Genomic DNA, 69,400 nt, shown 5'->3' with positions numbered 1-69,400 from the left:
TAGACCTGGAAGCAGATGGCTCCATTCTGCCCTCAGGGGTTCAGGCAAAGCTGGTTCTACCTCTTCTCCAATCACCTTTGCCCTATTCTCAGAAACTGGGGACAGGCTTTTCTTTCCTTTTACTGTGCGGGTCAAGCAGGCTGCTGGAAAGGAAGCAAATGAAGACCAGACATCCCCACCTTTATCTTCCTTCCCTACAGGTGTTGGGTGCTGGGCCCGAGAGGTGCTGGTCCCTGAGGGGCCCCTATACCGTGTGGCTGGCACTGCTGTCTCCATCTCCTGCAATGTCACTGGCTATGAGGGCCCAGCCCAGCAGGACTTCGAGTGGTTCCTGTACAGACCTGAGGCCCCAGAAGCTGCGCTGGGCATCGTCAGCACGAGGGATGCCCGATTCTCCTATGCGGTCTTTGGACCCCGAGTGGCCGCCGGCGAGGTACAAGTGCAGCGCCTGCAGGGCGACGCTGTGGTGCTCAGAATCGCCAACCTACAGGCCCAGGATGCGGGCATTTATGAGTGCTACACGCCCTCCACCGATGCCCACTACCTGGGCAGCTACAGTGGCAAGGTGGAGTTGAGAGGTATGTGTGCCGAGTGGCGTGCCACCCCCCACAGGTAGAAAGCCAGGGCATGGGAGGGCCCTGTGGAACCCGGTTTGCCCACTGGCAGACGAGCCCGAGGAACCAAGAGGTGAGTGCTTGTCCAGAGTCGCCTCACAAGCCGGGACTGGCAGAGGACTCCTGCCCGGGGTCCCTTCCAGCTCACTGTGCGCTGTGTATTGAGCTGCCGCCTGGTCGGGGGTCCTTTAGCTTTACCGGTATCCTGGCCACTTCTCTGCAGGGTAGAGGAGCTCCAGATCTAGGGGAGGAGGTGGAGAAAGCAGAGGTGGAGTGGGAGAGTTGCGCCGCGTGATATTCTTGCTCTCATAAGGTCCTTTGTCTCCAGGGAAGGATGACAGAACCACTTTTCTGAGTATTTTCCACAGGGGTCAAGGCCAAATATCAGGATGAGTAGGTGACAGGCTAGTTCTGGGTAGGTCAGCAAGTATTTACTGAGCTGTTGTTGGCATCACTGAGTTACAGAAGTACCACCATGCGGAACCTTTGTCCTCTTGGAGCTCCCAGTCTATTTAGGGAAGCAGGGGTACATGGGAAGCAGAGGTGCATGGGGCCCCCCATCTCACCCTAGCTATTGTCTCCAGTTCTTCCAGACTTGCTGCAGGTGGCGGCCACTGCCCCGGGCCCCCGAGGCCGCCAGGCCCCAACGTCACCCCCTCGCCTGACGGTCCACGAGGGGCAGGAGCTGGCCCTTGGCTGCCTGGCACGAACGAGCACACAGCAGCACACACACCTGGCGGTGTCCTTTGGGCGGGCAGTGCCCGAGGCACCCGTGGGACGACCCACGTTGCAGGAAGTGGTGGGTCTCCGGCCCAACCTGGCGGTGGAGGCCGGTGCACCCTATGCTGAGCGACTGGCTGCTGGGGAGCTCAGGCTGGGCAAGGAGGGGACTGAGCGCTACCGCATGGTGGTGGGGGGTGCCCAGGCTGAGGACGCAGGCACCTACCACTGCACAGCAGCTGAGTGGATCCAGGACCCCGACGGCAGCTGGGCCCAGATCGCTGAGAAGAGGGCTGTCCTGGCCCATGTGGACGTGCAGACGCTATGTGAGCACCACACACCCTCCAGAGGGGCGAGGGAGGGTGTCCCAGTGGGCACCAGGGCCGCAGGGGTGCAAAACAGACATCGTCTGACTCACAAGGAGCCAGCCCCCCTTCCCTCGTCGTGAGCACCATCCCTGTTCGACCCAGGGTGCTTTGTCTGCTCAGAAATGGGGTGTGGAGGGTCAGGGCCTTGGGTGTGGGGACTGGTCCTGCTCTGTGAGGGGCAGGCAGGGGTCTCCATGTTGCTGCTGTCGAGGCAGAAGCCTCCGTTGGTGACCAGGGCTCTTGTCCCTCCTGCCTTCGTGACACCCTCCCTCCTGTATTTCAGCCAGCCAGCTGGCGGTGGCAGTGGGCCCTGGGGAGCGGCGCATCGGCCCTGGGGAGCCACTGGAGCTGCTGTGCAATGTGTCAGGGGCGCTGCCCCCGCCGGGCCGCCACGCGGCCTACTCCGTGGGCTGGGAGATGGCCCCTGCGGGAGCACACGGGCCTGGCCGCCTGGTAGCCCAGCTGGACACAGAGGGCGTGGGCAGCCTGGGCCCTGGCTATGAGGGCCGGCACATTGCCATGGAGAAGGTGGCATCTAGAACCTACCGGCTGCGGCTGGAGGCTGCCAGGCCTGGTGATGCGGGCACCTACCGCTGCCTGGCCAAGGCCTACGTTCGAGGAACCGGGGCCCGACTTCGGGAGGCTGCCAGTGCCCGCTCCCGGCCCCTCCCTGTGCACGTGCGGGAGGAAGGTGAGGACAGGCCCTCGACGGGGCTGACATAGAGCCCTTTTCCTTTTTCTCTGCCCCTCTTCCCTCCATCAGCAGCCCCACGCCTTCACCCCACAGCCCTCTAGTGGGAGCACCCTGGTGTCCCTGGGGGGACTGCTTGGACAGCCCTTGGCCTTTGTGCTCTGTCCTCGTCTTTGGCTCTGTAGGTGTGGTGCTGGAGGCTGTGGCGTGGCTATCTGGAGGGACCGTGTACCGAGGGGAAACCGCCTCCCTGCTCTGCAACATCTCCGTGCGGGGTGGCCCCCCTGGGCTGCGACTGGCTGCCAGCTGGTGGGTGGAGCGGCCAGAAGAGGGGGAACTGAGTTTGGCCCCCGCCCAGCTGGTGGGGGGTGTGGGCCAGGATGGAGTGGCAGAGCTGGGGGTCCGGCCTGGAGGAGGCCCGATCAGCGTGGAGCTGGTGGGACCGACGTGCCATCGGCTGAGGTTGCACAGCTTGGGACCCGAGGACGAGGGCGTGTACCACTGTGCCCCCAGTGCCTGGGTGCAGCACGCGGACTACAGTTGGTATCAGGCAGGCAGCGCCCGCTCGGGACCTGTCACCATCTACCCCTACACTCATGGTGAGCCCCCCGCCCCCTCACACCTTCCACCCACCCACCTGCTCCACATCACCTCATTCCAAGGCCTTAGTCCCAGCCTGCAGCTGGGAGCACGGGCGCCTAGTGTCCTTGATGGGAGCACGGGCGACTAGTGTCCTTGATGGGAGCACGGGCGCCTAGTGTTGGGGGCAGGAGGGCAGGGCGGTGTATTAGGGAGGAGGTGTCGGAGGAGGAGGTGGTGCTCGGCCTACTGGAGAGATGCTGGAGACAGCTGTGGGCAGGCAGCGGCACCCCTGAGCGGTCATCCTCTCCCACCCAGCCCTGGACACCCTGTTGCTGCCCCTGCTGGTGGGTACAGCGGTTGCTCTAGTCACGGGCGCCACAGTCCTGGGCACCATCACCTGCTGCTTTATGAAGAGGCTGCGGAAGCGGTGATCCCTTGCTCTCCAGGTGAGGGAAAGGACCTCCCAACCTCCATCCCAATCCTGGGATGAGCTCTTCCTCCCGGAGCCTCTGGGGAGCAGCTGTTTGCAGGCCCCCACCCCGCAGGGGGTTGAGGGGTGGAGGGGTCCCTAAGCTCTCCCCTTAGTCCCCACTGTTTCTTCAGTTCTGCAGGTGGTGACTGTCTCCCAGTCCGCTCCCCCCACCTCCGGTTGCCTGGATACTCCTACCCCCTCTCCTCCCCCCACCCTTTAATTTATTTGACCAACCCTGACCCAGGGGGATCCTGGCCCTCTCCCCCCTACTTCCTCCCCCCCCCCTTCTGTCCTTGGTCTCTAACCTGCGGTAGGCAGGCCATTCCCTTTCCCAGAATTAGTTTTTCTAAAATGTGAATAAACTTGTTTTCTAAAGCTGAGGCTGGCTGTGTCTTCCCTGCTGGAAGGCGACACAAAGGCTGGGGCGTGGCAGAGGTGGTTGGGGGCTGATAGCTATTCTGGACGACCCAGGCCTCTCCTGCCACAAACACCATCTGGCCGCTGTGGGCCGTGCCACCCACCCCAGGGGGGGACACCTGGGTCCCATCTGCCTTCTGAGCTGTCGGTGCTTCCAGTGCCTGTGGGGACTCCTGCTTGAACTGGGTCCAGAGAGGGAGGGGAGTGCCAGCTGGGCTTGGACACCGTCTCCAGCCTTCTTGCCAGGACAGGGGGGCTTTGAGAGCCAGGGCCCTTTCCTGAGTTCCCCACACTGCTTGGCTATTCTCCTGGTCCAGGTCGGCTCCCCAGAGCCTGGTGGGCCCCTCCACGCATGCCCCCTCACCCGTCCAGGCCTCAGCCATTTCTTCCCATCTTCTTTACCCTCTGACAGCAGCAGAACAGAAGCCGCAGAACAGAAGCCCCAGAACACAGCCGCCTAAGTACCAGGAAAGCAGCAGTCAGGGGCCCACAACCCGCACTCACCCCACGCATGGCCTCACGCCCCGCCTGTGCCAGAGGCTCCTGAAGTTGTCTTTACCAGAAGACCCTGTGACCGGGGTATCTTCGCGGCACTGTACCTAAGAGGCACCCAGTCTACCTTCTTCAGTTCAGTTGTTGAAACATTTATTGAGCATTGCTAGTTTGCTAAGTGTTGTTTTTACAGATGGGGAAATAGAGGCCCAGAGAAATGGCATGCTTTGCCCAGAGTCCTAGAACCGGCTGCTGACAGTATCAGGGCTGGATCCTTGACCACAGACTACTGGCACCCCAGTGCCTGCCCATTCAGGTGATGGGTTTCCTGCCAAGGGAGTGTGGATACAGCAGCCACCTCTCTCTCCCACCCGCCTCGCCTGTTTCTCTGAAACAGACCACATGGCATCCCGCCCACACCCAACACCTTTTCTTGGGGGGACAGGGACTACCGCATTTACAACTGACCGAGGCAAAGGCCATCTCTGGGAATGCGAGCAGCCTGGGCTCCCTCTTCTCGCCCTTCTGCTCCCAGAGCCGCTGTGTCCCCCACTAGACCCTGCTGGCACACCGGGATGGCGCTGGTGAGGCCGCTGTCCCTACGGGGCTCAGCTTCCTATTCCAGGACAGGAGTGGGTGGAGCCAGGCCAGACTGAGGTCCCTGTGCCAGGTGCTATGAGTCCTCCCAGGAGGCCGCCTCGGTCCCCTCTACCTAAGCCCTCACCACTTGTTGTTAGTGCCCTCCCATTCTGAGGCTTCCTCGTGGCCAGGATGCCACCAGGAAGGGGTGGACGGGACAGGGATGTGTCTCCAGAGGCTCCTGTCGTGCTGGGCAGACAGCAGCCACAGAAGTTTGGATTCTTCTTGCCTCTCGCACGTTTTCTGACATGTTCAGTCTTGCTCTGAAGTCCTACTAGCGGCCTTCTGACTGCTTCCTCTCTGTCTTCCTCCTCATCTTCCCCAAGCAGCCCCAGCTTGTGTCTGTCATTTCCAGTGACAGCAGTTCCTGAGCTCAGAGTTAAACTCTTCAGCCTGTGTTTTGGGTCTCCTGTCCCCCACACCAGCCTAAGTATCTGCTCTCTTGGGCCCCACCTCCTTAGAGCAGAGGTTCTCAAAGTGTGGTCCCTGTTCAGGAGCATCAGTGAGACCCATCTTAGAAACTCACATTTTTGGTCCCCACCCCAGACCTACTGAGTCAAACACTCTGGGGAGGAGACCACAGTCTGTTTCACAAGCTCTCCAGGTAATGCTGACTCAGTCTGGTTTTATATCTGCTGGCTGACAGCCTGGCTAGTGCCTTGCTCAACCTGGCTTTCTGATCACCAACACTCTCCACCCCCAGCTCATAGGGGTTGCTTGGGCCCAAGTTTGTACCACGCCTTGCGATAAGGACCCAGACATTCCCAAATGTGTGCTGTTTTCCAAGAAAACAGGCAGGTCCCTGAGTGTCCACAGGCAGTGGTGGGTCAGCGCTTGCACCTGAGGTCACCCAGTGAACAATGGACACCCAGTGAGCACTCTGAGTGACCCCAAAACAAGATCTGCTCCCCCAGGCCAGGTTTCCCTCTAGTGAGCCTACTCACTCCTGCTCTCCCCAGCCCTTCCTCTCCTGAACCCCTTCCTCCTGCCTCTGCAGAGGCGCCTAGGGACCCCATTCCATACTGAAAGCAGTCACCTTGTTCTTCCTAGGCCCTGCTTGGGGCCCAGCTCTGCCAGCTCCCCCAGGGCACAAGTCCCTTGCACGTCGACAAGGTCACCGCACCCTCTGAACAGCCCTGAACGAAGCCTTTTATCCTTCAGCCTCCCCATCTCTGCCCCTTCCACAAAGCTCTCCCCTGGGTCAGCTCAGGCCACTCTGCCCAGTGAGTCAGGAGGTTGCCGAGGGGGGAATGTGGATGAAAATCTACCCACATCTTGCTCCACAAGCCAGGTACCCTGGATAGGGTAGCATTAGTCTGGAAGAAAAGGGTACCTTTTAGGATTTGAACAAAGATGCTCTAGGGGTTAGCAGCAACCCTGGACACACAGCTGTCTGTTGGTCTGTCCGCCACCTGTCTCTGCTACCACCTTCCCTTCCAGTGCATATAGGTCCAACCATCCACACATCCGTCTACCCAAGGGCACATGTGAAGGTCAAAGACAGACCCGTCCCCACCCTCCACTGTCCCACATCTGACCCCAGGCTTGGGGTTCTGAGGAGGCCTCCAGTGTGAGCACATCCCAGGGACACCATCTGCCTCTGCCTCCCCCTGGCATCTCCACTCCCCAGAGCCTGAGTCTGGCCCCCCAACACAGGGGTCTGAACAAGACTGTCACACCTTGGACTCACTCTCTGGGGGAGGCAGGCAGCCATTCTGTTCCTTGTCAGCCCCTGCCCCCTCCCCTGCCCCTTCCTCCTCCACCTTCTCATCCAGTCGGCTGGGGATGGACCAGTAGAGATGGGCATCCAGGCGGGCTGCAGCCTCCGCCAGCTCGCGGGCACTGCATGAGGGCGTGGGCACCTCAAAGGTCTGGTGGAAGCTGGCATAGTCCACCTCATAGAAACCGTCCTCCAGGGTCAGCACGGATGTGAAGCGGTGGCCCCACAGCACCTCGTCGACCAGGTAGGAGCTCCGAGCTTGGCACGTCATTCCTAGGGCAGGTACACAGTCAGACACTCCCCTCCCAGGCCTCCCTGTCTCCACCACTGATGCCCAGCACACTTCCCTGGGCCTATCCTTTCCTCCTTCCCGGCTCCCATTCTATCCAGCTCCCTCACCCCTTCCCCACTGATCCCACCTCTTCATCTTCAGTTCACATGTTCCCTCTCAGCTAGAGGTGTCAATCAGAGAAACTTAACCTTGGGACTGACCTTAGAGACCACCTGGTTCACACTAGACTCTTCCCTGGGGCATTCCCAAGGTTCACCTCTACTGGGTACTTGCTTGCCTCCTGGGACTGAGAGCTCACCACCTTACCAGGAGCCCACTGCTTTGTGTGAAAGCTATAATACTTGGGCTGCTCCTCCTCATCCAAGCTAAAATCTGCCTCCCAGGATTTCCACCTCTTGGTTTATTCCCCTGCCATATGATACCCCTTCCTGTGTCTGAAAACAACAGACTCAGGTTCCATCATGTCTTCTCTTCTATGAGCTGAAATTCTGGGCTCCCTCTTCCATTCCTCATATGGCCTGGTTTCTGAAAAATTTTACCTTCTAATCCGAACATGGAGGACCTCCATGCTCTTTGAAGGTGATCAATATTCCCAGAGTGGCCCCAGTTCATGCACCAGAGAGGGCTGTCCCTCTGGCCATGGTGTTTTATATAACGGCCCAGATGATCTTCCACAAGCATTTTCTGAAGCTGTCTCATGTGCTACCACATTAAGCTTGTGGCCAACTAAACCCCCAGTTCTCCTTCATCAGAGCGCTTCCATGCTGCGCTTACATAAGGAATTTTTTTTAAGCCTAAATGTAGAATTTTATATTTATTCCTTTTAAATGTCATCTTGTTGGGTTTTGGCTCATTATACTTGCTTTTCAAAAGTATTTTGAATCCTGACTCTCTCACCCAAAATATTACCATCCTTTCCATCTCATCTCTAGAAAAATCAGAGCGTGCCCTCCAAATCTCACCAGCACCCCCCACACTGTCCCTTTGACTGTGTCTTGCCCTCCCTGTGGGGGCAGCTGATCCACCAGGTCAAGCGGTCTCCTCCTACCTCAGCGTCTCCCCAGCTCCTCAGAACAGGGGGACAGAAGTGAGAACTTTCACTAACCAGAGACAGGCATCAACATTGGAAAAACTCAGCCCAGGGAGATGGATGTTCTTTGGTGAAGTGTGGAATGGGAAGGACCCTGTGGGGGTGGTAAGGTGACAGGGACTCTGGGGAGAGGAGGCGTGGATGGGGTTTGTCCTTCACCTAGGAGAGGGCCTGCCTCTAGTTCTGGCAAGAGTGCCACAACTGAAGTGGGAGAGGGGGACGGGCTAGGAGAGCAGGGGCACAGGAGAAGGGGTGGCGGGCACTCAGGCAGAGGGGTGAGGCCGAGGGAGGACGGCCGGGCCCGCGGGGGGAGAGGCCAGCAGGGGCACTGGCCCGGCAGCAAGGCTCAACTCCTGGCCCCTGGCCCTTGGGCATCTGCCTGTTGGCCGCCTGAGTCCATGCCTGATCCTACACCTTCTCTAGTGGGAGGTCCTGACCTCACAGTTGCCTTTGGGAACGGCTTCTATTTGCCCAGTCTGTGGGAATTCAGGGAAATGGAGGTAGATTGAGATCAGGTGTCAGCCTTTCCTGAGGGCCAGTTAAGGATAACTCAGGCCATGGGAAACACTCACCACCAAACTCTAGGGGCCCGGGTCTCTTAGCAAGGAGAAACCTCTGTCCCCTCAGTGTCTCATCTCCACCAGCCTCCTCTCCACCACATCCCACACACACCCCCTCCCCGCACCCGGGTCCATCCACACCCTGCGCACCAGTGGCCTCCACCATGCCCTCCAGGATGACAACGATCTCGAAGTCGTCCCTCTCCAGCGCACAGCGTGACGCATCCCAGAAGGGGCTGGCAGCGTCAATCTCGTGGCTGATGACAAGCGGCGACACGAGGAACAGGCGGTCGTCGCCGGTATCGAAGCCCACGCTGAGGTCGGTCTGGTGCAGTGGGATGAACTCCCCCTCCAAGGTCTGGCGCGAGCGGATGAGCTTGGCACGGATGGAGGCCTCGACTATGTGTGAGGAGCGCAGGTCACCCACACGGAACATGAGGCAGAGGCGGCCGTCGCGGAGGGAGACCACCGCGTGCGAGGAGAAGACCAATGTGGCGGCTCGCTTGTTGGGCTGTGAAATCTTGACGAACATGCAGCCCACCATGAAGGCGTTGACCATGGAGCCCAGGATGGCCTGCAAGAGCAAGAGCGCGATGCCCTCTGGGCACTGGTCAGTGATGACGCGGTGGCCGTAGCCGATGGTGGTTTCCGTCTCGATGGAGAAGAGGAAGGCGGCCACGAAGCCGTTGAGGTTGTTGACACACGGTGTCCAGGCGGCGTCCTCCAGGTGCTCCAGGTCGCCTCTGCCATAGGCGATGAGCCACCAGATGGCGCCGAAGAAGAGCCAGGTGAGCGCGTAGGCCAACACGAAGACCAGCAGGCTGAGGCGCCAGCGCAGGTCCACCAGCGTGGTGAACAGGTCGGTCAGGTAGCGGTAGGTTTCGCTCACGTTGCCATGCTGCACGTTGCAGCGGCCGTCTTTCTCCACGTAGCGCTGGCGCCCGCGGCGGCGCGGCGGCCCGTCGGGGCCCGCAGGCGGCACACGCTCCTGCGCCATCGCCACTCCGGGGGCGCATCCGCCCGCGCCACCTGCGGAGACAGAGCCCCAGCGCCCATGTGGGCGGCCGAGCCAGGATTCACTGTGTGCACAGCCAAGGGCCCCAGCCTGCAAACTGGGGAATCAGGCTGAATGACAGGAGGGTACCCTGCCTGTGTGGCTGCTGTGTTCAGGGTGGGGACCCACCAGGGGTCCTGGTCCTCTCAGTTCTTACTAGGGTCGGTAATGCCTCAAGGGCCCAGGCAGGGGGGAGGGTGTTTCCCAAAAATCACTGGGCTGTGGGCTCCTGGAAGGCAGGAAGTTACTGTGCCCCCTCCCTGGCTAATGTCACTGCAGCCCCCTCATCCTGACGTCTAACCAAGCTTTCCAAGTTCACCCCAAGATAGACACATAGGTCTTTCCCATTCCTCCCACCCTGCGTTCACTTACTCCACCCTCCGGCAAGTCCTCCTCCCTCCAAGCTCACAAGGAAGGGTGGAGGGGGCGGGAAGATCTCAGTGGGCAAGGGCTGAATATTCCCGAACGGCACAGGGCCCACTGGATGTCTTCCCTGAGGACTAACTACTATTCTTGCAGCTTCAGGGTTAGCCCCATTTCCCTGGGCTCTTTCTGCAGTGAAGAGAGCCCCCAAATGGGCAGCAGTGTGAAGGACATGGGTCATAGCACAGGCCCATCAAGCACTGGACCCGTGTCCCTCTAGTGTCTGTTCTTCGTGATGATGAGGTGAGCCTAGCTGCCGGTACTCGCATTTGCCCCCCACTGCTCCAGTTCTTTCCCCAGCCCCCTGCTGCTGACTGACCGTCCTCACAACAAATGTGACCCAAAGCTCACATTCTGAGGGAAGCCTATAGGATTCTGCTTCACAGTGCTGCTCTGAGCTCTTGGAGCTGCAATCCGCCCTGAGGGGGTGATCCAGAGTCCTTCCCTAGGCACCTGGGGGCCCCAGGAGGTGTGGCTCATATAGAATAAGGATTTGGGACTCTTCAACTCTCCCCTCTTCCTGGGGATCATGCTCTCCCCACTCCAGGGAAAGCTGTGCTGGCCAGGAGAGGTGGTGGAGGGGGGAGTGTGACATAAGGCTCACAGATGGTCTGGATGTTGGACCAGGTCCTGCCTGGGGAGAGATGCATGTATCTGTAACTCCAAAGCTAACACCCAGAATGTAAGTTTGGGAGAGGTACCTGTGACAGAAATTTGGAATGTGTGTGTGTGCGTGTGTGTTGAAATGGAGGGTAGGAGGAGAAACCAAAAAGAGACAGCTTGGAGCTTGGGGAACCCCACACTTATTTTGGAGTGGGGAGTCAGGGGACACAAGGCATGGCCGGCACAATGGGGTAGCAGATCAGGGTCCTCCCCCCCACCCCCGTAGTGGGCTTCCCTATCCTTCCTGGCAGCCAGAGAAGTGATCTCTAAGCACTGACTAGCTCAGTGACCCCAGGTCATGCAAGAAAGTGGCTGGTCCCACTCATTGTAGCTCCTCCCAGGAGCACCTCCAGTATCCTCTCAGGGACTTAGGTAACTGGCCCCTCAGTCTGCTTGCTCTGCGAAGCTCTCAGCCCAGAGTGATCACCTCCAGAATTCTGCTCCCCGTAGCCCCAAGGATCCAGGTGAACCTTACTTTGATTGTGTCCCACCTCCTGGCTACCTAAGTATGGAGGGGGCTGCGTTTTTCTCAATGAGTAAGGCAAGGTGTGTCAAATTGTTGCCTCGATCCCCACCTCACAGGCTTTCATTTTTGCACCTTCCCTCCCAAGATGCTTGTCCTCTAAACCCCCTCTTCATTTCTTGTTCATGCTGTGCCGTCTTTGAAGAAGACCCCAGTGGCACATTTTTCGGAAAGCTTTCCCCACCTAAGAAGTTCTAGGCAGCCAGGGGGCTTATTTTTTGGAAGGGAATCTGGCAAAGACTCCCTCAGAAATCAGCTCCTCCCAAATCCCCACTTGCTTTGGAAATAGGGGCCCAAACCCAAGTCCCCCGCAACTCAACTCACAGTGTGTAGAGAGAAGAGTGGTCGGCAGCAGAGACCCCCGGGGAGTGGGGTCCAGACCCCGACACCGCCCCCCCGGTGCCCTTGCAGGTGGGAGCCGCAGACTCTGCTGTTTCTCCTAAATGTAGCGGCAGCTCTGACTAGGACTTGCTATCTGTGTCATCCCCACTTCCCAGGCTCCCCTGCTCCTCTCTCGTTTCCACAGCAACGGGTCTGGCGACAGCTCCAGAGCATCCCCCTCCTCTCCCCAGTCCTGGGTACCACTAGAGGCTGATCCACACGCCATAGCTATTTTTAGCCAAAGTCCCTCCTCCTGGGCAACTTAGAGCTCGCCTCCTCACCCCTCAGGAAAAAAAAAGAAGAGTAGAGAAACATTGGTACGCTAGCTCTCTCCTAAGAAGCTCTTTGCTCTAGAGAGATACTGGTCTGATGTGTTTGGGGGAAAGCATTTGGTTTCTTGGGGACTCGGAGCTCTTGGGGAGCTGGCAGCCACCCACCTCAGGGGGCTTCAGTGCAGATGCTGCTCTTGCATCAGCCTCAGCATCCCAGTCTCTGATGTTAGGGGAACACCCTGATCCCCCGACTTGGATGTAGCTAGGGGGAAGCGACTCATCCCGTGGAGGAGGCAAAGTTAAGAGCTTAATCCTTGTCGTGGGCATGATGTGACCCCTAGGAGTATATTGTGCCCCTTAGCCACAGTAGTGCCCTCTCTCATGGGGTATGCATGCATGCAAACAGCCCCTTCCACGCACCTCATGGTGTTCAGAGCAAATGTGGCAATGGAATAGAAGGGCTTTGAGTGCCTGTCGTTAGCAGCACAGAGTGTCGAAGCAGCTCCAGCATCCAGGGCTATGAATTCCTTGCTGATTCACTCAACATACTTTTACGCAGGCTGTGTACTGGTACTGATGGCTATAGAAATGAATGAGTTCCTGCCCACAAGAGGTCCTGGGGCAGTGGGGAGGAAGACAGGTGCACACACAATACTCACACCACGGCTGAAAATCCACTGGCAGCATTACGAGCACACACCCACTTCACAACCCTGTGACAGCCCCTGGGACATAGGTATTATTTTCTATTTTTAAAGGTGAGTAAACAAAGCTAAGTGATTTAACTACTGTCACAGAATTAAATGATGGTGGACATGGTGGTCCAACTTATGCATCTGCGTCCCACCCATGCTCGTTTCAAAAGTGACACTCTATCGCATGACTTCTAGTACTATAATCAACTACTGTAAATCCACTACATGTATGATGGTCACATGTCTAAACATATCTGCAGGTACACCATTGCATAACAAATAAAAAGAACAAAAACTATTCTTATAAATTCATCATCCCTGAATAGAAGAGGCTATAAGAGCACTGACAAAAACGAGGGAAGGGGATTATATCTGAAATAAGTCAGCAAGATGGGAAGGGGTGTGACCAACAGGCATTGCCTTGGGAGGCGATGACCTGGGCTCAAATCCCAATTCTGTCCGTGGCCAGCTGGGTGACTTGGAGTGAATTTCTCCACTTGTCTAGTTTCTCCAAGAAATGAGAAGAACTGTCTTATCCATGTCTCAGGGGTTGTCGTGAAGATTCGAAGCAGGGCAAGCACACTGTCACATACCTTCCTGCTCCCCTCATGGTGATGTCACCCTGTGACACCCCTTTCTGTTCCCTGCTTGGTGAAGGTCATCCCATCTGTCTCCTGGCAGCCTCCTACAGCTTTCCTCTGGCATGGCACCACCGCCTGCAGGGGGCGCTCTTGCCTCACCACCCTCCTCCCATGCAGTCTTGTCTGTGCTGCTTGTTCCAAGTGGAAATATCAGGTGTTCAGCCCAAGATTGGCATCAGGAGGGCTGTTAAAGCCCCAGTCAACATCCCCGTCTCTTAGACCTGGCCTGTCATCCGAGCCCTGGGACTGCTACTCAGCCCTTCTCTGTCCTGCCAAGCGACTGCTCATGTTGGTTCCACGGTGCCAGGAGCTCCAAGAGAAGAAACTGAACTCCTGAGCAAGAGCACATTTGCATAGAACTGGCCCCATTTCCTGGAGGGGGAAACACAGGTTACAGGGACCTCCAGAAGGTGCATCATCCAGCCCTGCCTGGGCACAGGAGCCATGACGAAAACCTGCTCACAAGGAAGAAGCCACACTCCCCAGATTATGCTCCTGCAGTTCTTGGATGTGGTCTGTACCTAACTTCAGTTCCTTGTTTACCATCGAGCTTGAACAGAGCAAGGAAAAATCAGGTTTCTTAGGTACCAGGATACAGAAAAATAGGCAAGATCCCAGCTTTCAGGTATGATGAGATAAAGATAACTTTACAAGGAATCAATACAAATAGTGCTATTGTGATGATTGGGTTTGGAACTGGAGAGTGTTGAGGACAGCGGGGCACAGTGGGGACTGTGCTGCTCAGATCGAAAGAAACTTGGTGTGAAATGGAAAAAGGAAACTTCTCTGGGCAGCTCCATTCCTCATAGCACTTAGCTTGGAGAGCAGGTGGTACTCTGGGGCCAAGAGGGAGGCGGACATATCCCTTCAGTAGACACAGCTCTCAGCTGAGCCAGGGGTAGGAACCAGCAAGCCCAACTCAGTTCGAGCCTCAGTTTGCCCACTTGGTGAGAGCTTTTGTTCAGTCAACTGTACAGCTGAATGTGGCAGCCCCGGGGTTTATCAGTCTGGGGAGATTTCCTTGAGCAACATCATGAGATTTTCGGTGAAACTCGAAAGTGAGAGAGGAAGCATGATGGGGGGGCAGGAGTGAGACAATCAACAATACGAGTCTAAAGGAGCGAGAAGGTTAAGGAAGTTTAGACTCTAACAATTTCTACAAAGTTAGGGGAGGTGGGGACTTTGAAAACTCAGAGCAGAGGGAGGATATGGTTGAAGCAGTGCCAGGTGACCAGAGGTGGCGAAGATTAGAGCGCAGCTTCAGGGCAGACACAGCTGTCTCACGTGTCAGTCTTTCTGCTTGATAAGTTGGGTAGAGGTAGACCAGAATTTAAATCATGGTAAGTGGTGCAGAATTAGTACTTACTTTACAGGCAAGGGGTGACTAATATAACATGTTGTAGTTATTCTACCACAGGCAAATCTCTTATTCTTTCTGATCCTCAGTTTCTGCTTTTCAAGTGGTCTTTGTCTTGCATAGGAAACACTCAAGAATGCTAATTTTCTATGCCCATTGTCATTGACTCTTTAAGGGGATCCTAGTGACTATACTGAAAATGCTCTTTTCAAAAAGGATGTAAAACCTAAAAACTAACATTTGAGGCTCTTCCTGGTGGTGCACCGTGTTAAAGCACAGCACTAAGAAGCTAAAGCCACTACAGCATGAGTTCAATCCCTGCCCAGAAGGAGATCCACATGGCAGGACAGACCTCTTCTGACCCACCCACTGCTCCCCTCAGGTCAGCTGGCCTGTTCTGCTCTCTCCTCTGTCTCTGGTGAATCCTCTCACCTCACCTGCACCTCTAGCCTGTACCCAGTTCTGTATGCATAAATCAATAAATCTTTAAAAAAAGTTATAAGGTATAAAAATAAAAAAGACTAACATTTGATAGGTACAGAGGCATATACATGACATAAATAGCTTAAGAATGTAGACCTCATTTAAAATGCTCTTTTAAAATTAGAAAAATAAAAAACAAAATAAAATTAGAAAACTATGGTGTCCTTTGAGCTATTTGTAATTTCCCACAAACTTGCACTTTGCCATTAGGATTTCTGAACTCCTAATGCCCAATCCCATTCCCACCCTGATTTCTAGTAGATGGCTACTTCTGCTCTGTAGAAAAGGTGATAACCAAATGGAAGGCCCTTCTGGTCCTGCCCCTGACACTTCCTTCCCTTCTACAGAAGGTCCCGTGCTTTGCACAGTGGCCAATCAGCAAGAGGAAACTGCCCAGGGGGGGGGGGGAGTTTGCACAAAGGCATAGGGATGATTGACATGATCAGTACAGGTGGCCTCTTCCTTTGAGCCTGTCCAGAAGGGTGAGGGGTGGGCAAGTCCTGGAATCTCTGATGCTAGCAGTGGCTGTGCAGTGGAATGGACATCCTCAAGGGGCATAACAGAAGGTATGGAGGCTTAGTTGACTTGCCAAAGGATGGGGCAGAAGGCAAGAGTGAAGAGTGACCATCACTTTGCACGTTTTGATGTAGCTGGTCAGGAGAAACACAGGTATCAGAAGCCAGTAGAATCCAGCCTTGGGAGGAAGATGGGTTCAGTGTAGGATGTGCCCAGCTGGTGTGGAACTTGACCTTTAGCTCAGTATCCCCTGCCCAAATGGGGCTATTTGAAATGTATTCATGACATGACTTTTGTATACTTTTTAGAGACTGAACTAAGGGTTTTCCCTTATTTTCTTTCCCCACCCCCACCAAGAGGTGTTTTAACTTGTTACTGGTTACTGATTAGTACTAATAGTACTTAGTACGGATTAGTACTTAAATTTCTATGATAAACAGAAATAGAAAACAATTATTTTCTCCCTTAGGAAATGCCAAGGGTGGAAGATTGTAGATAAAACTCCCAAGAGGGTGGGTGCTATTTCCCAAAAGGACTTATATTTTCATGCCCCCCCCCAGGATTTTGTTCATGCCCTAAAAGTTCTCTCATTCTTTAGTTTTTATCACAAGTCACCTTTGTCTTTCGGCACCGCCAGGACTCCTAAGACGAGAGATCTCCCCTGCTCTCGGGCCCCTTACCCGGCCCACACTGGGCAGCATCCTTTCTCCAGCCCGGGTCTCTGTGGGCTTGACCAAGAGCGTCGGGGAGAGTACCCAGTGCAACTAGCCCTTCAGTTAGCCCCGTGGCTCGGGAGGCCAGCCGAAGCCCGCTCCTTCAGCACTGCCTGTGGGTCACTGGGCCAGGCGGAATTCATTTCCACCCCATTGACTCGCCAGTCCCGCCCCACCGGCTCTGCTCTCCTTCCCCTCGCTGACTCGACCGCCTCCTTTTCCTTCTTTCTCTCTCCCTGTCACCTTCCCAGCTCATCTCCTGTAGTCCCACCTATCGCCTCTTTATCTCTCTCCCCCCGGGTCTGAGTATTTGGGGTCTGCTCTCCGCCTGCGCTTCCGGCTGTCGGGGTCTCTATCTTTGTGTCATCTGCACTGCGCCTCCGTTTTTCAAGTCTCTGCCTTTGAGATTTGCTCTCTGTTGCGTGGTCTAGCTTTAGGGGCGCCCAGTGCTTTCTGCCTCCTTCTGTCGGGGTTCCTGTCTTTGCGGGCGCACTCTGCCCGGCACCTTGGTCCTCCCGCGTCTCCGCTTCCTCGCTCCAGGACCCGCCCCTTGCCCAAGCCCCTCCAATCCCGAGACGCGGGTCTGGCGCTCCGCGTTCCTATTGGCGCGCTCCGAGCCCCCCGCCCCCGGCTGCCCGGCCCCCTCCGGGCCCTCCATTCACACGAAGTTTGGCTCCGTCTGAGGAGGGAGGGGGCGGCCCGGCCCGGCCCAGCTCTGCCCCCGGCCGGCCTGACCCCGGCCCCGGCCCTGGCCCAGCCCTTATCTGATCCCAGCTTCAGGTTTAAGAGTCCTGGTCCCGACATCGCTCCGCTCCTCCCTCCTGCCTGCCTCGTCCGTCAGTTCGTTCCGCTGCCCACCTAGGGGCCACTACTTCCCGGACCCAAGGTAAGACCCTGGCCCTAACGAAGGAGTGCTGCTGCCCACCGGGGGTTATTTCCTGCACACTCTCCACCGTCTGGTGGGGTCCCCAGCTCCTTTCTTCTCCCCTCTGGCTGCCCTCCATCCTGCGTCCCAGCCTGTTTAAGGCGCCCTCCAAACCCACCCTTTTGGAAAGGATTCCCTAAGAAGGTAACTTTACCCAAGCCTGTCACCTCCTCCCTTCTAGATTAAGAAAGGGGCTACCTGATACGCATCCCACTGGGTAGACAGAGGAGCAACACAACTCCACTAAGGACTATGACCACCATACATAACCCTGCACCCCCCTGGCCTCCAGACAGTGCCCCCTTCCTAGGATCTTCAGGTCACTCCCACTCCCACACCCAGCCCCCTTTCTCCTCCCCCCATCCAATGACCCTCTGTGGAGACACCTGCTGAGCACTAGTTCACATGTGCACACAAGCCTCCATCAGTGGGGTATGCCTAGGACCTTTGCCCCCCCAGTCCCTCCATTCCCACTCACCTCCCACTTCGATCCACCCCTCCCCATTACTCCCCCCACCCCTGGCAGTTTCACACTGAGCACCCTAGGAGGGAAGGAGCCAGACTATTCTCCTGGAGTGAGAAGACAGATTGGCTTCTATGGCATCCACCCTCCAGATAGAGATGCCTTCTCCCCAGCCCATCCCTTCTTGCCGCCAGGAACTGACCCAGGACACTGTGTTAGGAAAGAGATGAGAGTTGGTATTTCCTGACTTGCGGGAGAAGCACTGAATCAGGAGATGGGTAGAAGGACAAAATGGGGAAATATATACGGGACATCTGTTCTTTTGAGATTCGTTGATGTTAATAAAACCCCCTAAGCAGTAAAGCAAATGTGGATGTGAAATGGTAAGGTGGTCAGGACTTGCACTGAAAGTAGGCCAAGGCTTAAAGGAGAAACTGTGTTGAACATCAGTACAACTCTAGCTAAGTTTTGCCCAGTCTTTCTTAGGCGTGGTATTTGAATTTTGCCCCACAGAGATCTTTCCCGGTGGGAGGGAGGTGGCCATGGAAGTTTTGATGCTTTTCTATGAGGACTGCTGCTTATTTAGGCTTGCTGAGGGGTACCGAGAAGCCAGCTGAGGATTGACCCACAGCACTGCTGAGTTTCATCTTACCTCCTCTCAAACCCTCTCCCTAGTCTCCAGAGATCTGCGTATGTTCCTGGCATGATGGTGGGCAAGGTCCCATCATGCTCAGGGGTTGGTTTGTCATTGTCTCAGGGTAGAAGCTGGGAAACCCAGCACAGAAAGAACCAGATGCCCATAGCTTGTTCTTCAGGGAGAGGAAATGAGAGAGGAGGGGGAGGGACGGTGTCCTGTCCGGGACAGAGGCCAGAGCTGGGCTGCAAAGGCAATGGGCATGGTCCGGGCAGTGCCAACTCTTTTTCTCCGCCCCCAGTTCTTTGGTGGTGGTGGCGAGGGAGGGAGAGAGGGGGTGTTGGGGGTGATCTGGGCCAGTCCAGCCTCCCAAAGCCCTTGCCAACCTGGGTCCTGAAAGGAGCTGCTGTTTTCTGAGTCATCTCCCAGCCCCCACCCGGAGTCTGTGCAGCCAACTTGTCTCAGTGGATATCAAATGGCAGTGAGTCCCCTGGGGGGTAGGGAGCAGGGTTGGGGTCCCATTCCTCCTGCAGTTCTCATGCAGAATCCCACTCTTGCCCTACTCTGAGGTAACAAAGTCTCTCGCCCCACCATCTGCCCACACCATTCTGGGACACGTTTGTGTGGGAGGACTCCTTGTCTGCTCATGGCAACCCCCTCCTCCCTGTGCCCCACTCAACAGCACCCCACTCCCCCGCCTGCAACTCTGTTCCTGGGCTCCTTTACAGCTCCCTCCGTTGGCTTGGGCTTGACGGTAATGAGCTGACAGAAGATCCAGGGCCTCCTTCCCTGTTCTTGGGACCAGAGAGGCTGAGACATGAGGACCGGGTGGGTTCAAATGAAGTCCTCTGGGGTCATCCTGTGATTGGTGGGATGGAGGCTGGCTCAAGGGGGGTGGAGGGGTGCATTGTGTGGAAAGATGTGCTCAGAGGGGGAAATATCTCCTAGATAAATGTGTAGATTCCTCACTCAAGATGGAAGCTTGATGGACTCCCTGGTGTTGATATGGAGGAAACTCTGGGCACTGGAACCCCTCAACTTTCCTCCCCCAAGGGTTATCTAGGACAGAAGGAAGGAAAAACCCTCCGCTCTCCCTCCCCTCCTCGGCCTAGATTCTTCTCTTGCCTGACTAGTCAATGCTATGTCCAGAGTGGGACCAGCAGCCCAGGGAGGTGGCGAGACCCTGAGGGGGCAGAAAGAGGAATACTCAGGGCACAGGGTGGGGCAGGGCAACAGAAAGATTGGATCAGAGAGGAACGCCAACTCTTCCACAGCCAGGTTTTTTCGTGTTGGCTTCATTCAAGTTTAATACACGCGTGGCTGCCGTTGTTCATGGAGACAGTGCAACTGGGTGGCCCTTCTCCACCCCCTCCCCCCTCAAACCTTGAAAGGACAAAGAGAAAGGCATTGTGGGAAAGCTCCCCGTGGGTGTCTCCAGCTGGAGCGGGATTTGAGGTGGGGGAGAGGGAGGGCAGCTCTGGAATGTGGAGGGAAGGAAGAGCTGACTGCCCTGAGGGGCTGACTTGGCTCTTTGGAGACACACACAGCCAAGGTGTGCAGGGCCTGCGCTTTCTGCTCTGTCCCTGCCGCAGAAGACCCCGTGAGGTCTGAGCCTGCAGCTGGAAGGACAGACAGAGCTCGCTTCCAGGGTCTGTAAAAGGAAGAATCAGAAATGGAGATTGGACAAGGAAGACCATCTTCTGGCACAAATTCAAGTCAACCCCCTAAAAAGTCCATCCTTAGTGCTGCGGAGGGGTTCCGTGAGGTTCGAGGCTCGCTAAGCATCAGGATCACATGATGCTGTCAGGAGGCCTCAAGCCCAGTGACTCCCTGTGCTGTTCTGCCCGGCCCTCCCCCTCCGTTCCCTGGAGGCTGGGGGCTATGAGCTGGCTGGGAGCCAGTCCCTGATTGAAATGGTTTCACTTCTGGCACCTAGTACCTCTTCAGCCTCACCTCAGGGTCCATATGGTTGTGGACTGAGTCAATATTGGTGACCGACTGGTGTGGACATGCACTGTCGCTGGGTCCCCTTTCCTATTCCTGGGCTACCCAGCCCTTCACTGGGGTTTTTCCTGGGCTCCTGCCCTAGGTCTCTACCTTTCACTCTTTGCAGACGAAATTGCTGACTGCTCTGGCCAAACTAGGGCCTCTACAGTTCCTTCCTCCCATAAGTTTATACCAAGCCAATGTCCTGTCTTTACCTCAGGTTCAGTTTGTGGGAACCAAGCTGTTGAGCTTCCTCAAACTTGTCTTTCCTCATTCTGAACAACTTCACTCTTGTAATCAAAGACCTTTTCCTTACCCTCACATCTTAGCCCCCAACCCCTGAGACCTGCCTGTCCCTCTCCCCCACATGTCAGGCTCCCCTGCCATGACCAGCTTGCCTCCCTCCTAAACTGGTCCCCCCTGACTTCTGTCAGTTCCAGTGACCCCTCTTCTTTGTCCTCAGATCAGCCTGCACTTTCCATCAGCCAGATGCCCGCAACTCCCTCCTAGAGGCCTTCCTGACTCCAGCCTCTCTCTCCTTGCTTCCCAACCCCACCCTGTGCCCCACCAGGGAGTTATCCCCAGGACTGTCCTCATGAAACATCCATTTTTTTCGTCCCTTTCCCATACGGGCATCTGGTTTCAATTACAGTCTTCAAGACACTTTGTGTTAGCTTTCCCCCAGCTCTCCAACTCCCCCATCTTCTGGGGATACCCCACCCAGGTATGTTCCATGGTCTGCCCGAAGGCCCTGAGCCACCCCTCCCCCACCCTGGGCTCTTGGGTCCTTCAGCCTTTCCTGCTGCACGTTTCCCTTCTGCTTCCCTCTGTTCTCTTGCACAGTGCCTCTTCTGCACCCACCCTGTTCCTTGTGCCTGTGGCTTTACCTTGATGTCGGATGTGACAGTGTTGTTGGGGAGACACCTGTCTTCCCCACTAGACTGGACCCTCTCTAGAACTAATTCCCTTTCACTGGGGATTCCCTGAAGCAAAGTCAGCTCTTCTGTCCCTGGCCCCTGGGCTCCTGGGCCCCCAGAGCAACTACAGAGCAGCCTGACACTAGGTAGGGGAACTTCCTGACTGCCAATCGTGTGAGGGGACCCTGACTTCAGGCACTTATGAGTGTCCTAGAGAAGAGTGTATGAGAGATCTCATGTAGTTCTCCAAAAAACATCAGGAAAAAACCCTTTCCTATCAGCCAGCCCATCCTGTGGACATGGTTCCATCCTAAGATGATGAGAGACAGACCCTAGAACCCCCAATTTCTATCTTTTAAGCAATGTCAGCCTAGACACACAAAAAAACCTACTGGTCGTGTGGCCTCTGAGCCTTCCTGTGCTGTGAGGCCTGTTCCCAGGAACGCTGGGCTGGTTGTTGGGCTTCAAAGCTGAAAGGAGCAAAAGTCAGGGTGGGTTGGGGGAGCGTAACTCTGAACAGGGCTGCACAGGCAGGAAGAAATGTGGGGCCACCTCCCCATGGGGTATACGCCTCACCTCTTACTGTCCCTTTCTTCCTGGGACTGTACCCTGATCCCAGACCTATTATGCGACGCCACACACACATCCCTACAGCTCAGCCTCCCGGGTCACCAATGATAAAAAGACATGGGCAGGAAGAGTCCAATCTTGGGAGCCCTTTACATTCTTACAGATTATTGAAAACTCCAAAGAGTTTTTGCTTGTGTGGGCGACGCCTATCGATGTGTTAGAAATGAGAACTGAGAAGTCTTAAAATATTTATTCATTTGTTTGATAAGTACAAGCCCAGTTTGCACTGCCATGAATGACATGGCTTTCAGGAAGATAGCTATATTTAGAAACAACACAAGTTTAGTAAGAAGAGCTTTGTGGCTTCCCATTTATACAAATCTCACACTTGGTTTCTTATGTTTGCTTCTGTGTTCATTATGTTGCAATATCATATGCCATGTAGCTTCTGGAAAGCTCCACTGAGCTCTCATGAGAAAATGAAAGTAGAAACAGTAAATTATGTGTCACCACAATTATAAAAGTAGGGTGGACCTCACAGGGCCTCTGAAAAGGCCTCAGAGTCCCCAGGGTGCCTGGACCACACTTTGAGGGTCACCAAACTATCAGAATCTCCAGAAAAGAGTTAAAAAGCCCTGGGCCAGCCTGAATTCTCTAGCTGAGCCCCTTCAGCGTTCCCCCATGACTTCTCCATGAGTGTTGTCACTGGGGACACTGGTCACTGTGACCCTAGACACAGGCTACTTACTTGAGCTTGAATCAGTGCCACTCACTAGCTGTGTGTCTTGGGTATATTATGCACATCTTTGTGCTTCCATTTTTCTCATTTATAAAATAGGGCTTTAACAAAGTGCCTACTTTTTAAAAGTTGCTGAGAATCAAATGATTTAACACTAGAAAAAGAAACATAATTTGAGCTTTTGTTTAATTCCAGTACATTGTCCCTGAAATCACTGCCCATCAGCCCTGAAGGTGGAGGCAGAGTGAGGAGGTCATTAGGGTGCAGAAGTTAAGGATGGAGGTTGCAAGGAGGGGAATCAGCTAGTGCAAGTTCCCACATGCTGACTGCGTGCAGTCTCCTCCCTATGCACCACCCACAGCCCACCTGACCAGGGTCTCCTCTTGGCTCCCACCTGCCCCTTGTGCTGGGGGCCCTAAGTTGTACATGGTCCCTGGCGAAAGCCTCTGTGGTGCTGAGGTGTTAGTAGGTGTGGGCAAGGATGCTGAGCCTTCTGGTCAGGAGAAGAAAAGCTCCCCCTACGCAGTGTGTGGAAGGGATGAGGCAGAGGGGAGACAAACGCCGGCTGAGAAGAGCTAGTCCTAACTTTCTGGCCTCTCAGTCAAATTCCCCTGGTGGGGCTGCGGGCACTACCTTTGCCACAGGCCCAGACACTCCAAACCTTCTCTGGATCTGATCTGGAAGGTCTGATCCCACTTCACCCCTAGTCCTAGGCTTAAGATCTTGTCATCTCTTGCTTTGCTTCCTTCTCCTGCCCACATAGTGAATGGGTGGTACAACTGAGGCACAGAGTGAGGGGCTCACCCGGCCTCTTTCCTGGACCCAACGACCAAGGGCCAGGCCTCTGACTGCCCCTCCTTTCCCAACCTCCATCCCTGGCTTTTTCCACTTGGAAAGTCCTTTCTAGTGAGTGGCAGGTTTGGGGGCCCTGGCCCAGCATTCCTCCCCTGTCTCTGGGCAGTGCCCCCCTGGGGAGCCCCTGTGGGCTAAGATCTCCAGTCTCAACGCTGCCCCACCCCACTCTACCCCTCAGCCAGCAGCCCCCCAGCTCCGCCTCTGGGCTGTGGGACCGGGAGAGGGCTGAGGGGCTGGCTCTGCATACTAATGTCCTGCCCATTGTCAAAGCCCCTTTGTGCCAGCGAGCTCCATTGAGGCGGCTCTGGGGCGGGCACAATGGGGGCTCTGTCCCTGAGTTCCCCCAAACAGTCACCTGCTTTCAGAGCTTCCCCCCCACCACCACCCCCACCGGCCCCAGTGTCCGGAGGGCCCAAGAGTGTGGGGGAGCAGGCCCAGGGCTGGGGGATGGGCAGACAGTGGACCCCCCTCTCCACTCCTTGGGCATTGGATGGAGCAGGCTGTGGAGGGGTACATGGGGGTGGTAGGGAGAGGCCCCAGCTTCCAGGGTGGGCAGGCTGTGAGGGAAAGGAATGCAGGTTCCTGGGGCCGACTAAGGGGATGGGGTGCTTACAGCCTGCCCATTCCTCTCTGCATGCCCAGCCTGGGCCCGGCTGCCGCCTATCCTCCTCCCTCTGCGGCACTCATAAATGCAGAGGCACTCGGCACCGCTCATCTGTGCAGCGCGTACACTCCTGTACATGCCCAGCTGGAGGGGCCTGGACACCGAGGATGGCCAGGCACACAGCTCTGCGTGCCCCACCCCCACCCATGGCCCCTGCCCACCATCCACTAGAACCTGCCCCTGCACCCCACTCATTCCCACCTGTACCTGCACGCACTTCCACTGTCCCGCCCCCAACCTGCACCCCCTCCACCAGCCTGGGGCGGCTCAGCACCACCCCCATGCCCTCGCTGCCCCCTGCTGCTCTGACACAAGTTATAACAAGTTTGCACTTGTTGTGACCTCAAGAATGTGGCCCTGGGGCGGAGAATGTCCCGCTGCCCCAGACTGTACCTGCTTATACGTTAACCATGGGCACAGCCTCCCCTGAGCTCTGAGCACGCGTCCCCCTTCCCCCGCACCCCCCCACCACCACCACCATGGAGGCGCCCGGTCCCCATGGACCCTCCCTGGAGCTGAGCTGAGTGTGGTGCTCCAGCCCCAGCCTGCCCCAGCCTGCCATGCAGGGCACTAGGTACCACCTGTGGTGCTGGTGGGACATGTGTCCTCTCCCTGCTTTACATAGGCTCTGCATGGTGACATAATGTATCCAGGTGGTCAGACTGGGGCTAGAACCCTCATCTCTGATTCTAGGTGTTTGGGGGCTCTGGGGGTATTCCATGTCCTGAGTTCACTCAGATGGCCCATCCATGTGGCATTTTTAGAAGTCATCTATTACCCGCCTTCCTGGGAAGACACTGAGGGAAGGGTGGGGTGGGGAAGGAGAACAGATGCAGGGAGGGTGAATGGGATTCTGAGTCTAGAAAGGACCTCCAAAGGTCACTTTGACCTGCTGCTGCCACTCAGCAGGCTGAGCCTCCCCCCATCCTCTGCCCTCCCAGCTGCTGACTAGATCGCTGGAGAGGGCCCGTGGCCTCTTGACTAGAAATAGACTTTGAGCCCTTCGTGACGTGGGCTGACTGACCCGGCTGTGTCTTATATCTGTATAGTACCTACAGAACTTCTGTGCCTTTCCTACTGCTCTATCTGGGCATCTTCTGGAAGCCTGTGGATGGCTCTCTAAAAGGGAAGAGAAGACATTCCCATAGGGCCCCCCCAGGGCTGGCAGAATTCTGTGTTGTGTGTATGGGGAGCAGGGGTGTGCTGGGTCACATGCAGGTGCCCATAGATGGGTGGGGGTGCTAACACTGCTCATCCGTAGATGCTAGGGACCCCAACCTCCCAGCGTTCCTTCAGTCAGAATTGCACAGCCCTCACAGGCTGCATCTACTCCTTCTCCCCACCAAAACGCTCTTTGGATGCTGGATTTGTCTTACATCATGCAGAGCATGGCCCAACCCCCCCCCCAGACTCTGGACTCTGATGTGGTCACTGTGTTCCAAAGGCCTCTTCCACTGCCCCCTGTGGAGAAAAAAGCCCCTAGCTCTTGAGAGCGGATGGGGAGGTGTCCCATGAGTCCACTTTTGTAGCTTGTCAGCATGCATGTACTCCTGTACCCACCCTTCTTAAGAGGGGACATGGGTGAGGGATGGTAGGAAGTGGATGGAGGTAGATGGGGGGTGAGGGTAGCCCTTAGACTTCTCTATGAGGGATCAGAGGCCATTCTTCACAAGGGCACCCAGGTCTTGAGAGGTGTTGAGAGGACACGTGTCAGAAAGGGGGTGCACTCCCCTCAATGTGCATCCTAAGCCCTGGCACCCAGGGGTCTCCACCTCCCCAGAGTGATCATTAGAATAAATCATCACCAAGGCAGCAGCAGGGAGTGCTGTGGCTGCAGGGTGAACTTCCTGGGTGAAAGGGATGCCTAGGCAGAGGGACAGGTGGGCAGGTGGGGGACTCACTCCCCTGGCTGAGGAGAGGCCGATCCTCAGCCTCCCACACAACGAGGCAGGGGCCTGGGAGACAGAGCCGGGGTGCTCACAGTGCCTGGGGCCCAGAGGCTTCCAGTGGTTTTGGGTCCTGCCAGCATTCACAGCCCAGCAGAGCATCTGGGAATCTGTCCCCCGATGGGCCATGCTTGGCTTTCTCCTCGTTGCTTTCCTTGTTGGCATATTTTGAACCAGCCGCTGCAGTTGAGTAGAGTGTATGCATGGGGGGAGAGTCCCAGGATCTGACTAGGAGGCCCTTACACTGAGGCGAGGCTGGGGGATGAGCTCAGTAGATAATGGTTCAAGACTGGTTCTACGGCTGTGCAGGAGCGGGGGGCCCAGCAAAGCTCTGGTAGGAAGAGAAAGGTTGGGATGAAAAAAGCTGGGGTTATGGCCCTGAGCCTAGTAAAAAATCACTTGTGCTACTAGCCAACAGCGCGGTCATGGGAAGTCGCTCAACTCTTCAAGGCATCGGCTTCCTTGACACTGGAGTGAGGGGTCGGAGGGTGAGGGCATTCCCCGATGGCAGGTGCAGGATGAGGGCACAGACCTGGGCTCCCCCTGTGGTCCCCTCACTAACTGGTTCCTACTAGTGAGTCTGCCAGTCTCCCTGGGCCTGGCTTCGCTCTGTATATGAGGGCAGAGCCCTTGCCGACCTCCTGGGATGACTCGAGTCCACTACACTGTCCAGGGGACAGGGGCTAGTGGCGTGTGGAAACGGAGGGGGAAAAGCTTCCCAGAGGAAGCGGCATCTGAGCTGAGGCCTGAGGGGAGGCAGAAGTCCGTCAAACTCCACAGAGGAGCCCCATTATTTTCCAGGAATTGATGGTATGAGAAAGTGTGGCCTGTTCAAGGACTGAGAGAAGCGCAGTGTGGCTGAAGGAAGAGGACAGGAGTGAGGGGGTGGAGGCAGAGTCATGACGCTGGAGAGCTGCCGACTCACACTGTCATGAACTCTGTCCCACCAGCAGGTCTAGGGGCTTTAGAATTGGGGCCCTTCTGCTCCCCTCCAACCTCCCTGTCCTTTTCCATCTCCCAAGCTCAGTCTTCTTGACCGTGGTCACATGGTCCTGTGGTCACCAGTGGTATTGGACTCCCAGCAGGGCCAGGGAGAAACCCTGGGTCTGGGCTGTCTGCCCTGGGCCAGGTTTTGGGTCAGGACTGAAAAATCTGCCTCTCTCATCCCACACCTCTTACAGGAGACCCTGGCACCCAGGCTTCTCGCTAGGCACTGTGTACTCCCGTGGGCCTCATTTCCTCATGTGGCATTCACCATAGAGTCCAGATCATTGATGGAGGAGGCTGGAGGCAGATGAGGACTGAGGAAATGAGGGAAAAGGTGGTTCTTCAGCCTGAAACCTAGGGGAAACCAAGTCAACGCCCCAACTGTCCCAACTGTTTCAAGATCAATGGGAAACTTTAAGGAGGGGCCCCCCGAGGATGAAGCACGTTACACACAGAGAAAGGGACCTGAGGGAGGAACATCGCTTAGTGTCTCAGTCCTGTGGGCTTTTATGTCAAGTGTCGTGAGCACTTGCTCCATGCGAGCACTGGAGACACAAAAATGGATGGGCAATGAGACGCCACAGCCCACAGCGGCTGCTGGTGAGAAGATGGGCGTGTCCGTCCTTTCTGGAGGTGTGAGGAGGTGTAAGGATGCCTCTGGGAGCTGCTCTGGGAGGGTGCACACTGGGGTGACCCCTCTGTCTCTGCCCACTCTGGGACCCTGACCGACAATGTCCAAGCTTCTCTGGCGCAGGCCCGCGTGACCTAAGACCAGAGGAGAAAGTGTACAGAGAGATCAGTGCAGGCAGCCAGTCACCCTCTTCCCTCAGCGATGCACCCCCGATCCCGAGACCTATCAGCTCAGTCCTCTGCGCTTTCCCAGACTCAGGAGGCAACTTAGTGATGCTTAGGCTCACTGACCTCCCCCAAATCTTTTGGGGCCCGGGCATCCTGGGCTCTGGGGAGCTTGCCAGCTGCCTGGCGCTGTCTGGCCAGGGGTGCTCACTGAGGGCTGGGCTTCTGCTGGCCCCCTTATGGCCCCTTCCAGAAGGTTGAAAGGATCCTCACTTGGGGTTATAAGGAAGCAGATGAAGAGGGTGGAGGAGGTGGAGTGGGGCCTCCCTCAGTTCTGGGGCTGTGGTAAGTCCTGTTTCCTTAGAAAAGGGATACAGGAGTGGGGCATGAGTATTGCCAACCCAGTTTGTGGGGTGGGGTGAGGGGAGGTTGGGGTGGAGAAGTTTCCGACTTTGCCATTAAATAACACCAGCAAGTTTCTTTCTTTTAAAAATATATTTATTTATCTTAAGTGCATTTTTAAAATCTTGGTTGTAATCTTCATGGACTTCCCACCACCAATTCACCCATGTGCCATCACCGTGCACTCTTCTCTCTCCAGTTTTGATCCTGTTCCCCTCTCCACCCCGTAAAATGTCTCTGGTTTGTAGTTGTTTGTTTTTACTTTATTACAATTGCTTTTTTTTTTCCTGATCCCTTACTCATAGCTCCTGCTATGAGTAAAACTATCCGGTATTTTTCTTTTTCTTTCTGGCTTATTTCACTAAGCATGATCCCTTTCAGCTCCTTCCACGTTGCTCCAAAAGGCATGAGTTTATCTTTTTTGAGTATCAGCAAGTTTCTTTACCTCTTTGGGCTGTAGTTTCTCTGCCTCAGCTGATAGTTCCTCTCATGGGCAGGCCACGATATAACACTACTTCATAATTGCATAGGGGCCTTACAGACTGTTCACATGTATCTTGCACAATCCTAACCACACAAGGGCAGGCCTCACCATCTCATTCGGTCAGGAAAACAAGCACTAGAGACATTGAAAGATTGACTGACATTCCATTGCTAGAATGCCACAGAGCACAGGATGGCAAGTAGATGGGAGAGGAAGAGACAGCACCCCAACTCTCCCAGACAGACTGGGGTAACAAGAGGCCTTCATTGGTTGGGTTGAGTCCATCTGATGGAAAATAGCTTTTCTCACCGCCAACTTGAGAAGACTTCTGAGGCCCAGTGATGGAGTGATAGCTGCTAAGATGGGGAGTGTGGTCCCTCAAGGGCCACAGAATCATACCAGGGGCCACAAACCTGTCTTTCCTCCACTCTGACCAGCTAGGTCAGAATTTAAGGAGGTTAAGTTCAAAGGCTGTCATTTCAAAGAGGTCTTAAGGACAGAGGAGTGATAGTATGATGTGATGGCAGACTGTCCCTGGAACATGGGGGTTAAGGATCTTCCAGGCGGAGGCACTGAGTGAGCAAAGCTTGGGGTGTGCAGGCTGTGCGTGAAGCACCAGTGGCAGCACCCTGTGACTGGGGGTGGGAGGGCCTAGGCCCGACTATCCAAGGAGAGTCGTGAAAATTAAGGGGGGGGGCAGGTGGTGAAGGATTTCAAATGCCCTGTCCAAAAAATTGGGTTTCACCGGAGAAACCGTGGGAATCTGCTCAAGGATTTAAAGCTGGGATGATCTGCTGGGTTGTGGTGGCCGTTGAGGTGGGGCTGGGGGAGGGGGCAGGAGTGGGGCTGGGAGAGGGGGCAGGGGTGGAGCTGGGAGAGGGGACAGGGGAAGGGGAGGCTTCATTGCTGCATTTCAGGTTGGGGAGAGTCTGGGCTGGGCTGAGACAGAGAGGCGCCCGCAGGGGCAACCTGACAAGGCCTAGTGACCAGCTGTGGGAGGGGAGAGAAACCAAGGATGGCACCGAGCCTAGCTTGGACATGGAACAGGTGGTTATTCTGTGTACACAGAGGACTTCCTTGGAGGTGAAAGGAGGGTGGAACGTGCCTCAACTGGCGTGCTCTAGACAGAGGGAGTCGTGGGCCCTGTGGAGGTGAGGATTTCCTCAGGTGTGATGAAACAGCCGAGCAAGGAAGAGAGTGGAGACATGAGTCCGTTTAAGGGGCAGAGAAAACACAGCAGGAGAGTGGGCCAGAAGGGCGCAGGCAGGTGCTGAGGGTCCTGCTGGAGCAGCAGTGGGGCCTCACATGTCACTTGTGTGGGCACATTCAGGGTTCTACTGGGGATGCTTTCTGGGCCTCTCCCAACTGTGTATCTGGGTTTGTGAGGCCCAGAGATGCAGTTTATGTGACTTTCACCAAATCAAAAAGCTGGGATATGCAGACACTCCCAAACTACTCCAGTACTAGGAATTGGAGAGGGGAGGGTGCCCCCCATGGTGGTAAGAGTCGCAGAAGATAGTGTGGAGGATGATAGATCAGCCCTAGGCCTCTGATGCCCGGAGATGGCCCAGGTGGGGACTGAAATGCCTTTAATGTTTAATGACCCAACGGTTGGCTGTGACCTTGCAGGGCATCGTCTGGCTCTTTGTTGGCTGACGAGTAGGTGACAGAACTGCTCCCACACTGTGTGGACTTCACGGCCTGCTGGTCTGAGGGGCCTGGTGGACTGCACCGCTTGATATTGCTGATTTGAGATCCATTCTTTAAATTGGCAGTTTCCTGTAATCTGTCTTGATAGCAAAGAAACAGGAATAGAGGGTGGGGGTAGGGGGTGAGGGGTGGAAGGGGCCAGGAGGCAATGCAGGGGCAGTGGGACTGGCCGCCTGCCCTCTGGTGGTGGGAGATGTCTGCAGGGCACCGCAGAGGAGCAGATAGCCAGTGAAGCTCTGCATTTGCAGGAGCTGGGTCATCTGCTGGTTCCCCGCCCCTGCTAAACCTGAGCTGTAAGTGTCACCAGGGCTGAGGTGCAGGAAGAACCTCCTGAGAGAGTTATATGCCTAGAAGAAATCTGTGCTTCTAAACTAGCATGGCCCCTCCACTGGACCTTTGAGCTCAGAAGGTGTGGATGCCCCGGTGGGGTCTCTGTGTCTAGGCAGGTGGCAGTGAAAGATTAGAGGCAGGAGGGCTGGCCGTGAGAAGAGACCCCGGACAGGCATCATGGCCACTGCCCTGTTTCTGCCCGGCACAGCCCCCTCCAAGTTTCCTGAGCCTTGGGGGCCTTCTCAGAGTCTTGCCCCTTACTGGTGACCAGCAAGTGGTGCTGGATACTGGCGGATGGTAACTAGACGTTATTCCTACCAAGGCCTTTGCCTCCTGCCGAATCGTTATACGATGTGATTTTTTCTGGCGGTGGGGTTGGGGTGAGGAGGTGGGCCCACACTCTGAGCAGAGATTCCTGGGAAGCAAGGCCCCAGACTGCCAGGGCCGGAGGCACCCAGAATCCAGGCAGCTGTGCTCATCCTTTGTCCTCAGCTGACCTCCACACAGCACCCGGCTCCTTGCACACACCTCCGCTGGGAGCAGAGTGACTGGGAGCAGATGCTGCTGGGGTGACCTGGGAAGGGTGTGCTAGAGTGTGGGAGTAGGGGCATCAGAAGCAGTGCCCACATGCCGTAGGTCCCCAGAAAGCACCCTCCAGTCCAGTTGGGGAAGAGGGGCCCCCTGAGATGCTCTCCAAGCAGTTTGCTCAGAAACAATGCTCCCTTCTTTATTTTTTTTTAAGATTTATTTATTTATGCATACAGAACTGGGGTACAGACCAGAGATGCAGGGGCAACGAGAGGATTCACCAGAGACAGAGTGAGGAGCAGATTGATGAAGTACACTGCAGAGGGGAGCAGCAGGAGGGTCAGGAGGGGTCTGCCAGGCCATGTGGTCACCTCCTGGGGCCGGGATCAAACTCATGCTGAAGTGGCTTCAGCTTCTTAGTGCTGTGCTCTAACCCGCTGCGCCACCAGGGAGGACCTCAGTGTGCCCTTCTTGAAGGCGCAGAAGTCCTGCCTGGGGAGCAGGCAGAGGAGGGGCAGTGGTCCCCATCAGCCCACACTGACAGCTGGTGATGTCTGGACAGAGAACATCTGACATGGCCCCATCCCTGCCCCTCCCTCTCTTGACCGGAAAACACTGGGGTCGGGAGGGCCAGGCAGAGGTCACCAGCTCCCAGGAAATGCTTTGAAGGCTTTATCCTTTTGATGAGACTACTAGAACTTTCCAAACGTTGACACAGGAGAAGAAAAGCCCATTCTTCCCTGGGCCAGAGCCCTGGTGTCAGGTCAAGGGTAGAGGACAGAGGAAGGGGCAGGCCAAGAAAGGGTGCAGGACAGGGGAGCTGTGACTCAGTTGGCAAGCAGGCCCGACGCACACACACTGCCCTCTTTTCCCACCTCAAGATTTGTGTGCATCTGGCCCACTTCTATTTGTTTTTTCTTCTTTGGAGAAGGACAAGAGGAGATTGATGAATAAAGACATCAAGTCTGAAAAGAACCCCAAATCCAACCCCATTGTTTCTTCAACCTTGAGGCTTACATAACCCTGCGGTGCTTTTCTGCCTGCCTTCCTCTCCACCCTCTCCTTTCTCTGCTCTTCCCCTCGCTCACCAAGAACACTTGGAAGCCCAGAAATGCTTCCTTTCATCCCCATGCAGCCGATCTCCCATGGAGGCCTCCAACGTCGCAGTGCAAGCGGGAGCTGGTGTCCAGAGGAGACGCTCTGGGTGGGGACAGGCAGCTCTTACTGTTTGGCCACGAGGCCAGTGAAAGGGGACCAAATTGCAGGTCAACCCAGGCTAGCTGGACTTTTAACACAAGAAGTGCCTCCAAAAGGACCCAGCAGGTGTTCTGGAAGGCAGAGGAGGACTGCACCCCAGAGGACACAGGGCAGAGCCAAAGCCGCCACCGTGCCCAGACTTGAAAGCTGCTGTCCTTGAAATTATGTGAATTATTCATTCTATTCTGTCATTTGTTGCTTAATATTCAAATAATATTTCCCCTCAAAATCTTTGAGTAAAATTGGCAACTCAGGAGAATACACTAAATGTAATCGTATGCCTTGGCGGCTGGCTAGAAACGTGTGGAAGAGAGGCACCGCTCTTCTCCATGACGAGGGAAAGCAGGCCTGAGACATTCCAGTGCTCCCAAGGTGGCCGCACGTGCACCAGGGCAGAGTAGAAACGAGAGGCCCAGCCCCTTGCTCCCCAGCCCGTCCCACTGTTCCTAGAAGGTGTTAACACCGTCCGTCTCCAGGCTGTGCTCCACTGACACCAGCTGGGCCATGGCGGATGAGTGGGCTTGGAGCAGGCTTGGTTTCTGGGAGATTTGCTCAGAATCCTATGGTGGGGGAGGCGGCGAGGGGAGGTTACCGGGCAGGTAGGCACACTGTGGACCTTGGGAATGAGTGAGCGCTGACCGCGGGGCTCCCTAGTCCATCTCTTGCTTACTTATCTCTGCCCACAGTGACAGCTCAGCAGCACCTTTAATCAGCAATCAGCAATGACTGGCTTATTTCACAGCCAGTCTCCTTTTTTTTTTTTTAAAGATTTATTTATTTATGCATACAGAACTGGGGTACAGGCCAGAGGTTCTGGGGCAGTGAGAGGACTCACCAGAGACAGAGCGGGGAGCAGAACAGGCAGATCGACAAAGTACACTGCTGAGGGGAGCAGCGGGCGGGTCAGGAGAGGTCTGCCGCGCCATGTGGTCACCTCCGGGGCAGGCGGGGATTGAACTCATGCTGAAGTGGCTTTGGCTTCAACCCACCATGCCATGAGGGCCCAGAAACAGTCGCCTTCTATCTCCCCAAATCGGAGGTTCTTTTCTGGAGGAGAGACATAGGAAGAATAGGAGGCCGTTGGGCTTAGGATTCCTACAGTAGTGTGGTCACCAAGGCCTTGGAATGTAGATGGAGACACCGTGTGGTGGGGAGTTTGAAGGGCGCAGTTGGGATTAGCAAGACAGCAAGCCATTCTGTATAGCACCATCTTCAAAAATCTCCTCTCCAGGATGAGATGCAGGAGGCTGAAGGAACTGTGACGAGAAAGGATGATCAGACACCTGTGCAGGGACTGAAAACCCAGGGAGGAAAGTGAAGAGGACGGAAGGGGAACACAAGTTGGTAACAGGCAGCGAGAGTCACGGGGGGCAAGCAGGCAGCCCAGGCCTCGGGGACAGCTGGGAGCAGAGTCCAAGGGAAGGAAGGGGAGCGTAGACGTGCCAGGCAAAACTAGAAGAAAGAAGGAGATGAAGACCCAGCAGACGTGGCATCACTTCTGAGCACAGGCTGCACCCGGAGTCTCTGTGGGTGAATCTTTCACGCATGGCATTCCCGCTGACATCCTAACACGCGCGTGGTGTCAGCTCCCCCGTTTGCTGTGGAGTCTGTTCAGTAGAGGCACATTCATGGGAGTTTTCACTGGAAGCCAAAGTGGAAGGGACTTTGGGGTTGGCCCAAACTAGGCCTCGTTCTCACCTCTGTTGCTAAGTGCGTTGCCTGGTGGTTGGCCGTTTCGTCGGTGACTGTGAAGACGACAACTTTACAGAGTGGTTGCAGAGATGAACCATGAGCCCCAGACTGAAGTAGATATTCAGTGCACGACGGTCCCGCCCTCTCTCCCAGTTCCCTGAACAAACCAATAGAGGGCCCTCCCTGGTGCCGCACTGTTAAAGCGCAGCTCAGCTCGATGAAGAAAGCCGCAGCCACTGTAGCACAAGTTGGATACCCAGCCAGGGGGCTGACCCACACGGCGCAGCAGACCTCTCCTGACTCACCCGCTGCTCCCCTCAGTATATCAATCAATCTGCCTGTTCTGCTCCCTACTCTGTCTCTGGTAAATCCTCTCACCCCCTACACCTATGGCCTGTACCACGGTTCTTGTGTGCATAAATAAATAAATCTTAACAACAACAAAAACAGTAGAGGAAAATGTGTCCCACGGTCAGAAGACACAGTCACCTGTGGCTCTGTGACACGTGATGTGTCCAGCAGCCTAGTGCCCCATGGGGACCAGCCAAGGCTCCGTGCCCGATCCTTGTGGGGCCACAGGCCTCCGCATCCACACTGCATAGCTGTTGTCTTCATCCCAGCCACCCGCCACAAAAAAGGGTGTGAGGGGCCAGACCATATCGCTCTTTCTCCCATTTGTCTTATTAATGCCTTTCACATGCTCTCCACTCTCCAACCAAAATGAACGGCTCTCTCCCTGCTGGCCTGGATTTCCTCCGTGTACACCTTTGGTTCCCACTGCGCCCTTCACTGGAAGGACCTTCTCTTTGACCCCCACCGCACTCAGCAAGGGCCCTGTCCTTCAAGCCGAGTGCCCTCCCTGGTAGCACAGTGGGTTAAAGAGCAGCACTTCGATGCTGGCCACAGCTACTTCAGCACAAGTTCGATCCCCACCAGGGAGCTGACCCACATGGCGCAGCAGACCTCTCCTGACCTGCCTGCTGCTCCCTTCAGCAGTGTATTTCAGTAGATCTGCCTGTTCCCCTCCCCACTCTGTCTCCGGTGAATCTGCTCACCGCCCTTGCACCTCTGGTCTGTACCCCAGTTCTGTATGCATAAATAAATTAATCTTTTTTTAAAAAAAAAAAGAAAAGAAAAGCCAAGAGAGAGGGGTGAGAAGGCCCTGAGTGGGAGACCCCGGACAGAGTGCAGTTCCACTCTTCCTAGATCTGGGAGAGACCACTGCTCTGCCCTCTGTGCGCCCAGAGACCAGCCCCATGTCTTCAGATTGGCCCCATAGCTGGTGGGGTTTGGGAGCACTCTGTCATGCACTCACTCGTGAAACACTGCTTGAGTGCCTACCACAAGTCACATACTGTGCTAGTCGTACATCAGGCTCATCAAAGCATTGTTCCTGTTTCAATGAGCCCATCTATAGTAGAAGATGAAAGATAAGCCAAGTAGAGGTATGCCATGAAGGTAGGAACTCAGAAGGGGGCGGGTTTCTTAAGGATGTGGGCATCAGAGAAGGTTTCACGAAGAGGGTTCAGAAGAACCAAGACCGATAGAAATCTTGGGTATGTGGAGACCAGGAGAAAGGGTGGGGGGCAGGAGGAGCCAAGAGCAGGAGCAGTCACTGGAAGGCAGGGAGGATGGTGCAGGCAGCAGGAAGGAGGGGTAGTTGCCTTGCCGTGGTGAGAAGAAATAGGGCATACAGCTGGGAGGGAGGGCTAGAAGGAGATGGAGAAGGCTTGATCAGAGTAAAGTATACAAGTGCTTTGTGAATGTCCATTGACTGGGTATAAGTGAGGAAGCGGAAGCGAGTAGCTGTGTAGGGAGAGGTGAAGAGAGGGGATTGGTGACAGGAGATGAGTAGGAGGTGACTCAGCCAAGGTGTAAAGGCCCTGGTATGACACAGTGGCACGGAGGGGAAGGGGCATGGCAATGGCCCTGCAGTATGTGGCTTCCAAGCAGCCCTGAGTAGAGGCGGGGGAGAGTTTGAGATGATCCTGAGATTTTCTGTGAGCTAACTCAGAGGATGATGGCAACATTGACTGCTTTGGGAAAAAAGGGGGGGCCACAGGGAGAAGAAAGAGGATTTGTTCACATCTGGATGAATGCATTTATGTGGGTTCACTTATGTGCAGTCAGGATCCTCTTGTCACAGAGAAAATAGATGCAAGTCTGTGCTCAGGGTCCATTCCTGCCCCAGGAGGGAATTGAAACAACCTCGCTAGCTACTTCATTTGGCATAGACCATTAGGATGCCCCCAGCGATTTTCAAGGCTCATTCTCCTTCTCCATCTTCTTGCAAAAGGATCAGTCCCCCACAGGAGAATTGGGGCTGATGCCTCTGGGCTTGTTTTCTTCCACCTTTTGAGAAAATTTCTAATCATCTGCTGCCCTAAGGGAGCCTGGCTGAGCTCATTTCTGATGAGGCTCCACTTGAAGGCTCTGTAAGCTCAGCCTTTCAGGGAGGTGGTAGGCTCAGGTGGCCACCTCGCTCAGGCCTGTCTGTCCAGATCAAGCTTCCAGTCATTCCTTTACACAGGCCTTCTTACCAGGCTACAGCCATGATGGGGACATGGGTGAGAGTCACAGTCTATGGCTTAAAATTAAGAACTTGCAGAAGGTGGGTAACCACTGCAAAGCACTCCAGTGTTTTAAAGTAGGAATGTGTATAAGGCCATGCCCAGGAAGCCCACGCTGGGTGGAGAGAGAGAAGCCCAGGGCCAGGAGACACCTAAGAGAGGCAGGGGTGACATTAGATGCCAGCTGTGAAAGCCAAGCAGGCTGTCAGGTGGGCACAGAGCTGTGGTGTGAGAACAGGCCTAAAGGCAGAAAGGATGAAGCACTAGGCTCTTCCCCAGCTGGGGCCTAGGGTGTGGGCACAAGAGTGGCAGGACTAATGCCAGGAGGTGGGCAGGGGCCAGTCAGGAAGGGCTTTGACCACTGTGCTCAGGGGCTCACGATTTATCCTAAAAGCAACAGGGAGTCAAGGACCAATTTCAGTCACCAGAGCCACAAGAGCAGCGTCTGCTCCCCCAGAGCAGTTCTGTTCCCAAGGAGGGCCCGTGTGCCTCTGTTCACGCTGGAGAACAGAGGTGAGTGTGGTTTTTTGGAGGGGACATGCTGGACATCAGGATAGGTCTGGCCAGCCTTTGTTTTAGGGACTCATTAGTTTAATTGTTAGAGGTGAAAGGTGACCATCTGTATTTCTGTTGGTTTTCTGTATTTCTGTCGATTTTCACCACCCAGGGGCTGGTCTGAGTTTCTCCCGTGCTGTATCTGACGGTATCCTTGGTATCTGACTGGGCCTGACTTGGGGAAATAGCACCCTCTAGGGGAAAAATGCATTTCAGGTGGGGTAGCAATGAATAGTTTCTAGGGCTTGGAACTGCTTCCTTCCCAGGCTCCCTTTGCCCCCCACCGCCAGCTTGGGGGTGGAATGTAGTGAATTGTTTATCCGCTTCTGACTCTGACCACCAAGGAGAACAAAGCTGCCTGGCTGTGGGAGGTGGCAAACAGCTGGGGGCCGCAGATAACAGCTGGAGGATAATGGCTGGCAGCAGCAGGCGTACAGCTGGAGGCGGCTATCACAACAAAGAGTTTTAGCCAGTGGCCAAAATCTCCAGTGCTCCTGGGTTCCAGAAACTCCAGGCTCTGTCTTCTCTGTCCCAGCTATGACTCTCCCCAGGGCACCATAGAGGCACCTCCTGGGCCCATGACAATGAGCCTGGGAGACAGAAGCATTTCTTACCAGTATAAGTCTCAGATCAAGAGTCAGCAGATCTGGGTTCTGGCTCAGTGCTGCCACCAACATAATTGGGGAGACTTTCTCCAAACTTCAGTTTCTAAAGGTGTCTTTCCTTCTTAGCTCATGGTGTGAGGGCCACATGACATATTTGACCAACGGGGTATATAAACATAACCTATTATTCTGGGAATAAACAAGGCTTCTCTGAGACCACAGAGCCCCAGAGCTGAAGGCTATCACCTCAGCACGGAGCTAGGCATTGAGGTGCACCCCCAGATCAAGTGTGGGCAGTGGAGGCGGGGAGGAGGAGGAGGAGACAGGCATCTTGATCGGCCATGAGTGTAGGGGACACCTAGAGACTATCTCTCAACCTTCCATCCAAAGCTTTAACCCCCTCTGCAGTGTCTCTGCAAGGTGCTCATCCAACGTGTCCTCAAACACCACCAGGGACGGGCACCCTGCACCTTTTGCGGCCTGTCCCGACTGTGATGATGTCACATCAGCCTGGCATCTTTTCCCTTGTGGTTTGAACTCACTGGTCTGGTGTTCTTGACGCTCAAAGAACCAGTCCAACTCCTTGTTCAAATGACAGCTCTTCAGACTAAATACTTGCATGTGGAGATATAGATCTCCAGACGAACCTCTCCACCTCCTTCAGTCACACTGTGTGTGACGTGGTTCTGAGCCCTCTCAGATCGGACTGTTCCTGGGACACAATGCTGTGGATGCAGGATGAGCACAGCAGACCATCCTCTTTCCTCTTCTAGATAGTTTCCTTCACCTAAAGTTGAAGATGGTGTTGTTTCTCAGGCAACCAAAGCACAGAGACTATTTTCTGCTAAAGGGTTAAATCTATCTTCATTATTCTGCTAGTGAAATCATGTCTTGCCAGCCCAGGACCTTCTCAGGTGACTTTTAGACCCAAATCTGTAACCCAGCATATATCCTCTTGTTAATTTGGCACCGTCACTGACCTCTTTTTAGATCCCAATTCTGCTCCACACCTTGTATTCGCAATCTGTCCCAACTTTGTGCCATCCACACGATAGCCATGTGTTGTAGAGTTTTGAATAAAAATAGTGAGGAGAACATCTAATAGGGCAAGGCCAAAGATAAAGGTTTTGATTTTAAGATTTATTTATTTATGCATACAGAACTGAGGTACAAGCCAGAGTTGCAGGGGGTGAGAGGATTCACCAGAGACAGAGCAGGGAGAAGAACAGACTGCCTGATGAAGTACACTGCTGAGGGGAGCAGCGGGAGGGTCAAGAAAGGTCTGCACCATGTGGGTCACCTCTGGGACAGACGGGGATCAAACTCATGTGGAAGTGGCTTCAGCCTCTCAGTGCTGTGCTTTAACCTACTGCACAACCAGGGAGGACCTGATAAAGTTTTTTTTTAAATACATCACTAGAAAGCAGAATGCAGGCTACCAGGAGCCACTCACGAGAACCACTGATTTACTGTGACTTACCTAACTAGATTCATGCTGTTCATTTTTCTCTACTTTATCCCCAAGGACATAATAAGAGAACATCTCAAAAATCTTGCTTACACCATCTATTGCATTTTCCTGATTTGCCCCTTTAGTAACCTTGTTATATAGAAGGAAATTGGATGAATTTCATGTGACTCCTTCTTAGAGACTCACCCTGCCCCAGTGCTCAGTCTTAAAGTTTCCCCCTCAAATCTTCTTAGGATCAAGAGCTAGTCTGTCTGCAGACTTCATTTTCTTTTTGAAAATTAAAACCATGTTGATTCACCCACAGCTTCCTAGCACTCCCAAGTCCTCTCAGTGCCCCTCAAAACCTCTTACAGGGGTTCACATCTTTTCTAAAGTTTGAAGAGTAAACGAGTAAGCCTTGTAGACTTTGAAGGGCCTGTGCACGCAGGCGTCATGACGATTGGCAACTGATGCCTACTGCGTACTGAATGCAACTTTACTTGGGCTCCCAGTACAGATTCAACTTCCAGAGCTTCCCTTTTGCTCAAAGTAGCCAAGCAGACTAGAATGTAGGAAGCATCTGGTCTGGACAAAAATTCCAAGTGGGCAGGGTCTGGTAAAACGGCTCCTCGTTGGACCATTCTGGATTCTCGTTTAGTGCCTACTAGGGTGGATATATGAAGGAAGCCACATAACTTAGAGCCTTCCAGGAGTAGGGTCACGGGGAAGACAGGGGTGGGGGGTTGTCGAGAGTAAGAGAAGTCAGTGGTTCACACTTCCTGGAGGGGAGAAAGTGAAGAGGCTCTCTGTTCTCCAGGAAGGGCCAAACTCCACAGCAAATACCCTGCTCCTTCCCAGAACACTGGCCATCAGATCCAGAGTCCAAGGACGCAAGTGATTGAGATTCTTTCTCTTCTGGAAAAGTACAAGTTACCCCTAAGACAGGGGGGCCGGGCGCCTTGTATTAAGCGAGCTGTCTCCTATTTCAGTGCCTTGTCCCACTTTCTGCTATCAGGACAAATAGCAATCCTGAATCTGAGCTGGTGCCGACAGAGCGACTAATCCACACTCCTCTCCTACTTCACTTGGTTTGAGATAGCTTTGCCACCTACCATCTGGTGCTCTCCCAGACCTCGGGAAAATGCCCCAACGCTGCCAGGAAGCTTAGCATGTTGTTTCTCCTCTGTCATTGCTGGTTTCTCCTTGCTCAGGTCCCAACACCACCCCAGCCCCTGCCCAGACGGAATTTCCCCCATGATGCAGATCCGGTGGAGTGTTTAGAGACCGTCTTGGTGGGTAGGAGAACGTGTCGTTTCTGCTGTTTTCTGAGTTAGGTGACGACTTTGGTGTTAACAGTGAAGCCTGACAGCGCGAGGGGAGAGAGTGGAGACAGTGAGGGTTTGCGTGTGTCAAGGGAGGCTGGGGAAGGATTTCAGCAGCATAGACTTTCTTGCAGATGCTGTCCCAAAGGAGGGGGAGGGGCCCTACTGCAGAACTAGAGTGCTTTACAGAACTGGTTCTGTAGTGACTGGAGACCAGTCGAGCCCCCTTCCTTCAACCCACCTCCCAGGAACTGTGAACATCACTCTCTCCTCTCGGCCTCTTCTAAGAGTTACCAACAGCAAACTGGGTTGTAATTCTTGGCTGATGGCACATGTGTCTTTCCCACATGCCTGAGTCCTTGAAGAGCAGCAGGGTCATTTTCATCTTTGCTCACGAGCTTCTTGCACAGTGCTTGGGCACACAGCAAGCGCTCAATGAGTATTTGCTAGTAAGGGAAGAAAAAAGCGTCACCCAGAGGACCATGCCTCTTCCTTCCTACTGGGCGGTGGCTGGGAGCTGGCTCAGTAACCTCAGCGTGCTGTCTTGCCCCCCTAGATGACATCGGTCGCCAAGGTGTACTATAGCCAGACGACTCAGACAGAAAGCCGGCCCCTGGTGGGCCCGGGCCTGCCGCGGCGGCGAGTGCTGACCAAAGACGGCCGCAGCAACGTGAGGATGGAGCACATTGCCGACAAGCGCTTCCTGTACCTCAAGGACCTGTGGACGACCTTCATCGACATGCAGTGGCGCTACAAGCTTCTGCTCTTCTCTGCCACCTTTGCAGGCACCTGGTTCCTCTTCGGCGTGGTGTGGTACCTGGTGGCTGTGGCGCACGGGGACCTGCTGGAGCTGGGCCCCCCGGCCAATCACACGCCCTGTGTGGTGCAGGTGCACACGCTCACCGGGGCCTTCCTCTTCTCCCTCGAGTCCCAGACCACCATTGGTTACGGCTTCCGTTACATCAGCGAGGAGTGCCCCCTGGCCATTGTGCTTCTAATCGCCCAGCTGGTGCTCACCACCATCCTGGAGATCTTCATCACGGGCACCTTCCTGGCCAAGATTGCCCGGCCCAAGAAGCGGGCGGAGACCATCCGCTTCAGCCAGCATGCGGTGGTGGCCGCCCACAACGGGAAGCCCTGCCTGATGATCCGAGTGGCCAACATGCGCAAGAGCCTCCTCATTGGCTGCCAGGTGACGGGCAAGCTGCTTCAGACCCACCAGACCAAGGAAGGCGAGAACATCCGGCTCAACCAGGTCAATGTGGCCTTCCAAGTGGACACGGCCTCTGACAGTCCCTTCCTCATCCTACCTCTCACCTTCTACCACGTGGTGGATGACACCAGTCCCTTGAAAGATCTTCCCCTCCGCAGCGGGGAGGGGGACTTCGAGCTGGTGCTGATCCTAAGCGGGACAGTGGAATCCACCAGTGCCACCTGCCAGGTGCGCACTTCCTACCTGCCGGAAGAGATCCTTTGGGGCTACGAGTTCACGCCCGCCATCTCACTGTCGGCCAGTGGCAAGTACATAGCTGACTTTAGCCTTTTTGACCAGGTTGTGAAGGTGGCCCCTCCAAGTGGCCTCCGTGACAGCACCGTACGCTATGGAGACCCTGAAAAGCTCAAGTTGGAGGAGTCACTGAGGGAGCAAGCGGAGAAGGAGGGCAGTGCCCTTAGCGTGCGTATCAGCAACGTCTGACGCTGGGTTCCCCACCTCCCGTCCCTCTGGGCTCTTGCTTTTGGCCCCCTGGGTGGGGGACGCCACCCAGGCTCACTGGAGGGCCCCAGAAGCACCTTCTCCACTCCCTCTCCCTTACCCAGTGGCCAGCAGGTAGTCGAGGCCAATTGGAATCCAAGTTCCCTCCCCCTGTACCCTTTCACCACTTCCACCCCATATACACACACCTCCCTTAGGCCAGGATGGGGGAAGAGAGGGAAGATTAGGCTGCAGTGGCCCACCAGGCCTCAGCCATGCTTGGAGACGTACATTAGGAGGACCACGCCGTTGGACAGATAGCCTCCCCCCACTGCCCGCGACTGCCAGGAAGTTCCGTGACTTGAAGCTGGAGCCCCCCGTCTCTAACTCCCCAGCTAGCAAGTTCTCTAAGGCGAGACCCTCTCTGGTGGGCCCCTTGAGGTCTGTGCCCTCAGAAATATAGGAATCTGGAATCAAGTAATCCAATTTATCCTACCAGTCCTTGGTGATAGCAGTTTTTCCTGGTGTCGCTTGTTTTTGTCGGCATCAGGAACCTGGGGCTGTGACCTAAGACCAGGGTCAGCAGGATTGTCCTTTTCTGCATTCCCAAGTGGACCCTCTCCTGGGACATTCACTCTGGGGGCACTCCTGGAAATAAAAATCACAGCCCCACACAGCACCCTTCCTGGGCTCCGAACTCTGCCGTGGAGAGTGATGCCCCATGCCCTGCCTGTCTTCCAGGCAGCCCTGGGAGGCTTGGTTTCCCGTGTCCTGGGAATGGGAGTGACCCTTGTGAGTATGTTCCCCTGAAGCAGTTCAGTGCCCCGGCCCATGGAAAGATCTGAAACTGATGCTCCACTGTGCTTAGTTTCTCTCCTCCGTTCCTGCCCAACCCCAGCCCTCTCTTCCCTTAACTCCAACCCTTTGCAAGGATCTCCCTCCCTTAACACTGAGGCACAACTAAGATGAGACTCACAGGCAGGGCACGGATTCACCAGGACAAGTGTGCATGCCCCACCGAGTGGGATGAGTGGATTTTCGGATTCCCAGACTGCGTTCCAGAGCCTCTGGGAATCAGGGCTGCTTTGTTCAGGTTTGGGCAGACAGAGCTCTGGCTGGCAGACACTAATCTCCCTGCTGCTCCTCCCAGCACCTCCGCATTGTGCCAAGCCGCTGCATCGGGCAATGATGGGAGGAATGGGACCCCCCGATCCATGGCTAGTGTCCCTCAGCAGCTCCTGACACAGGGATAAATGACTGTCAGCCTCATGCTCCTCTTCTGCCATTTCAGGCAAGTTAGAAGGCGCCATTTAGGATTCGACTTGAGTTGTTTCTTGCTCCCTGGAGAGACTATCATAGGGAAAGGAAGGGCATACAGGCACTAGAACTTTCTCTAAAGCCCTAAATCGCAACAGAGATTTTTCGTCTCATCTAGTCACCAGGGAGCTCCTGGCATCCCTCAAAATCACATAGAGTGGTATGAATCCCGTGGCAGTTTATTGAGGGGGACTGGGTCACCTGTTAGAAGTTCCACACTTGGAATATGCACACATGTCTGTGTGCAGGGCCTTGCAGAGAAACTGACAGGAGTAGGGGTCTGGACCCAAGGTCACCCCTTACGACGGCTGCACAAGCTCCTTGAGCTCAACTCACTGCACCTTGAAAATGAAGACGCTTCATTCTCCGCTTCTTGTAACCCCCATCATTACTCCATGGCTCTCAAGAAAACCGGAACCAGAAACACTTTGAAAACCCAAAATAGAACAGAGGGCAGAGCCAGACCCTGGGCCCTCCATTGGTTCCACGTTACACTTTCTTGATTTCTTCCCATGCGTGAGGGCAAAGGTACTGTGGAGTGTGTTTATGTGTATGCGATGTGTCTTATCTATCCAGTTTCTCTGCACACAGGGGCGCCCCTCCCAAGGAGTCACTCCCCTCCGGCCCTCTGCTGTCTATTCTCAGCCCCCAGACTCAGACTGTTGGATAACAGAATGAGAATATTTTCTGACTTATCCTTTCGATTTTCCTCCAGAACCCCAGACTTCGCTCTAAATTGCACTTTAAATCACACAGTCTTTTAAATATTCTCCCAGGAGCCCTCCCCGAGGACAATGCCCCCCACCCTCAACCCTACGGGCTCTTCAGCCTACGGCCCCATCTCCTCTGAGCAATCAGATGAGCATGAGAAGCAGCTGGGTCTGAGGAGCAGCGGACACCTGGCCACAACCAAGATACAGAATGCCAGGAGGGCACTGGGCACAGGGGCAGGGGGCACTTCAGATGAGGGCAGAACAACCGAGGGGGAGGATACTCAGGGTGTGACGACGAGACAGGCCGTGCTGAAGGACTGGGTGGAACTGATGAAAGCCTGGGTGTTTCTTGGGTTGGCAGACAAGAGGTAGGTGGTGGCTCGGGGATTTGGATGTGATACAGATGAATTGTTTTATCTAAGGAGGAGAAAGAAACAGAGATAATATATATGTACGTGTAGATATATCTATAATGTATATAACCAAACATATTGACTGTACAGTGGAAGAAGTCTGAGACCCCAGCAACGGAGGCAGGTGTTTCGGTCTGGTTCTAAGGTTGGACTCGCCAGACTCTCAGCCATGCAGCCAGTGGTCCTGGGCCCACTGTGGGTGTGAGAGGCCTGAGCAAGACCTCCAGGTTTGATGATGGGAAGGGTGTGGTGGTGGTGGAAGCTGCTTTTCAGAAATAAAGAGGCATTCACGAGGCTTCTGCCAACAGACAAGGAAGCAGGGAGACTGGAGAGATGTGAGAGGGGAGAAACGCCACCCACAAGTGCTAGAACCTCTAGAACCTTATTCTCCTGCTCCCGTCCCCAGCAGTGTCCTGTCACTATAGCACTTTTTGTTTTAAAATAAAGCACTCTTCTGCTTCCTTTTCTTGAAGTCCATGATATTTGCCCTGTTTCAACAGGGACTGCACGCCATCTCCTAGAGGTGACGGCTGTTTAACTAAGCAGCTGAGACTCTCCTCTTTGGGTGGCACTGAGGGGAAGCCCCAACCCTAGAATCCAGACACTAGGATTAAAGAGCTGTTGGGCCTAAGATGCTTCCAAGGCAGAGGCCCAGCCTTCTGTGTGTGGCAAGTAGCCGGAAGAGAATGCCTCCAGGTTGAAATGTGGATCCTGGCCTTTGAGCAGGGGAGGGTGTGGTGTACTTCAATTTTGACAGCACTAGGAAAATGAGGAGTGGAGGCTTGGTGCCTTGGGGTAAGGGGCCTCCTCTGGGCTTCACTCATTATATTGCCTCTGTCTGCTAATAAGACCATCCAGAGGTTTCCCTCTGAGGCCTCTCCAAGCCAGGGGCATACCCCTCCCCAAGGCCACCCTGCTGGTCCTTTACCCCTCGAGCTAATCTAGTTCATGTGTAAAATAACCCACTCCCTTTGCTGTGAAGTTAGCATGGGCCTCAGGCTCAATAATGGCCAAGTCTGTGGAAGCAGAAGTATCTAGGGATGGCTTTTCCATTCGTTGCATTAAAGACTAAAACAGGTCGAATTTATCTAGGAATAAAAAAGGCACGTGAGATGTTTTGGTTTATTTTATTTTTGTCTGTTCAGAACAAGCTACTAAATAAAATGGATGAAACTGTTCTTCACTCTAGCATCTTCTAGAAGTCTCAACTCACCCCACTATGGAAGCCCGGGTGACAGCGGGTGACCGCTGGCCAGGCCTCTTCCCTGTGTGGCTGATCCTCAGTCCGTCCACTCCTTTCCCTCATTAGTTTGCTGGTGCTTTCACAAGTACCTGTCAAACACGGTTTTTAGAGGATTACAAATCAAAGGTAAGACCCGGAAATCTGAAATTTGGCTCCACGTATCTAGGAAAGTCTATCAGCATTTCTTATACCCCGTGTCACACCCAACAAAGCTCTAGGAGCCTGTTCATTTCACTGGCACCTCTGGCCCCAACCCTCTAAGTAGATTTCTCTTCTGCTCTTACCTCTCACTAGCCTGGGTCAATACCCAGCCCTGAAATCTCTCTGATTAAGAAACAACAGATCCTGCATCATTGACTCCTGTTCCCCAAGAGGGAAGGGCCTAGGAAGGAGGCAAGAAAACTGGATCTCTTCTCAGCAGTACACACTTATTTACAGTACACACAGTATTTAGGAAACCCTGCTTTAGGGGTAAGTCATGAGCGATAGCTGAGCATGGACTATATAGTCCCTTAAAGTCTGAAGAAATTGGCGGGACTCCTGAGGAAACAAAATAACAGGTAGCAGACAACTAAAGACCAGATGTAACAGGATAACATTAACAACAGATTCCAGAGAGAGAGACCTCTGTGGAAAACATTTCACAATGACAGGCACTAGACAAAGGATGGCATCAATCTTGGAGTTCTGATTAAAACACATTTGACCTAAGATTCTAGAAAATCAGCAAATACTTAGTAAGTACCAAGGACCATTCAAGTGACATACTGAAGGCATGATACAAGCTGTCAAGGGGTGGACAGGCACACTGGGCTTGGCTGCTGCTGCTTGCCAGCTCCAGCCCTGTCTCACCTTGTCTCCACCTGCCTCTCTCCACCTGCCTCACTGCAGACCTGCTATAGGTGATAACAATCCCACATGCCCCGCCCCTCTTGCACAGCTCTGCCTCACTGCGATCTTTCATCACTTGTGAATTTATCTATCTAGGGGATCTCTCGCTCACTAGACTTTAAGTGCCCAGTGAATGGAATTCATGTCAGTTTGGTGCCCAGTACAGCTCAGCGCTTAGCACAATGCCCGGCCTGATGCTCAATAAATGGAGCAAGAGGAAGGAGGGAAGGAAAGAGGGAGGGAAGAAACTTGCTTCAGGTTCCCATAGCTGTACACAATGTAATGAGAGACTTAGATAGCATATTTCATAAGGTGTGACATGATAAACCATTAAAAACATAGCACAGACAATAAAGACCACCCCTTGAGGGAAGGAGAGGCCATTCCTACTAGCTAAGGTCTAGAAAGAGCTTTACAGAGAAGTTGAGGCTTGAGCTTAAAAAACAAAGGACAAATAGTATTTCACAAATGAAGAGAATTAGGAGTCTTTATAGGTGGTACAGTATGAGAGAAAGATATTGTAGAAAGCAAATATGTACTAGGCATATTTAAGGGATGGTTCAAAAACCTGGAAAAGCGGGCTTTGCAGGTGAATAGGCTGAAAAGGCCAGACAATGGAGGATTGAATGTCAGGCTTAAATAGTTCATTATTTTTTTCAATCGGCGGTTGGGAGCTATTGAAAATGTTTGAGGAAGCAAAGAATCTAATTAAAGAACTGCTTATATCAATCTGGCAGTAGAATTAAGTGAAAGGAGACACTAAGTCCATTAAGAGGCCAGCAAAAGGGCCCTCCCTGGTGGTGCCGCAGGTTAAAGTGCAGCACTATGAAGCTGTCCGTAGCCACTGCAGTGCACGCTTAGTTCCCGGCCAGGGAGGTGACTCACATGGCACAGCAGACCTCTCCTGACCTGCCCACTGCTCCCCTCAGCAGTGTGCTTCAGTGGGTCTGCCTGTCCTGCTCCCCACTTTGTTGCTGGTGAATCCTCTCACCCCCAACCCCCTGCACCTCTGGCCTGTGCATAAATACTTGTTTAAATACATAAATACTTATTTAAAAGACAGAGAGAGAGAGACCTGCAAAAGATTGGGGGCAGGGAGAAGTAATTGCCACAGGCCCTGGTCTATTATATTAAAGGTCTGGAGTGAGATGAGGGATGCTGGTCATAAACAGATGCTGGTGGCACAATGGGTTAAGACACAGCACTGCAAGCTAGCCACAGCTGCTTCAGTATGAGTTCGATCCCCAGCCCCAGACGTGATCCACATGGTGCAGCAGACTTCTCCTTTCTCACCTGCTGCTCCCCTCAGCAATGTACTTTGTTGACCTGCCTGTTCTGCTCCCCAATCTGTCTCTGGTGAATCCTCTCACTGCTCCTGCACCTCTGGCCTGTACCCCAGCTCTGTATGCATAAATAAATAAATCTTTTTTTAAAAAAGAGAAAGAAATTATAAAGCAAGAAATACAGGCAAGATCTAAAGAATGTGACTGATAGAGTCAGGGTGCCAAACAGGAAACAAGTTACATTCATGGCTAAATGTACATCCTTCAGTAAACCAGGGAGGATGTACAAAGCTGTGGGCAGGGTTAAGAAACCAACAAGGGAAGGGGAAGCAACAATCTTCAACCTGAGGGGACAGTTACTGGAACTTGGTGAGTGAGCTATTGCTGCCATGAGAGCCAGGGTCTCAGGGAGAGGAACTCAGCGGTCCACAACTCTACCAGCACTTTCCACTGGCCAATTCTAAGGGGAAGCCCAGGAGCAAGGGAGGCTGTGTGCCGCTGCCCTAGGAGCTAACCTCCTAGAGCACAGAAAGGTTAAAAAAGATGGAGTGCTGATCTGGAAAGGAAAAGAGAGTTTCCTGGCTAGCCATGGCAAGCTACGCATGTGTGTTCATCTCCAGGGAGACGATGGATGGAAAGCAAGAGTCAGATAGTGAAAGAGGGAATTAGGAAGGGTTGTAGATAGTTCAAGAGGTAATGAACAGCTGAGAATTTGAGAAGATGAAGCTCTTTCAGGGAAAGGTAAGGAGATAGAGTCCCTAAGCTAATGCAAAACACACCATTTGGGATCTTTAGACCCTGTGATATCTGTGTCTTGCCTAGAAACAGTCATGAAAGTTGGGCCCTTGTATTTAATTATTTTACGGACTCCAATTCCTTCTTCATTCCCATAACTACTACCTCTTGACTTCTTGTCTGAATCTTTCTGATAGTCTCCTTGTGACTCTGTCTCTGATGTATTCTTTTCCTGTAGTAGAAAAGTGAAGCACAGCTCTGAAGCTAGAGTGTGTGGAGGTAGATGTTTAGCCCTTTCGCTCCTGTGGCAGTAATAGCTCACTCACCAAGTTCCAGTAACTGTCTCCTCACATTTAAGTTTGTTGCTACCCCTTCCCTTGTTGGTTGATTAACTCTGCCCACGGCTTTATACATCCTCCTTTTATTAAAACAGGCCCAGTTAGCCGTGAATGTACCTTCTGTTTCCTGCTTAGGGACCCTGACTCTAAGAGTCCCAACATCTCACTACTTGGACTTCAGTGATGCAAACAGTTTCTTTTTATTTCTTTATCTGCCCAAATCTGGTGCCACCCACCCTTCTACCTTTCTGCTATTTCAGCTCTGCAGGGATAAATTGACTGAGGTTTTTTTCTCCCACATTATCTAAACCAGCCCAGCCAGAGAAATCCTTAGTTAATTCTCAAACATCTGCCTCCACATCCTCTACCTCCTGAGCTGTGCTTCACTTTTCTACTATAGGAAAAGAACACATCAGAGACAGAGTCACAAGGAGACTATCAGAAAGATTCAGACAAGAAGTCAATGAGAAGAAGCAGAGAGGGAAATTAGGATTCACCTCAACATTTTATTTGCATGAGCCACACAGTGATTAACTATACTCTGGGCCAGATAGACCTGCTGTTGAGTTTGAATCCTGCCACTAGTTGACAATGTGACTTGGAAAATTACTGATTTCCATAAACCTCAATTTGTCTGTAAAAATAGGAATAACTACGTTACATGGTAAACATTTAGCACAATGCCTGGCACATTGCAAATAATTCCTTAGCAGTGCCAGCTATTAGAGATCACCATCACCATTACTATTATTTGAATGGTGATGTGCTGCCATTGTATATGGTTACTGTACTGTCCAAAAGTAGTTAAAGTTATCAATATAAGGCATATAAGACCATCAAGGAAGATAAAAGGGTAAAGAGGTACAGCATGTGAATATGGAATATGAAATGATAGAAATAAATTATGTGAGGGAACAGTAGAGAATAGTCCTGGAAAAAGCATATTCAGATTGAATGGAATCCTCTATCTCCTTGTACTAGCACTTTCTTCAGGACTAGGATCGCGGCAGGAAGTGGTTTCATTCACAGACAACCACCCTCTTTACGCAGAACTGCACCTTTAGCAGCTCGCGTGAACAGAACTATTAGGCACATGCCGAAGTCCCGCCCAGGAGCGAGACAGCCAATCCAGAGAAAGGATTACTTTGCTTGCGTTCCGGCGCAGGGCACCGTCGCGCCGGAAGTGACGGTGGCGGTATTTGATGATGGCGGTTCGTGACGCGCTGGACGCCTAAGGCGGGGAGTCGGGGCCGAATCTAGCGCTTGGAGGCCGTCGGCAGCCTGCTGAGAGCTGTGGGCGCGCCATGGTCCTGGGCGGGCAGTGGGTCGAGTGTTGCCTACAGCTGCGAGTGTCCCCCACTGGTGTATTCGTCGTGGCCTTTGCGGCGCGGGTGGCCCTGGTCTTCTATGGCGTCCTGCAGGACCGCGCGCTGCGCGTGCGCTACACCGACATCGACTACCAGGTCTTCTCCGATGCCGCACGCTTTATGGCGGATGGCCGCTCCCCGTACCTGCGCGCCACCTATCGCTACACGCCACTGCTTGGCTGGCTGCTTGTGCCGGGCGTGCATCTGGGCGCGCTCTTTGGCAAGTTTCTCTTCATCAGCGGGGACATGGTGGCCGCCTTCTTGTTGTACCGCTTGTTGCGCCTCCGCGGCTTAGATCGCCGCGGTGCCTGCGGCTACTGCGTCTTCTGGCTGCTCAATCCGCTGCCCATGGCTGTGTCCAGCCGCGGCAACGCCGACTCTTTGGTGGCCTGCCTGGTGCTGGCGGCCCTTTACTTGATCGAGAAGAAACTGGTCGCCTGCGCCGCGGTAGCCTACGGGTTTGCGGTGCACATGAAGTTGTACCCGGTCACCTACATCCTGCCCATCACCCTTCACCTGCTGCCGGAGCGTGGCGACTGCCCGCGGCCGACCCAGTATTCGTTCCAGGCCAGCCTGTACGAGTTCCTGAAGCGATTGGGCAGTCGGCCCGTGCTTCTCTTTGTGGTGGTGACTGGACTCACATTTTTTGCCCTGAGCTTTGGTTTTTACTGTAAGTACGGCTGGGAATTTTTGGAGCACACCTACTTGTATCACCTCACCAGACTGGACATCCGGCACAACTTCTCCCCATACTTCTATATGCTGTACTTGACTGCGGAGAGCAAGTGGAGTTTTTCCTTGGGCATTGCTGCCTTCCTCCCACAGTTCATCTTGCTGTCAGCAGTGTCTTTCGCCTATTACAGGGACCTTGTCTTTTGTTGTTTTCTTCATACGTCTATTTTTGTAACTTTTAACAAAGTCTGCACCTCACAGTACTTTCTGTGGTACCTCTGCCTTCTGCCCCTTGTGATGCCGCTCGTGCGAATGCCATGGAAGCGAGCTGTAGTTCTCCTACTGCTGTGGTTTACAGGGCAGGCCCTGTGGCTGGCTCCAGCATATGGGCTGGAGTTTCAAGGAATGAACACTTTTCTCTTCATCTGGCTAGCTGGTTTGTTCTTCCTTCTTATCAACTGTTCCATCCTAACTCAAATTATTTCCCATTACAAGGAGGAACCCTTGACAGAGAGGATCAAATATGACTAAGATGTCCTCCAATAATTCTGCTGCTTCTTTTATGCTCTGATGTATGGACCAGAAGGGAGCTTTGGAGATTTTTAAAAACGTCCCAAGCACTCGATAGAGCTGATCTGTTGGGAGCATAAAACCTGTTCCAAAAGTAATTAAAACGAATGTTTGCCTCATATATAAAGGAGGTCCACCCTCTTGGAAATCTTAGGACTGGTTTACCTGGGACATGATGAGATCTAAAGGTTATCTATCTGAAAATGGGCAGGCTGATGAAAGCTGCAGCTGCCAAAGAGGTCTGTGTAGAAAAATAGAGGAATATAGTCAGAGAGGTAAGATCTCAGCCAATATTTGTTCTCCTTAACATTCTAATGCTGTTTGAATCAGTCTTTATCTTTTAACCCCAACTCTTTTCAAAGCTTTCCTAATTGCTGTGAAAATTCAGTGTTTCTAAAGTACAACTTTTCGATATAAAGTATTAATACTACTGTGTTTAAGTTGGGAAAGTTAATTCTGTGTAAGTGGGGTTTATGAGATAAAGAATCCAGAAAGTTTAAATAGTAATCATGTTTCCTGTACTTGTTTTATAACCCAGTTTTTCAGGACTTAATCCCCTGGTATCAGACTACCACTTGGTTTTATGCAAAAAGATAAATTTAAATTCAACCAACTTTAAACTTGCATCTTGCTTTTGATGTTTGAGGTCCTCAGACTAATAGGACCTTTAGTAGTGTTCTCTACCTGTTTTTAACTTTTTGATTGCTAGAGTAGTATTTTTCATCTAGAGTTAAGGTTGTTTTTGTTGTGAAAGTGAGTATTAGTACATTTTAGGTGATTAAAAAGTTAAATTATTAGTAATACATTTCCCTGCTTAACAATAATCCACTTAGGAAAATAATCCATTTTGGAAAATGGAGGCTTGTACAGGAACTACTAGAAGCATAGGAAGCCTTCAACACCAGGAAATGGCCTTGGAAATGAGGCTTTGGTTATCAGGTCCATTCCCTTCCTGTTACAATATTTCTGGGAGAAAATGCTTTCTGAGTTTCAAACAAGCAACCTAAAAAAAACTTAATATGCCCATCTAGGTTGAGGACCCCTAACACAGTAATAGTATGAGTTTGATTTTATGACTGAGGCTTTAAAAGATGAGTACTTTAACCTTCAAGAAAAGTTCCGGAGGATTGGTGTATCTCATGTCAGTTCATGTCAGGGGCTGAAAGTCTGCACACTGGTCATTATTAACAGAAGTTCCTGCAGTACTTCTTTGATACCTTTTGGGACCTGCTACTAGAAGGGGAAGAATGGGTGGTTTTGCATGAGTTACTGTTGAAGTGAAAATGAGAGCTGTTGACAGTCCTTTCTTAGAACATCTCTTAGCACCCTGTAGGTCTTACCATCAGGGCTGTTGGTATATGACTTCACTTGTGACCTTCCAGCCATTGCATTTTTTAAAAAAAGATTTATTTATTTATGCATACAGAACTGAGGCATAGGCCAAAGGGCGGGGGCGGTGGGTGGTGAGAGGATTCACCAGAGCTGAGAGCAGAATAGGCAAATGTACTGAAATACACTGCTGAGGGGAGCAGCCGGCTGACCAGGAGAGGTCTGCTGCACTATGTGGGTCACCTCCCTGGCCAGGGATCAAACTCATGCTGTGGGGAGTGGGTTGGGGGTAGGTGGCATTTCATTCTTTTTTTAAAGATTTATTTATTTGTTCATACAGAGCTGGGGTACAGGCCAGAGGTCCAGGGACAGTGAGAGGCTTCACCAGAGACAGGGTGGGGAGCAGAACTGGCAGATCTACGAAGTACACTGCTGAGGGGAGCAGCGGGCGGGTCCGGAGAGGTCTGCCGAGCCTTGTGGATCTCCTCCTCTGGGACAGGCAGGGGTCAAACTTATGCGGAAGTGGCTTTAGCTTCTTAGTGCTGTGCTTTAACGCACTGAGCCACCAGGAGGGCCCCCCCCCAACTTAACTTTCTTTTTCATTCTTTTGCATTAATAATTTAAAGCTTTTTTTTTTTTGGTAGAGCTGCTGTGGGAGGGGGTGGGAAACAAATAGAATTCTAACATTCCAATATAATTGTCTTTTTGTATTGTTAACTTTAAAATATATTGTTGCTTCTCCATCTTGTCTTCAAAATATGGTACTTAGATGTCCCTAGATAAATTCCCTAGATTAGGTCCACTGACAGGCTAATAATGCCTGCCACCCCCCAGACAAGACTTTTAAGACCATAGACTTAGTTACTGACTTTTCTTCTCTGTTTGAATGACTCTGTAGATCATATTATTTAAAAAGTTTTATAGAACTTGTCTTTTACATAGTTGACTTAAGCTAAATATATTGTTACTTCTCCATCAAAATGGTTTCCTGCACTCATCAGCCCCATCACCACATTTGTACACATTTGTACAGTAGAACAAGGAAAAGGGAAAAAATGGCAAGTTTCACATGAGACATTTCCTAAATGCAATCTCGGTTTTCTTCCGGTGCTTTATTATGGACAGCTTTAAACATTACCCATATGCCCAGTAAGTTGTATAGTTAACGTTTTACCATATGGCTTTCTTTTTATAATTTTTACTTATATAACTTATTATGAATGGTGAAGGTGTAAATATTCAACCTCACTGCTAAATACATAAGGACGAGTCTCCTAAAAAGCCCTTTCTTACAAGACAGATATATTAGGCAAAATCATATGGCATTGTCCATTTTACAAATTTCTCTAATTTGTGTTTAATCTTACTGAACAGACATTCTTGAATCTCAAAGACTCCTTGAAAGAAATGGCATGATCATCTTTCCCTGCTCTTTAAAACAAAAAGTTAAAGGGATTTTGCCTTCCATCAAAGTTGAACAAATAATTATTTTGTGAAAGTCTGGATGTCTTCTAAGAAAGCATAGACATTTTCCTGATAAATGATTATGTGTTTGGAATCTTAACATCAACGCTTGCCCCTGAGAGAACTGATTAACTGATTTTACATCTTGGTGATGTTTAAATTCTGTTTTTCATGATTAACTGATTTAGGGTACCTATTCTACCTTACATAGTTCACTTAATTTTCACAGCAACACTTTAAAGCTGATATTCATAATCCCCATTTTATAAAAGAAAGAAGACACTCAAAGATTAAATGACCTATTAACGAGTGACAGGACTAGAATTTGAAGTGAGTGTTGCCAAACTTAATGACAGTACTTGCATTGGATTAGTTTGGCCTGTATCAGGATCCAGCAGATTATTGCTGTAAAAGAAAGAACTCAGTACAACCATCAGCAAATGATTTGCCAGTCAGGTTGCCCTTAATCTTCTATTTGCTTGAGGGACAGTTCTCTTGCAGTGATGCAGAAATTGTCATTCTGAACTTTTATGATTCCAGAGCTTTAATAATATCTTCCCACATCCAAATCCTTTTACCAAACTGTGTAATTTCTTTATTACTGCTGGCTTCATAATGCCTGTCCTATCCATATCCTAGGCTAAGTTGAGTTACTGAACTGTATGTTAGCCCAGCTAGTATAAATTAAGCCGTGGGAATTAGGGAACTGTCCTAATTTACAAAAGGTAAAGGATGCCCTACAGTGTACAATCTGCACGGTGCACTCCCGTAGTTAGAATAATGTCCCAAACACTATGACGTAAGAGTGAGCCTACAGCTTAAGCTCAAATCCCAGTGCCTGACCTTGGGTGATAGCTTTTACCAGATAAATTAATTTTCTGTCTGTGAAATGGGGTGGTAATATAATCCTCACTGAATTGTTGGCAAGGTTCAAATGACATAGTGTGTTCAGTGCTTGTGCAGACACTGGTGACCCACCCTCCAGCTGTTACCTGCTCACAAGCCTTTAAGAAGCTCCTTTGGGGTTCTAGACTTTCCCCTCTTTAATAATGAGTATAGGAAAAGGACCTGAATTTATACCAAGTCATTGTTTTTAAATATTATATATTATGAATTTTATTCCTAATGATCTCAGTCAGGTTCTTTGAAAAGATGGTATATATATGTTAGAATGTATATAGAAATTCTTGGTGTCTTTCTGGCTGGATGATTTTATGTTTGTGTAGTCCTGGCATATGTTAGCTAACGCTTACATGGAAGTGGTTTATACCCCCCAGCTACATAGCCCTTCATCCTTTTGAGGGTCATTCGAGGGTTGTGCTCTTCATGGACACGCTCGTCCTGCCTGGGCCAAAGCATCCTAATAGCGCATGTGTTTACTGATCCAGGAGAGCGTTTAGTCAAAATGGATGTTCACAGTCATTATCCTGAACAAAAAAGACTGATTGGGAATATTTCTAGCTGCTTGGATACTTTGCTAATGGTTATGTCTGCTCTGTAAAACAAAGTGACATTTATAGCAACTACTTAAAAATAAGTTGGAGCATGACTGAAGCTGTTCATTCCACAAAGAAAAATTTAGCCTTGTCTTCCATTTGTGGTGGGGAGGGGCGGGGGTGTAATTATTCATATAAGCCCTGTGCCAAATCTTAACAGCAGATAAGTAAGGCAAAATCCACACCTGAAGAATAAACAGTCAAGATAGCTCATTAAAAAGTGATATGTGGGCCCTCCCTGGTGGTGCAGCGGGTTAAAGCACAGCACTGAGAAGCTAAAGCCACTTGCCGTATGAGTTCGATTCCCGCCTGCCCCCGGAGGTGACCACATGGCGACCACATGGCGCGGCAGACCTCTCCTGACCCGCCCGCTGCTCCCCTTAGCAGTGTGCTTCATCGATCTGCCTGTTCTGCTCCCCACTCTGTCTCTGGTGAAGCCTCTCGCCGCTCCTGAGCCTCTGGCCTGTACCCCAGCTCTGTATGCACAAATAAATAAATCTTTAAAAAAAAAAAAAAAGTGATGTGTGAGACCCCAATTCTGGGGAGTATAGGGCGGGGAAGTAGAAGCTGTTACCATTCCTGCTTTATGGATAACGAACAGTGAGGCTCAAACAAGTGACTCTCCAAATCCAAACAGCTCGTCAGCTTGTCAGTGACAAGAACAAGTCCTCTGAGCAGAAGTGTGTATTTTACAAGCCCTTAATTCAATGTTTTAACAAAACTTAATTTTTCATCAAAGTCCTTTACTGAGGAAACAGCCTGAGAGACTTCTTTGTGCCAGGCTTTGGGGGTGCAGCTGTGACAGTCTTCATGGAGCTGACCTTTCGTGGGAGGCAGTGATGGTTGTCACACAGCAGGCAGCCAGAGCAGCCGAATGAGGTGAGGTGCGGAGAGGGTGTGTTGCTTTAGAGCAAGTGCTAACAAGGCCTCTTGAGGTGGTATTTGAGCAGAGGCCTGAAGGAAATAAAGACACAGTGCATTTGCAACTCGGAGAGACCTACCTGGCTGAGGAAGGGAATGAGCTTGGTGTGTTTGGAGACCAAGAAGGGGGCTTTGAAACTTCTTGCTTAAAATCACTCATTCATTTTAATTTTGGCTCATGAATTTAGCTCAAAAGATCCTTTATCCTCTGACTTTGACCTTCGTCTTCCGCTTCGTCTTCCACGTCCCGCACCCTCCAGTCATACCAAATGACACCATTTCCGTGCACCTTTGTATCTGCTGTTTCTTTGGCTAAAACATTCTTTGTTTTTCTTGCTATCTTGTCTTGATCACTCGCTCCTATTTGGTTTAAGGATGTCTTGTGTGGAATGGTCTCTGACTGGGCACCTGCTGCAGAGCACAAATCACGTTGTACTGTGATTTCCTACTTAACGTGTCTGCGAGCTCCCCGGAGTCCGTGATTATTTCCCATTCATTGATAATATTTTCCTGCAGAGACAGACGGAGGGACAGGCATGTTGGAGCTGCTCAGTGTGCCACATGTGCTTCTGGGGGTTATGAATTGAGTTGTGCATGGGTCTGCCACCTGGGAGTCAGGGACAGTGACCCCTTTGCAGTGTTAATGTGGCAGTTGTGAGAAAGGGGCAGTTTCTGGGTGCCTCTCATTTCTAAATGCCATCAGTATCCACCCTTTTTGTTTTCTAAACCAAAATCTTAAATCACCTCCTGCGCTTGCTACCCGCCTCCTCAGGCAACCCTAGATCTTGTCAGTTCTACCTTTTCCTATCCCTGATCCTTCTGGTTTCTTGCCATTGTCACTGCACTCTGCAGTCCCACCTGGAATGGGTAGCTCCTTATTCCCACTCTGCCCTTCATCCTTCCTCTCCTTTATCGCAGCCATCTTCCCAAAGCAGCTCTCATCCTTGTCCCTGTCCTGATAGACGCATCCTTGTGGGCTCCGTGACTTCAAGGAAAAGCTCAAATTTGCTAGCATCCTCCACACTGCCCCAGTTTCTCCTCCTTGGCCGCACTCCAGCCCTGGAGCACAGTCCCCTGGCACCACCACCCTGTGGAGTCTTTGCCTCTGCAGCAACCTGCTGAGTGCTTCCCCTGTTCCGGGGAAGCTGCCGTTTGCAGACCCAGCTCACAGGTCCTCCCTAAGGGAGCATGCAAGGAGGACAATGAAGAAAAAGAAGGCCTGAGTGAGAGGATTTGGTAAATTCATTCTGAATGCACAGAAGTGTGTTCTGTGAGTCAGCTCCTGCAGGAAAAGACTTGCTTTGTGTCCGCGGCCTCAGTGTAGGTTTTCGGTAAATGCTACCAGATAAATGAAGCTGGAGCAGGGAGGGAGCAAATGCTTACTGAGCACCCAGGAGACTGCTTCATAGTTTTCATTATATTTCTCTCTCCAAACATTTTCAGATAAGTATGATTCACTGACAAGAAAACAGGCTTAGATAAATACTTTATTTTTAGTCATCGGCTTGTAAAGGATGGAGCGAGAGTTGGAATCTAAATCTGTGTGACTAAATTATTGAGTGATTTTCAGCCAGGGCAGTTTTGCTCCCCGCCTTGGGGACATTATTGATTGTCACAACTGAGACATGTCACTGCTGCTGAACCTTCTAAAACAAAGGACAAACCCCCACGATGAAAAACTGTCTGGCCCCGAGTGTCAGTGATGCTGAGGTTCAAATGCTGTGCTAGACCAGGTTGAGTCTTGAAAAAAAACAACCATCAGATAAATTCCCTGGGAGCCCACCGGGCAGAAAGGACGCCTGCCTCAGGGTGTTGGGACCAGTTGTGAGCCACTGGCACTGGTAGAAACACTGGACCGTCCAGCCCCGGGGCTGCCTTCAAGGTTACAGCACTTTTGCTCCTGCGCCCACCCTGTCTTTCCATGTGTCTTCTCTCTGTTCCTCCGTCACCACTAATTTATCTCAGAGAAGGCAAACCAAGAGGCATCGCCATCTTTAGACCTCTCGTCTAATTGGAAGGTAGAGTCAGTCTGTAAGAAACTGCAGGTTTCAAGTTGACAGCATCCTCAGGATCTGGGAACAAGGCCAGAAATGTCACCTTCTGAAACTGACAACTAGAAATGGATGAGATTAATCACTATGATAATCTTCCCAGGAAATAACGCACCTAGGAAACTCTTGATAAGTGCGCTGCTGATACCACTTGGCTGTTCCTTATCTCAGTCAGGGTCCAAGGAGCCTCCCAGTGAAGGAAAGCATTTAAAATATGACTTGTAAAAATAAACCGTAATCTAGGAAATTTTCAAATGTGTCTTGGGAAATCTTCTAGTGGGGGAAGCCTTTAATGACTCATAAGTTTAAGTGCCTGTAATTGTCAAGGATGCTGTGTGTGTGTGCCTGTGTTCACAGCACAGTGAACTCTAGGAGGGAGGAGTCAGGTTTATTTTATTGGTATCTGGCAGCAGAGGTGCCAATGAGTCATAGAGAAGGGTGGGAATTAATGGGGTGTGTGTTTAGGGGTGGAGGAAAGCCATAGACATACTGTTCCTGATGAAGTGATTCTTAATCAGGTGACCAAATACTTTCATTGCATGCAAAGCTGCGTGTGCATGGCTTTTGGTGGGCAGCGCAGTGTTTATCAAAGGAGTCCCTTCCCCGTGGGCCCCTGGCGGTGGAGCCACAGCTCCTGGGCACAGTGAAACAGAAAGACAGTAACCAGGAAAGGAGGGGAATTGTGTTCCTCCTAGGGGAGGGGTTTCCCTTTCAGAGCTCAGATTCACTGCTCGTGTATGCTTAAGGTCCCTCATGTCCATGTGCGAATTGCAGAGGACAGACAAGTGTGAGCATATCAGGCACACACGTGTGAGCAGACAAGTGTGAGCCCATCAGCATCTGGCCTCACAGATGCTGGAGGAACGTCACAAAGGGTGAAGAGAGGACCTGGAAAGACTGCAGGCATGCATGCATGTGCATGGCCGTGCATGTTGTGCTTGTGTGTGTGTGCACGTGCGAGAGGACAGGATGAATATGAGATTGTTCTACGAATACCAGCATCCGTGCACATTGTAGAGTTCAGAGGCCCTGGGGTAGCCTGTGATCCCAGTAAAAGGATTCTTCGGACCTAGTTCTAGGGGGCAGGGTGGTTAGGATGCAGTCCTTCATTGTCGTAAAACTCATTTAGTTGGAAGTTATAGAAACTGACTTTATCTAAAGGATTTATTTAAAAATCCTGGGTAATTCCTAAGCTCCAAGGGAAGAGCTGGACAGGAAGGCAGTTTGGGGACTTCTATAACCAAGCTCCAGTGACGCCCAGTGTCCAAATCTCAGCGTAAATCTGTGTTTTGAATTTTCAGGAAAGAAGTTAACTGTCAGGCCTCGTCCCACAGCAGATGAGGAAACCAGGAGCGAGGAGTTCCTTTGGAATGACTACAGCTTTGGGGACTCTGGGGAATCAGTATTATTACATCTTGGAGGTAGTCTGGATGAGTACCAGTCTCTGATAGCCAGCTACACTGTGGGCCCTCAAAGCATATTCTTAGTGTTTTAAAAACTCATTAATAGGGACGGGGAGGGTGTTGAGTGAATGAACTTTGAGGCAAAATAAACAACATGCAGCCTCATGAGCGCAGAATTCCAAAGACCATTGAAGGCCCTTTGGCTTGAGAATAATTCTTGGAGCACGGGGAATAGAGGAAGGGCAGTCACAGGCTGTAGCTCACTGGGAGAAGTTGAGGGTTTTCCTGTGTCCTTAGAAAGCCACTGGGGGCACTGAGCAAATATAGAAACGCCGTTTTAAGAGATCATGGGCAACTCAGTGGATCATGGATCCCAGAGAGACCAAGGAAGAGTTAATGCAAAAGTCAGACAGTGGTGGTGTGAGTCAGGGTGTTAGCACAGACATGGCAAGAAGGGGGCTGATTCAGCATTTTTGCTCACTGACTGGACAACATTTGCTGATGGCTTTGGTGTGAAAAGAAGGGTAATCCAAAGTGAATCCTCAGCTTTTGGTTTGGGCAGTTTGGAGGACAGTAGTGCTCTGAGCTGAGCTCTGAGGACTGAGTGGGCTCAGGGGAGAAGGCAATTTGGAATGAGTCATGTCAAAGGCCAGAAGTCATGGTCCTAGTGGGCAAGCTGCTGTCTGGCCAGGAGTCGCCCTTACAGATGTTCCTTAAAGCAAGAGGCAAGTGGGCTGGCTGGAGTGGGCGCCGACTGGGCAGCGGAGGTGGGATTAGTCAGGTCAGAGAAATGGAACCTGCTTTTAAAAGTACAGGCTCTTAATTGGCAGTTTCTCCATGTACCACTTCATTCCTTTGGACACGAGCCGCATTGTTTATGAATACACTCTCAGATTCCTCTAGTAAATGCCACACTCCACACTTCTCCTTCTCTAAGCCGCTGCCAAAAGCTTTCCGACTTCTCTTTCTGTGTGTTTTAGGGGCTGGCAGGAATTCACTGTTAACTGGGCCTGGAAGGAAGGCTAAGTCTGCCAATAAATCTCTCTGGGCCTGTAAATATTTGTATAAGGTCTATTAACTGTATTAAGTGGCTACGGATTAACCAGGTACTTGTGGACATCCTTAATAATCTACATGCAGAAAATCCACTTTGTGGGTTATTTGCAATAAAAGGCAAACTTTCCAGAGTGTTACTACTAAGCTCTCTTCTGGCATTTTGCATACATGGGGGTAGCTCTCACTAGCATTTAAATATGACTTTATTTTAAAAACAATCCAGGCATAATGTAAGTGGAAAGGTAAGTCTGTTGATTCCATCTGGTACGTGTGTATTCAAACATACAGCAAATGAAGCCCCCGGAACCATGTGGAGTTCTGATACAGCTAAGCAGCTGTAGTCATCAGTCTACCCGATGTCCCCATTTTGCTTCATTTTTTACTCAAAGTTTTTTTCTGGTTGTCAAAGCAATAAGTTCATTATAGAAAAAAAAGTAGAAAAAGGAAATTTGGAACACAATTGTCATTACACAATCCAGAGATAAGTTGGGTGCGAAGGGTGTTTCTGATCTCTAGTGTCTAGTATGGAGTCACTCTAGAGTAAAAGGAATATAGACTTGATTTTCTTTTAATTTGAAATAGATTTAGTTAAAAATCAACAAAAGAAACAGGGCCTCCCTGGTGGCTCAAGGGGTTAAAGCTCAGCACATGAAGATACCTGCAGCCACCGCACCACATGTTCGATCCCCAGCCAGGGAGCTGACCTACATGGCGCGGTAGACCTCTCCTGTCTTGCCCGCTGCTCCCCACTCTGTCTCTGGTGAATCCTCTCACCCCCAGCACCTCTGGCCTGTACCCCAGTTCTTGTATACATAAATAAATATTTTAAAAATATTAATAATGTGTCTTTTATTAATAATAAAAAATTTTCAAAACTTCTTTAGACTTTAAACGACTGCCATGAATGTGTGCCTTTTGCCTTTCCTCTATCCGTGTTTGTAACGTTCTGTTTTTCTGTTCAACTATTATACTAATGATGGCATCTTGCAACTGAATCCTTGTTTATATTTTCATTTCCCTAGGATGAACTTCTAAAAATAGACTTGCCCAGTCAGGGGTTCTGGCACAAATGTTTCCCCGGTAGATTCCTGGATACTTCCACTGATACTACGTGATGCCAGTATGACCTCAAAAACAATTTTGAAAGTCTTCGTCAGTAGGGGAAAACTGGCATCTCTTCACAGCTTCGATCACAAGTGAGGATAGAAGTCTACTGCCTGTTGGCAGCTGGCACTTTTGACGTTGTGACCCCCTTTCCACATCTTGAACTTGACATTTTCTGGAGATGTTTGCTATCGATTTGTAAGATAGTCTCTCTCCATATGGATATTGATCTCCTGTGTTTTAAATATTTTCCTCTAGTCTGCCACTGAACTTTTTTTTTTTTTTTAACCTGAGATGGTTAAAAAGCCCAGGTATTTGAGATCAGTGTTTTCCTTTCATAATTTCTGTATTTACTGCTATTTTTAGAAAGCCTTCCCCATCCACCCCCTGATTATATAACTATTTAGCTATCCTAGCACTGCTCAACTGCTATTTTTAAATCTAAATCCTTTTAGCTGTGACCTAACTTGGTATGTTAGAAGTAGAAACTTAATTTTATTTATTTCACATGATAACCTATTCAAACATTGACCTTTGGCTGGCAGGTCAGTCAGCTAGGAAAGCTGGGGTCCCAGTTGGAGGCGCACGGGTGTGGCTCATGCATACATTTACCTGACAAGATTTTTGAATTAGTGATCCACATTAAAAAAATCAGAAAATTGGCCCTCCCTGGTGGCACAGCGGGTTAAAGCACAGCACTGAGAATCTAAAGCGGCTTCCGTGTGAGTTCGATTCCCGCCTGCCCCAGAGGTGACCACATGGCGTGGCAGGCCTCTCCTGACCCGCCCGCTGCTCCCCTCAGCAGTGTACTTCGTCGATCTGCCTGTTCTGTTCCCCACTCTGTCTCTGGTGAAGCCTCTCACTGCCCCTGAGCCTCTGGCCTGTACCCCAGTTCTGTATGTATAAATAAATAAATCTTTAAAAAAAAAAAAATCAGAAAATGTTGGCCCTCCCTGGTGGTGCAACCGGTTAAAGCACAGCACAAAGAAGCTTAAGCCACTTCCGCATGAGTTCGATCTCTGCCCCAGAGGTGACCACATGGCGTGGCAGACCTCTCCTGACCCGCCCGCTGCTCCCCTCAGCAGTGTACTTCATCTATCTGCTTGTTCTGCTCCCCGCTCTGTCTCTGGTGAATCCTCTCACCCTCCACATCTCTGGCCTGTACCCCAGTTCTGTATGAATAAATAAACCTTTTTAAAAAAATCAGAAGATTTTATAGGAAAACCTGGTTTTACAAATTTTCTTGAAAATCTGAAAGTCTATCAAGTCTGGGCCCATGTTTGCTCTTGACAGAAGCAGGCAGGAGCCGGAAGCAGTTGTCTGTGTCCTGCAGTCACAAGGCCCAGGTGCCCCGCATTTTGCTACCTGCGCTAGTAGCTTGTGTATCTGTTTTGCAATAGGACACATAAGAACTCTGAGTTAATATGAATCACCTACAGTTCATTTTCTGAGTCATATCATCAAATAAAATATGATCTTGCCTTCTCTTTTCCAGTGTATACACTTTCTTAGTATACGCAGTTAAGACTTCCTATCCATTTTTTAATAATAGCCATGATAGTAGATACCTTTATATTCTACCTGATTTTAATGGGAATGTCCCTTGTGTTTTAAGTAGGCAGTAAACATTTTTTCCTTCTGTCGAAGAGGTTTACTTTTACAGTCCACTGACTTCTTGATTTTTATTAATACCAGTGAAGCATGTTGAATTTGATCAAAATGACTTTCAGCCTCTGCTGATAGCATCCTGGGAAGCCTCTTTGAATTCAGAGCACTATAATAAAAGATTTTCTAATGTTGAGCCAAGTGCATATTTTTATTATAAATGCCAGCATTACCTAATAGTCCCGATAAGACCTAATAATATATCTCTTTGTCTAATTTCCTATCAAGAAAACAATTAGGGGTTTTACATCTATTTACATTATGTTATCCATCCACTGTAATCGCCTTTCTCCCCTCTTTTTGATCCTTTGTTAGGTTTTTAAAAATATATATACACTACATACAATATTTCTCTTCCTGCCCATTCTTGAAATCTCTTAAAAAATTGATTTTTATGATATGCATTATTTGTATATATTATTTTTCTTCTTGAGATGTCTCTATCTTCTACAACATTTGCATGAAACCTTATAGAGACTGAAAAGTGTAGAACATGTATTTGTAAATATACAAATAATAAGACAAACCTCAGGGACCCACATCAGTCTAAGAACTAAGACCTCAGCAAGGGTATCCCTTTCCAAGGGTATCCCTTTCCTTGCCCGAATGAAAGCAGCACCTGGAATTTTGAGTTAATATACCCTTGCTTTTTGCTTATAGCTTTACCTCTTAGACACAAAACCTTAAACAAAAGTTTGTTTCATTGGATGTTTAAAATTTTGACACACAGACTCAGTATCTTCATGAGTGTGATCATCTCTGCCCAACACTGAGGTGTGTGGGTGTTCCTGCCGTGTGCCCCCATTTTCACCCCCCTATGCATTATTCTTGCTGTTTTGCTATTGAAGACACTTTAGCCCACAAGGTTGCAAAGGAGAAGCCTGTTCTTCCTCAGTAGAGATAACCTGTCTGTTTTGTTCTCTCCCTGCACGGTGACAGGCCTTTTTTCTTTTCCTTCAACATCCCATCTCCGCCAGAATATATCCGGAGGAGGCCTGTGTCAGAGTGGCCTCTGGGTTTTGTCGCTGGTGCTTTTCCCACGTTCTCTTCCCTACAGATTCCTTGTCCAGCAAGAAGAGTGATCGATGTGCTGCTGAAGGCGGTGTGCCCCTGCTGACACCTTTCAGGAAAACAAGCTCATTCTTTCATGACTTTTGTGCCCTCAGAGGTCCGTAGTGGGGCTCTTTGGAAGAGAGGCATGAGCAGGCAACCTCGCGTCGAGTGGGAGGAAGGCTTCCTTTGCGATGCCGTGCTCTTCATGACCTGGGGCCTCCAGGGGCCCCTTCAGCCTCCCCCGTCACCAGCTCTGTCCAGTGCCCCCACACTGGTCCCTTTTTTTAAAGACAGAACTTGGGTAGAGGCTAGAGGGGTGGTGAGAGGATTCACCAGAGGTAGAATGGGGAGCAGAACAGGCAGATTGGTGAAGTACGCTGCTGAGGAGAGCAGTGGAAAGGTCTGGAGCGGTCCGCCATGCCATGTGGGTTACCTCCCCGGCCAGGGATCGATCTCGCGGTGAGGCGGCTGCCGGTAAGCTTCATGGTGCTGTGCTCTAACCCAATGCACTACCAGAGAAGGCTGCGAGTGCTTCTTCTTAGCAGAGATTTAGTCTCTTCCTCCAACTCCCGACTCCTGACAACACACAGGAAGCCTGGCTGTTTGGCCAGGGACACTTGGAAGGAAAGAGCCCAGGGAGGGAGGATGGCAACGACCGCAATGGTCCCGTTTCCTTTCCAGAAATTCTGTGACTGCAAAGGGGAGCCAACCCTCCAACGCTGGATCTGAGCTCTGTGCCTGCTTGTCGGGGTCACCTACACCTGACAGTCGGTGTGTGAAGGACGGGGATCTCCTAGGATCATAGATATTTATTACGGGGATCTCCTAGGGTCATAGATATTTATTTATTGTCTGAAGGGGCTAACAAATCAGAGGTGCCTTCTCCTCTGCAGGGAGATTAGCTCCCCGCCCTGGGTCCACCTAACACTTGCCTGTCAGTTGAGGCTTTCTGCTTTCTCCTAGAAAATTAATGGGAATAGCAAATTGTGACTTTGCTTGTTGTTCTTAAGCAAGTTGCACTGGCGTCCATCTGCCTTTCTAAGAAAAGGAGAATTGTGCCTCTTACAAGCTATATGATGATGAAGTCCCTGTGGCATCTTTCTCTGTCCCTCACTGGCCACAGGACGCACCATTAGGACAGACCATCAGGACAGACCGGTCTGCCCTGCTCTAGGGTGCCAGTGAGTTAGGGGTGGGAGGGTCCAGCTTGTCACTCCTGCTGTCGGCAATGAAAAAAATAATTAAAAGGTGAGCACACTTCCCTCTGAATCTTATCCTGCCTCACCCACTGAGTCTTGGCTGTGGCCTGAGTCTGTTCCTCACAGGGGTTGGAGGTGGGTCCAGCCAAGATCTGGAAACTACATATATTGCCATCATGTATTTTTTGGGATAGAGAAAGAAGGGGACCATGAAATAACTATGGTTCTTTTATGCCTGTTGGATTCTTGAAACACTCATTGCTTTGCAAACTTCACCACCACCCAAAGGTACTCACTTAGCGATGTTAGGTTTCAGAGCCCTAAGAGGCTCCCTAAGAGGGAGTTTTGGATTCAATAAGATAGATTGTACATGATGCTAAGAGGCCAAAGGAACTTGACTCTCTTAGAGTTTCTCTTTCCCTATGAAACACAATGCTAAGAACTATTCAGTCACTGCCCAGGCCCCTTCTGGTCCTTGCAGAAAGTACGATTCTTCAATAACTTCAGATCCCAGAGCTGCGAGTGCCCACCCTGAAATCTCTGTGTGGACAGCGGGCTATGGGGACTGGGCAGCTGAGCTCCTTGTTTCTATGAGTTTCTATGATTGGGGACAGCCAGGCACAGCTTCTTCAGTTACTTAAGGACTTATTGCCTCAGTTTCCTCTTCTGTACAATGGTATAAAAATAGTACTCCTTATGAATGGTGTGAGGATGATGTGAGTTTAATGCTTTTAGACCAGTGTCTGAGCCAGAGTAAATACTTAATCAATACCAATTATTTGTGATATTGTTATACTTTATTCGGATCATTGAGGAGTAAATGTCTCCTATTCATTAACAGAAATGTTTAAAATCAAACAACTTGATTTCTAAACAAAAACAACCCCTTAATGGGAAATTGGCAGCTCTCTTACAAATCTTCCTTGGTTGAGGATTTACAGCCTGCTTTCTGGGTTAGTGCCCTCAGAGCCCCAGTACTCTACTTAAGAACAACAGATGATGCTCACGAAGTCTCTTAATCCCACCAACTTCCCAGGAGAGGAAACACGGTTATGTGGTGATGACAGTGATTTCAGCTCATCTCCGGAGGTCCTTGAAACTCTCCCTTCATAGCAAAGATGCCTTCCAGTAAGACTGACTATAAAAAAATGTTCTCTCCCATTGACTTATATTATAAAATCAGAGCTATAATCACATAGAAAAAAATATCCCAACTGATTTTACGAGAATGCTTAGTTGGGAAGGAATACTGTTCTGTTCCACAACCAAAGCAAAGCTCTTTAAGGGAAGGGTCTGGATCTCTTATTTGGTGGCCATATAGTTATTGACAGGCAGGTATTTATAGGAGGAGCAGAATTTCTGAAAGCTTTTAAAAATAACTGTGGAGTTCTCTGAAAACCAAACATTATTTTAAAAATAAGTGTATGGACAGGTAAAAAGACATGCACCTAGATTTGAAAGGAAAGAAGTCACACTCTTGGAGAGCCCCTGTGACAGGGCCCTATAGAGCCCTTGGTGCTTGGGCAAGCACGGTGATGATGTTCCTGAGATGGGGCCCAGACCTCTGTGGTTCAGGAAGGCTCTTCACCTCGGACACCCGTGACGTCACCAAATTTATGCAGCTAATGACAGTAAGGCATGGATTTAGCTATACATGGGGGGAGCTTCCAAAACATCCCTCTGCTTTCTGACTAGCAGGAATTTCTCCTATTTTGATTTCCACTCAAGATAAGGAGAATTTAACCTCAATCAGATACTAATTTCATTTCCTGTGAAGGAGGTTGGTGCAATACCAAGTCTTACCAGTAGATGTCGCCACACACCACATTATTGTCACTCCTGCCTGAATTTTTTTCACCTGGTTTTCTTAGATTCTTGGTAACCCTGCCTCTACTGGGGTGGGGGTTGGGAACCTAAGAGAGCTATGAGAATTTAAGTTTGTGTTTTGATTATGATGAAAATTTTTAAAAGACTTATTTGACTGGATATAAAGATAAAGCTCTTAGTGGAATTTTTTTTAAGAAAAAGAAAGCAGATGTTTCTTAAAATCAACTCTCAGAATGAGGTAGTGGGGCCCAGGGAAACTTCTTTTCAATCAGTGAGGTCCTCGCCTCTTTAAAAATAGGAATTTAAAGTCTTGAAGAGCTTGAGATCTGAGTGACCTCCATCCTTCTAGCTGGAGTCTTCGGTCTGCTACACTCATTTCCTCAGTTGCAACACAAGGGCGCCTACTGCGGGTGAAATGTGAGGCTGTGTGAAAATACAGATTAGTTGTCATTACAGTGATTATTTCACTATCAAAGAAGTATTTCTATCACTAACATCATTTGAAAACTACTAGTTCAACTTTTCATTTTGAAAATGGGGTTGGGACTTAAGAGGGTAAGGGATTTGGTTATCTGATTAAATTTCATAAGTTCATAGCACAAAACAATTATTTATGTGAAACAAGACATGCTGGCTTTAATCTTTTACAGGTGTATCCCTCCCCACTTGGGGAAACTTGATATGCCACAGTTTGAATTTATAAAGCTGATGTAATACAAAACAATCTTTCACCTAATGCTTTAACATGACATGTAATTCCATTTACTATAAAATTTTATCTTTATTTGTTCTGTTTGCAAAAGTAATCCAGAATAAGTTTGTCAAACTTCAAC

At 51.4% G+C, this 69,400-nt stretch overlaps 5 protein-coding genes across 5 annotated transcripts in view; 4 read left to right on the top strand and 1 right to left on the bottom strand.

The window, feature by feature from the left end:
- Nucleotides 1–3,827, top strand: part of IGSF8 (immunoglobulin superfamily, member 8) — a 6,702-nt gene extending 2,875 nt beyond the window's left edge. Inside the window, exons 2-7 of the mRNA XM_004688370.2 lie at nt 201–578; nt 1,199–1,660; nt 1,986–2,393; nt 2,579–2,992; nt 3,291–3,421; nt 3,579–3,827. Coding sequence (XP_004688427.1) covers nt 201–578; nt 1,199–1,660; nt 1,986–2,393; nt 2,579–2,992; nt 3,291–3,406 — 1,778 coding nt within the window. The 3' untranslated portion in view covers nt 3,407–3,421; nt 3,579–3,827. The remainder of the gene's footprint in view (nt 1–200; nt 579–1,198; nt 1,661–1,985; nt 2,394–2,578; nt 2,993–3,290; nt 3,422–3,578) is intronic.
- A 2,841-nt stretch (nt 3,828–6,668) lies between these two features.
- On the bottom strand, nt 6,669–9,654 carry KCNJ9 (potassium channel, inwardly rectifying subfamily J, member 9). The gene is made up of 2 exons (XM_004688085.1): nt 8,808–9,654; nt 6,669–6,988 (listed from the first exon to the last, which is right to left on the bottom strand). Exons 1-2 carry the CDS (start codon nt 9,652–9,654, stop codon nt 6,669–6,671), a joined length of 1,167 nt encoding a protein of 388 aa, XP_004688142.1.
- Nucleotides 9,655–17,119: 7,465 nt separating this feature from the next.
- Nucleotides 17,120–46,066, top strand: KCNJ10 (potassium channel, inwardly rectifying subfamily J, member 10). The gene is made up of 2 exons (XM_004688369.2): nt 17,120–17,264; nt 41,321–46,066. Exon 2 carries the CDS (start codon nt 41,321–41,323, stop codon nt 42,458–42,460), a length of 1,140 nt encoding a protein of 379 aa, XP_004688426.1. The 5' UTR covers nt 17,120–17,264; the 3' UTR covers nt 42,461–46,066.
- Nucleotides 46,067–50,624: 4,558 nt separating this feature from the next.
- PIGM (phosphatidylinositol glycan anchor biosynthesis, class M) lies at nt 50,625–53,411 on the top strand. The gene has a single exon (XM_004688084.2). The coding sequence runs from the start codon at nt 50,695–50,697 to the stop codon at nt 51,958–51,960; it is 1,266 nt and encodes a 421-aa protein (XP_004688141.1). The 5' UTR covers nt 50,625–50,694; the 3' UTR covers nt 51,961–53,411.
- Nucleotides 53,412–65,958: 12,547 nt separating this feature from the next.
- Nucleotides 65,959–69,400, top strand: part of SLAMF9 (SLAM family member 9) — a 28,518-nt gene continuing 25,076 nt past the window's right edge. The window contains 1 exon segment of the mRNA XM_012728903.1: nt 65,959–66,015. Within this exon segment, the coding sequence (XP_012584357.1) occupies nt 65,959–66,015 (57 nt within the window).

The sequence above is a fragment of the Condylura cristata genome, unplaced genomic scaffold (assembly GCF_000260355.1).
Source record: "Condylura cristata isolate star-nosed mole 26May11 unplaced genomic scaffold, ConCri1.0 scaffold00024, whole genome shotgun sequence".
NCBI lineage: Eukaryota > Metazoa > Chordata > Mammalia > Eulipotyphla > Talpidae > Condylura > Condylura cristata.
This window is presented reverse-complemented; position numbering and strand designations above follow the sequence as displayed.

Coding starts and splice junctions, on each gene's coding strand:
- KCNJ9 (XM_004688085.1), bottom strand. CDS start 9,654: ATGGCGCAGGAGCGTGTGCCGCCTGCGGGCCCCGACGGGCCGCCGCGC. Junction 6,989..8,807: donor GGGCATGGTGGAGGCCACTG/GTGCGCAGGGTG, acceptor TACCTGCCCTAG/GAATGACGTGCCAAGCTCGG.
- KCNJ10 (XM_004688369.2), top strand. CDS start 41,321: ATGACATCGGTCGCCAAGGTGTACTATAGCCAGACGACTCAGACAGAA.
- PIGM (XM_004688084.2), top strand. CDS start 50,695: ATGGTCCTGGGCGGGCAGTGGGTCGAGTGTTGCCTACAGCTGCGAGTG.